Raw genomic sequence first — 71,598 nt, 5'->3', positions numbered from 1 at the left:
GTGGTCTGATTAGACACAGTTCCTCAATTTCAAGTTATTCCATATCTTACCATTCAAAATTCAGAATTCTTATTCCATTTTACTACTCATCTCTATTGTATTAGGAAAATATCTGGTCTTCAAGCATTGCATATTCTATTACTCTAATTCAACAAATTCTTCTTTTATTCATATATAATCATATTAAGAAAAGAATAAAAAATCCAGTAAAATATATTAAATAAAACGAGGAAAAGATAAGTGAGATTCATGGAATATCTTTGACTGCCCTTCACAAATATAGTTTAGTTTCAAAGGTTTTTCCTCTTTGCAGCATTGAAGGAGAGAAGAAATGCTGAAATTAATCCAGGTGTCATATTCTTAGGTTATACTTGAAAGTGTTTATGCAAGGGTGGCAGCATAACTTATTTCAAAAAGGAAACAGCTCAAAGCTGACCTTGACATTGCTAACAATTGACTGGGCATCAGGAACAGGTGGCTGCAAGGCGTATTCTGCAAGAAGAGGCAGCAAAGATGAAACAAATGTTGATCTTTCTTGCTGTGCATCCTGACAAGGAAAAGAAAAGGCGAATATTTAAATTTAATTCAGAAAACCCAAAAGAACAAGTTACTACTCAAAGATATTCACTCAAAAATATTTAAAGCAACAAAATTATCATGCACAATTCAACATAATACACCAAACCAGTAACAAGTGGAAACACAAAAAATAACCTGCAATGCATATGTAAGACGTATATTTTCTTCAATTATGTCTTGTCTATACGATAAAGCTTTTGATGCGGCATCTACAAGTTCTTGTTGCTGCTGATCAAAGGCCTAGCAGCAATATTACACACAATTTATATAAGCATAATCTCAACCAAATAAAAGGAAAAAAGAAAAACGAAAATAAAGATACTTAAGGAATTTCATTATGACTTCAAAAATATTCATATACCAGACGCATATATGCAATGCGCTTTTCCAAGACATATTTTTCATTGCGTATTTGTGCTTCCTATCATGGAAAATTCATCAGTCACCATAATGGACATCAAGCAAAAGATCTATAGATCACAACTTCAAAAAAAGATATTTTACACCTTTTACCTTTACAGAATAATCTGCAAGATGTTTCTTTAATAGAATGATCTCTTCTTCATGTTCCCGAATCTTAATGGCCAGATCCTAAATACTTACACATATGACTCCATAAATATCAAGCTATGATTAAAGATGAAATTTTAGAACTAAAGGCGGTACCTGCTTCATTAGGGTATTAGAATTATTCATTTCAGCCATTGGCATCAAGCCTTGCCTAGGTGAATTAATTCGGGGATCAAGGTCTCCTTCCAGTAGATGCCTATGACAAAGATAGGTTTCTAAAATTACTCAAGTCCTTCTTCAACACCACTTAATACTTACATATAGAATAAATATGGCATCACATTGTAGCTCTAACAATATAATTGATATTTGATATCACATACCTGCTTGGAGATATTGACCTTGTAGATGGTGAAGACAACTGAGAGTGGCCAGTATTATCCACAGGCAGCTGATCATTTGGCAGTACTCTCAATGTTCCATTTATTTGACTGTTCTCAGAATAGTAAACTGAATTGCTTCTGGCTGCATCATTTTTACATTTGTTATTGGTGGGCGAATAGTTTACCATTTACTAATTTATATCATAAAAGAGGCCCCTGTACCATTGAGCATATATACTCGATTACCTGATGATGAAACTGATTGACGAGCTTCATAAGATCCATGACCCTGCTCCTTCCATGGAGCAACCAAACGAGATTTTTGATCCACTGACTCACTGAGTTTCTGTCAAGAGGTGTAAATTGCACACATGAGATTTTAGTGGTTTTCTTTTTAATTGTTGTTTTTAAGAACGATATAATATACTCCTTTTTACTAGTACCTTGTCTTTCCTCTCTCAAATAATATTTAGTCTTTTATCCAGGAAAAAGGAAAGTGTACATTTTCCCAATGTCATAAATCATGGGAAAAGGAAAAAACATTCATCAAAATGAATGGATGATAAAGTTTTAAAAATCAAAGTTTAGGGAAAGATGTTGCTTTATGGAGTAGACATCTAGATTTTGCAACTGAAGTACATAATTCAATTCTTCATCCGCTTAATGCCATTACAGCATATGCTTGGAAATAGGCACTTCTTCAAATACAAGAACTACTCCCACATTGTGACAGTTACTGTCCCTTGCTCCAAACAGTTATTGATAAATTCACTCAGTTGCCTAGCTGGTCTACCATAGTAACCATCTCAAGTCCATACAGGCTCCAAAAAAGCATCACTGCCTATCTTGGGTTCATTTTACAAATTGATTAGGATTTTGATGGGCATGTCACACATAATTCAAGCTGTGTGGATGAAATGGAAAAATGTTTCAGAGTTTATATGTGATTTGTGGTCACAAAACACCACTATCAAAACTCAAAGGAAATTTCAACCAAACAGCTATGAGACCAATGATGCTCTAACAGTGAATTTTGAGCAGCGAAGAATCAACAAGAGCAAAGAAATAAAAGTGTAGAGTAAGAATGACGAAGTGGATCCACAGTTGAGCGAACATATAAGAAAAGATAAGAATACAAATAACTGAATCCGAGAGAATATTCCAACTTCCTCTCAAATAGGATAAGCCCATTATTAAGCTGATTAATTATTCATGTAAATTTTCACTTTCAAAATTACTTCTGCTAAGTGAACTGCATATCCATAAAATTAGAAGACAATACTGGTATATGTTGAGGGATTGGGCAGCTTTACTCCTTTGAAGGTTTTTTTTACTTCCTTGTTTATGTTTTCTTTTTCCGTTAAGGAGGACCACTTATCCTACTCTTTGTAACTATCTTCTCTTTGAGTTAATGGATTTCTTCTTTATCCAAAACACACACACACACACACACACACACATATATATAAACAATCTTGTCATTATTCTTATGCTCCCATCATCATTTCTCTATATTGGTAATCTAAGATTGTCCTAGAACCTATATCTTGGACATCCTAGAAATCCAAATAATGTCCTCAATTCTAGTGAAAAAGCTCCAGTTGGCAACTCCTACATTAGTAAAACAAAAGTCCAATTCAAATAGCAGAGAATCACAAAAGAATTGAGAAAAAAACTGCGCAATCAAATGTAAAAACTTTATAAAAAAAAGGTTCATATTTTAACATAGACAGAACCAATATGCAATAAATCGAGCAGATGTCATTACAGAACTTACATATTTTTCCAGTTCCTGAATTTTACTCAGAAGTTCAGACCTAAGCCGGCTATTCTCATCTACCTGTCAAAAGCAACATGTTACATCCTTAGCATCCCATCTTAAATCGTATGACATGAAAGATGCCACCATTTCGTTATACTAAAGTGAACTTACAACTGCAACTCTGAGTGACAGTACTGTTTTCCTTTATGAACAGAAGTTAAAATCTCATTGGTGGAACACAGCAGTCAAACCAGAAGAGGGAGACGGAGAAAGAAAGGGCGGCCTACCAACCAGGATTATATATTTTATTATCATACACAAGCCATACTCACTATCTCTACTGATAAAGGTTCCTAATGTCTCATGGACCCAAATTCAAGCATAAAAATAGGTTCCTTTTCTTTTCTTTTTTCATTTGCTAAATGCATGTCAGTAAATCGAGAGCCAAGCAAGCACTACAGCACATAGCATATTAAATAAGTCATAATCAAAACTTTGAAAACTTCAACCGTGTAGCACTACACTACACGTTAAACACACAATTTCGTATGCAAATAATGAAGAACATGCAGAACCAAACAATCATACTCGTAATTAAAAATGGAGCATGTGTTGAAACCAAAGTACCTGTTGTTTAATGGTGGCCTCGGCAGCTTCAACAGCCTTCATGACCTGATACAAGTTATCATTGTTGTTAGAAGAGAAGTTAGATTGATCACGCACATGTTGCTGACCGTGCTGGTTAATACCCAAGCCTGAGAATTTCTCAGCTAATTTCCCATCGTGACCATTCTCCATGCCCTTCTTGTCCAATCACCCCACAACAAGCAAAACCGACAAAGTATCACACCCCCAAATCAATCACCAATTATCATGAGCCTACACAGCTAGCTAGGGTTCTAAATTATAATCTTCACAAGCCACTTAGCATTTCCAACTCACTATTGAACCTTGTAACACTCTTTCGTCCAAAAAAAAAAAAAAAAGGTTCTCCTTAGCTACCCACAATCGAATCCCACCCTAGCAAACGTCAATACAATTGAACTTGCTGCATCAGAAAAGAGATCAATCACGCAACCAGAAATCTGGAGCGAAAAATCCGGGAATGAAGGGAGAAGAAAAAGGTAGAGGAAGTCGATTTTGGAATCAAGGAGGAAGGTTGGGTTTCAATTGCTCTGGAATTTGGAATGGAAGAAGAAGACTTTGAAAGTTTGAAACCCTAAAACAAGTGAAACAAGAAGAACAGAAAAAAACAAAAGGGTTGAGGAAATAAAGAATAGAATGATGACTGTGATGGTTATGAATATGAAGGATGAAAAGAGTGTGGTCACTGTGGTGTGGTGTGGTGGGTCTTAGGATTAGATTGGAATTTAGATTAAGCAAAGGTTTGAGTTGGCATTGTCCTCTATTCTCACTATAAAAACAGAGAAAGCTTCTTGTTTAGAACCCCGCCCCCCCTTCTTAATTATATTCATCTTTCTATTTGTTTGATTAATAAATGCATGCCATGTATTTGGCTCTCCCCAATTGGTTCCTTCCTTTTCCTCGTGATTACATTTCCACTTCAATCCTTTTTTTTTCCACAAATTAATAGATGCAAATTCTCATCATACTTCCTTTGGAGTGAAGTACAATCCACGGCTTCATGTTTCATGGATGGAAAGGTCGTCATATCATGCATCTCATGCTTTTATTTTCAAAGTGATTCAATTTTGCTTTGTATATTTCTAATATATTGTTCATAGAATTTGGTATGTAGATTTTAGATAGTGATTATTTACAGTTTAATGATGGGTGTTTTTTTTAAGAACAATACTTCTATACAAGTTATATACCATTATTTCGAAAATATTTATAAAAAAAATTATTCTTCACCCTCTTATGAAAGGATGTGGGCTACAACTTCTAAAAGGGAAAAAGAAATGAAACATGTTTGAGAATATTATTGTCATTAATTTAATTTAAAGAAGTTTTGGTTAGTTAGAATTCATATTACACGAATGGTCATGACTATATTTTAGGGGGAATCTATTAAGCTTATATAAAAATGAGTGAATTTCGCTAGCTTTTTTACTGTCTTCTCCTCACAACAGGACACACTTTTTTTTGTATTAGTGTGAGATAAAAAAAATTCTTATTTTCAACCAAATTCTAATTGTTAACAAAAAAATTATAAGCAAATCTTTCAATGGTACATGTTAAACAACTTGGATATTCAAAATAACAGTGAATTCCTATCAAATATTCTCCATCTCTTTTTCATTCCCATTACTTCTCTTTCCCTCCAACCTTTCAACAAGGTCACACATAAGTTCTAAGAAGGGTTATTTTAACCATAAAATCGGTTTGATAATCCCAACAAACTATTTTCTTTTGTATTATTGGTTCTGTAATGGTTGAAATTTATTTACTAAAGTTAATTTCAAAATGATTGGACAATTAATGTTAAATTTCCAATTATCGGGGTTTATTTATCGAAGTCAATCTCAAATAATTGAACCGTTAATGTTTTTGACATTACGTTGTCAAAAGCTTTAAACAAAAGATCATGTTATAAATGAGTTGACGAATCTAGTGGAGATCAAAGGATTTAAAAAAAACATAAGACAATTAAATAAAATAGGCACGTGTTATTTTGGGTTGAAAATATATATATGTGTGTATATATTGGATCTCTAATTATTATAATTTATTCACTGAAGTCAATCTTAAAGTTAAAGTTGAATTTTCAATTATTGGGATTTATTTATCAAAGTAACTCTTAAAATAATTGAACATTAATGTTTTTGACATTACGTTGTCAAAAGTTTTAAACAAAAGATCGTGTTATAAATGAGTTGACGAATCTAATGGAGATCAAAGAATTTAAAAGAAACACAAGACAATAAGGCACGCACGTGTTGTTTTGGGTTGAAAATATATATATGTGTATATATTGGATCTCTAATTATTATAGTTTATTCACTTAAGTCAATCTTAAAATTATTAGACGGTCTATGTTAAATTTTCAATTATTGGGAATTAAAGTAACTCTCAAAATAATTGAACCATTAGGGCTTGTTTGGTACATAATATAGGATAAGGCCTGATAGTGTAAGACCTGATAGTATGAGGCCTGAGTGTATAAGGTCTGATTGAATTTTAATATTTCCAGCGTTTGGCACGGTATTGTATAAAATAATATATTGTATGAGATGATATCATCTAGTATTTGGTAATGCATTGTATAATACTATATATGATAAAAATAAATATTTTTAATAAAAATATCCTTTAATAAAGAATTTATATAATTCTTCGAAAAAATATCATATGATATTAATTTTTATAAAAATTTATTGATCAGTGTGTCCAAAATATAAATTAATTTTTATAAAAATAAAAATATTTCATATTTTTAAAATTAATATATTGAAAATTTTATTTTTATTTTAATAGATTAATATTAAAATAATATATTAATTTTTGAGAATTACATTGGTCAACGATGTTAATACGTCAGTCTCTTATCAGGCTTTATCCCTCACCCCTAGGCCGGATTAAGTTATACATCGTTTTGATGTATTAAGGGATTATGTTGTATAAGCTTATATTATATGATGGTAACACCAAAATACTGAAAATATCATAACGTATAGTATAAGCTTATACTATCATGCCTTATACGTCACACCAAACAGGCCCTTAATGTTTTTGACATTACGTTGTCAACAGTTTTAAACAAAAGATCGTGTTATAAACGAGTTGACAAATCTAGTGGAGATCAAAATATTTAAAAGAAACACAAGACAATCAAATAAGGCCACGTGATGTTTTGGGAATAAGGTACGCACGTGTTGTTTTGGGTTGAAAATGTGTGTGTGTGTGATCTTTAATTATTATAATTTATTCACTAAAGTCAATCTTAAAATTATTAAACGGTTAAAGTTGAATTTTCAATTATTGGAATTTATTTATCAAAGTAACTCTTAAAATAATTGAACCATTAATGTTTTTGACATTACGTTTCTCAAAAGTTTTAAACAAAAGATCGTGTTATAAATGAGTTGACGAATCTAACGGAGATCAAATATTTTAAAAGAAACACAAGACAATCAAATAAGGTACGCACGTGTTGTTTTGGGTTGAAAATATATACACGTGTATATATTGGATCTCTAATTATTATAATTTATTACTGAAGTCAATCTTAAAATTATTAGACGGTAAATGTTAAATTTTCAATTATTGGGATTTATTTATCAAAGTAACTCTCCAAATAATTGAACCATTAATGTTTTTGACATTACGTTGTCAACAGTTTTAAACAAAAGATCGTGTTATAAACGAGTTGACGAATTTAGTGGAGATCAAAAGATTTAAAAGAAACACAAGACAATCAAATAAGGGCACGTGTTGTTTTGGGAATAAGGTACGCACGTGTTGTTTTGGGTTGAAAATGTGTGTGTGTGATCTATAATTATTATAATTTATTCACTAAAGTCAATCTTAAAATTATTAGACGGTTACTGTTGAATTTTCAATTATTATGATTTAATTATCAAAGTAGCTCTCAAAAATCAAAATAATTGAACCATTAATATTTTTGACATTATGTTGTCAAAAATTTTAACAATCTTAAAATTATTAGACGGTTAATGTTGAATTTTCAATTATTAGGATTTAATTATCAAAGTAGTTCTCAAAATAATTGAACCGTTAATGTTTTTGACATTAATATGTCAAAAGTTTTAAACAAAATATCATGTTATAAATGAGTTAACGAATCTAGTGGAGATCAAATGATTTAAAAGAAACACAAGACAATCAAACAATGTACACACGTGTTGTTTTAGGAATAAGGTATGCACGTGTTGTTTTGAGTTGAAAATGTGTGTGAGTGTGGGTGATCTCTAATTATTATAATTTATTCACTGAAGTCAATCTTAAAATTATTAGAAGGTTATTGTTGAATTTTCAGTTATCAGGATTTAATTGTTCTCTAAAATCAAAATAATTGAACCATTAATATTTTTGACATTACGTTGTCAAAATTTTAACAATCTCAAAGTTATTAGACGGTTAATGTTGAATTTTCAATTATTGGGATTTAATTATCAAAGTAGCTCTCAAAATAATTGAACCATTAATGTTTTGACATTACGTTGTCAAAAGTTTTAAACAAAGGCTTACATTATAAATAAGTTGACGAATTTATTGGTGATAAAATGATTTAGAAACACAAGATAAGTAAATGGCCATACTCACATATTTTTTTAGGGGGTAGAAAGAAATAAAAAAAAATTGAATCTCCAATCATTAGAACTTATTAACCACAGTTAATTTAAAAATCGTTAGCTGGTTAATGTTGAATTTCCAATTACTGGGATTTAATCATTAAAGTAACTCTCTAAATAACTTAACAATTAATGTTTTTGACATTGCATTGTCAAAAGTTTTAAAAGAAAGGATAGCATATTTGTTTTACAAATTGTAACACTGATTTCTCTTATTGGACACATTTTGTATTTCGCCCATATCCTGAGTTGTAGACCTTGGATTTGAACATACTCCAGTGTCTTAAAAAGTTTAGAAGTATATCGACAACTTTCTTGCAGGGGTCAAATTCTAATTTGGTAGTTAATGGGTTGTAAATTGTGCCCAAAGTCCTTGGGGCAGTGCTGTTGTGAATTTAGAACCTACTTCGAAAATTTGGCCATATATGGAGTTACAGACATCGGTTTGGTCCATTCTTAAATGTTTTGGAAAGGTGAGACTTTAAGATAAAACTTTTGTGAAGAAGTCAAAATCCAATTCTAATGTTTAAGTAGCTTAAATTGGTCATAAAATCAAGACATTGGTGTTGTCATATTAACTAGGCAGATATATATTGTAGTAAAATGGGCATAACTTCAGCTAGAGAGCTCTAAATACAGTGAGGCTTGAACCTATGTAAAGCTAACTCAAAGATATTTAATTTTGAAAAGCTTTAGAATTTTTAGACGAGTGAAATGGTCTTAGTTTTAATTTTAAGTAACTGCCCTATTTCTAGAAATTCATCTTGAAATTGTTGGTTTGCAAAGGCTGTAACTTGGGATGTATAAATCCAATCGAATCTTATAATATGTCCCTAGACAAATTTAGATGTATGGTTCAACATAATAATTAAATAACTAGATGTCAATAGAGGTAAAATGGATTGACTTGTAAAATAATCGATATTGATGGATTATTTGCCTTTGGTAGGTAGTTGTTGATGGAATAGATGTTATGGTGCCCTGTTCAGGGGTATGAGACCCTAGGGGAGTGGATCTAGATCCTCCTACCATAATTAATGTTTTAACATGATGATCCACTACTTGAGGACAAGTGGCTTTAGCCTGCTTTACTTGAAAGTTAAAATAATGTCTTAGGGATTCCTAAGTAATGAGAAGTATTTAAAGATGTTTTACATTATCTTAGGCTAATTGTTGATAAAAAGATTTGCAAGTGGCCTAGATTCATAGTGAATATAAATTATACTCGACAAATGGTATTTGTATTGGTTGCTTTAGTAGCTTTGGACTTGTGACAACAATAAGGAGCTTGAGGAAAAGCTTGTTGGATGGAAAGACTACTTGAGGTAAGTTTTCGGACCTTGGAGTTAATCCCCCTTTTTGTTCCATCGTGTCCTAGAAAGATAGTGGTTTTTATACTTGGTGTATGTGATTGCATTTAGATTCGATATAATGCATGTCATGGGCGTTTATTATTGTGTGCGACATAAGAGGGTTAATTCCTTGTGCTAGGTATAGGACGAGTTCCTATTATTGATATGTTGAAAGACGTTGCGTAAGTCATACATTATATTTTCTTTGGCGAGTAGGGTTTATATTTTTGCACACATAACATTGACATAGACTGCATTATTTTGATTATTATGTTTACATTGTATGCCTGAAGTGAACTTTGAGGTGAAGAAATCTCCAGGGACCCATAGTTTACTGAGATATTTATCTCAACCCACGTTTCGGTGACCCCCCTTTCAGGTACAAGCATAGATGGTGCGAGAGCATTTATGGGCGGGAGACCCGTGTAGACTGTGCTATTTGGCTTGCTGCTGTTGTTGTGTATGCATTTTGATTATTTATGTTTTATGCATGTTATTTTGGTTGACTGTAGTATCATATGTTTATGTAGTCTTATTTTGAGAGTAAGCAATGTTGATGCATGGAGGATAGACTTAGCCTATGATCATAGTTATTGGAACTTTTTTACGTTGTTGATGCATGTAAAAGACTTTGATAATATGTTTTGTATTAATTAAATTCCCATTTATGTAGCATAAGGACATTTATGTATTTGGATACAATCGTGATGGAAGGACTTTACGCCTATTCGATAGATTGAGATGATGTCAGTATTTATTGATAATATGTTTTGTATATTGACCTTAAGTGGTAGAAAGTAGAAACTTTACGTTTCGTGTTGTTTCTATGTTTTACGTTTCTACCACCCATTTTCGTTTCTACGTAGAAACTCGAGTTTGACAACATTGGTTACACCAATGATTTGAATTTATTCACTAAAGTCAATCTCAAAATAATTAGACAATGAATGTTGCATTTTTTATTTTTGGTATTAATTTATTAAAAGCAAACTCAAAACAATTGAACTCTAATATTATTGTCATGTCTTGTCAAAAGTTTTAAAGAAAAAATCATTCTACATATGAGTTCACGAATTATTTGGAGATTTAAGGAATTGAAAGAAACACCCATGATTATTAAATAATCATACACGCATGTCTTTTTGGATCGAAAAAAATAAAATATTGGATGCCCAATTGTAACAGCCCGTTACGTACCGGTAATGTTATCATTGCACATGGTATTAAGCGCAGTTACAATTACAGTAATTGAGTTAATTAAATTACGAGTAAACTTTTTCATTTTATTATATTCTTTTCTTTAAACATTAACCATTTCCGTAATCAATTAAAAACAACATTGTAATTGTAAAGCAAAATTCGCGAAAGCATAAAACTTATTTATTATAACCCCTACAAGTAACATTATCGACTCTAGGTTATAAAATGACTAATTTTTCAAAAATTTCACAGTGGGAATCGATTTCTAACAGCTACAGTAACAGACAGAAGCTTGATTTTTACTCCCCTATTTTTAGGAATCGATTCTCAGCCTTCGCAGTGGCTGAAATTCACGTTCTCTGTTTCAGGAAATCGATTCCCAACAGCAGGGAATCGATTCCCTACTGTTAAATACCAGTTTTGACAGCTTTTTCACTTCACAAAGGATCCATAATTTCATTCCTAACACTTTAATACTTAATATAACTCATGTACCATTACTAATGTAGGCTCTAGGCCCTTCCATCATGCATATGCATTATACAATGTCTCAATTACAATAATTCCCAATTCCAAGGCCATTTAAACATTATATTACTCATTTTACATCACAAATATCCAAATGCCTCTAAACACAAAATATGGCCATGGACAAGTCTCATGCTCACCAAAATGTCAATATAACAAGAGACATATATATACATCAATTTCAAAAGACTTAGAATATGGTTATGAACACACAAAAGCATGCAATATCACATGCAATATGTTCATAAACTAAGTCCAAAATACTAAACACTATGCTATGTGTATCAAATGGAATCCTCCAAAATGTCATGCTCTCTATATGCACATCATGATCCGACTCCTCCACTAAGCGGGCCTCTTACCCAATGGTCATCCATACTCACTATAACCTGAAATGATATCCCCAAACGCGGGGTGAGATATACAAATATATCTCAGTAAACCAAGGGTACTAAAGGATCACTCCACCCCATGGTTCACTAAATGTGCATACAATGATCATCATATAAAATGCATAACATACAAAATCACAACACTGGGCTCATATCTAAGAACATTCCCACAAGGATTCCGTTCAAGGACCCCATCGTATAACTCTCGAGAAGCTTCCTGGCGCCTCTCCCATGGATGAGACGACCCCATGGCAAAACCCAATTGGAACTCCTCATGAGCCCTATCCAGCAGAAGTCCCACGTTTGGATCATCCTGGTGCCACTCCCAAAGTCGGCCCCACGGCAAAACCCGAACGGAACCCCCAAAGGGATATCTCCAGCGGAAGTCCAAACCACACACATCTACTGGGCAGATATCACAGATATATCACACAATTCAAGCAACAATGCATGAACATATAATTTAACACAACGTCAAAAGCACAAAATCCAACCACGACCTTCCACTAGGTGTAGCGGAACACACGAGGGATAGAACCAAAGTATCAAGAGTTTACCTCAACTTCGAAGATAATGCTCCTCAACGTAAGCTCCAAGCTTAATTCTCCTATATTGAGTCCGTGAGAGGAAACCTATAATGATCAAACAACATGATCATCAATACAATTTCAAGGCAATCAATTCATTTTCAAAATACAATACCCAAACCTACTCACTTAGTCCAAGGGCTATTTTTCATTTATTTTTCCTTAACTTTCCTATAGGTCAAATTACCATACACACCATACAACCCACATTCTTCCTTCCAATTCCACTATATCACAATATACTATCATCCATTTAAACACCATCTACCACCATACAACATCAACTATATCATTTTTACATCATCAAACCATCCATGACCACAATAGGTCGAATTGTTCATGCCCAACAACTTAGGGATATTCAATCCAATTCCACACTTCCACACATCATACAATTCTATAATTAACCCATCCAATTACTCCACAACTCAACAACATACCAATTTAACAAAGTATCGAAATTCAACTCAAATTTCACTAAGTTACAATTTTCCAAATCACAATAATTTTTATTACATCAATGATCATCATTTATCATTCTAAGTATTTAATTCCAAAGGAGATATACCATTTAATGCTCCTAACTACCATAACTCAACACACATCATCAAAAACCCTCACCATTTTATGATATAATGGAAAATTCATCGAGAATGTGAAAACTTACCACTAATAGCTTCCTAGGGTCAACACAAGAATCCTCAAAAGTTCTCCCAAATATCACAATTTTCGTTGCTGTATATGGAGGATTTCTCTCTCCATAATGCTTCCCACAAGGTGCACTCTACATGAAAGTCACTCACAATTTAAAGGGGAACAACTTTGTAGTTGAGAGTTTCTCTCAAAAATATATAGAAAAAAAGTTGTAAATCACAAGGCTTCCAACCACCAAAATGGAGAAACCTACGGGAGGAAGAAGAGAGGAGGAGAGAGAAAATGAGAAAAAATCTGATTTTTGAATCACTTTATCCACTTAAGTAACTTAAGTGGGTCCCACATGTCACTTATCTTTCTTAAATCACCCAATTTAATCCATAAATTCATAACCTACATATTTTTCTCGTTCACGTCATATTTTTACTTCCTAAGAATACTGATCATATTTTCACGTTTATTGGTACAATTATACCGTAGCATTTTACACCGATAAAATCATTATTCAACAAATTTTTCGAAACTTGCCCATCCACTCGATTTTTCATCTTGAATTCATTTCCGGCATTATTTTTACCATTTGAGACCTTCAACTCAATTTTTTTTGCCTAGGGTCACGTGTTTGGTAAATTATCATTTTGCTCTTTATACGTATTTTGGCCCTAATTTCAGGATTTTCCCTAATCCTACTCCTTTAATCAACATTATCACATATAATCATACGTTTAGAAATATGAGGTGTTATACCAATCACTGGAATTTATTTAATAAAGTCAATTTTAAATTAATTGAACGGTTAATATTGAATTTTCAATAATTGAGATTTATTTATTAAAGTCAGTCTTAAAATAATTGAACTTTTGTTTAAGGAAAGAATCATATGATAAATAGGTAGGTTTTATTTATAAAAAAAATTCTTACAATTTCTTATAATCATTTTATTGTCGCCGGATTAAAATTTAATGAATAATTTTTATTTGTTCCTATTTTATAATTTGTTCATTTAGTTTTGATCCAATAACAATAAAAAATTATACGAGGTGATAAAAAAAGAGATTGATCCTTTGTTGAATTTATTGGAGATTAAATAGTGTGATACATTCTCTGTTGGATGAAAGAAAGAATACTGATATTAAGACCCCTCAAAAAATTGTAAACCCAACCAATGAAATTCCGCCCTGGATAAAAAAGTGAAGCAATTATTCCACAAAAAAAAAGAAAAAGTGAAGCAATTATCAAGTCTGCTTGAAGTAAAAGATCATGAGGATGACCACACGTGTTGTTTGTATTGGACATAGGTTAATTAAGTTGCTTGAAGTAAAAGATCATGAGGGTGTTGTTTGTATTGGACTTAGGTTAATTAAGTTTGTTGGGCCTCGATACTTTTTTTTTAATTAAGTTTGTTGGGCCTCCATATCGTTTCTTTTTTATTAAGTTATTTTTATGATAGATCTATGGTAAAGTGACAAGTGACAACCATTACGTTATGTGGGCCGATTTCTGGAGATACTATATATATTTTTTATTTATGTGTGTTGAAAAATTTATGAAAAAAAAATACATTTGATAATACAATTTATTTGTACTCCCATGAAGAGATGACATGCATTTAACAGATAATATATTAAGAAATAAAAAATTAAAAAATATTTCTTCCTTTTGTCAAATTTATGTTATTGGACCACAGGTTTATTATCTAAAACAGAAAAATAATCCGACTTTATGAAATATTATTTCTATTAATATTTATTTTCCCTACTAGAAAAAGGAAATTTTTTTTTGTCATCATCATTACACACGAGAACTTACAAACTTGATATGATTTCCTTAATGGATTTTATATTATTGGAAGGAAGGCAAGAAAAAATTATAAAAAACTTGACATCATATAATTTATTATAAAACATTCTAATAGTTTCTCTAGTGACATTAGATCCTATGCATTCAAATTCGTGGGATTGTTTCAATTTAATTTGATTTAAATTGAGTTTGATTTCAACTAGTCAACTTAAGTCCATTTATTTGATCTTAAGAAAACAAATTATATGTTGGGATTAAATGAATTTATAAGAAAACTTGTTATTTTTTTGAAAAAATAATAAAATTTTGATTATATATATATTTTGAAAACTAAGTAACAAAGTTAAACTACTACTAGTAGACTGAACTCAGTGAATCTATCCTAACACCTCAAGATTAGGAATGCTTGTTGTATCAGGTATTTATGGGAAAATGTTTTAGGAGAATTGTTTTCTGCTGTTAGTAATTTTTTGATTTTCGTACAGTATTTTTTTTTTTTTTTAATAAATATGAAATCCATACGTGATACGTGTCCATAACATGAAATATTTTTGAGAAAATTGAAACCCAGTATTTATTTGTGCAAATAACTAAATTATATTATTTATTTATCTATTTTTAAAAAAGAGAATTTTTTTTAAAAAAATGAGAAAAGAAATGCGAAAGTGAGTTAAGGCAGTGTTGGGAGGGTTTTAGTTGTAGCACATTTTGGCGGAAGACGTATACTCTGAAGTGACTCTGTGCCGTGCAAACCGATCATTTCTTGCCTCCGTGCCCTAGCGCTCTTTCCGCCGCTTCCTCCACTTTCGCCACCGCATCTTATCAGGTAACTTTTATTTCTGATCTGCGATTCATGGCTCTATTCGTTTTCTTCGTTCTTATATTTTTGAACTTGAATCTGCTACCTTCAAACTGAACCTTTGTCGTTTCAGTGTTTTAGTTTCTAATAACTTGCTTCTGTAACAGCGAACCTTCAACCTCCAAATCATGCAGTCGCCGGTTCTAGTTCTCAGTAAGTTTTTTCTTTCTTTCGCTTTCGCTCGTGGATTCGCTTTCTTCGTAAATGGATTTGCATCATCTCATTTTGCATAAGAACACAACGCTGTCATTTTTTAAATTGCAGTAATCTAGCATTATCTGTGTGGACAGTAATTTTTTAAGAAGAAAAAAAATAAAATTAATCCAAATCCGTTGAAAAGACTTCGCCGAAACTGTTATTTGTTTTGCTTGAAACTTTCTTCGGTTTGATTATTTTTAATTTTTCTTTTCTCCTGTGGTCCACTGAAGTTTCATGTTTTGCTTGTAACCTGATTTATGTTCATTAAATTAAGACAAGTCTTATGCGGTGCATTTTTAGCATGTATGTTTTATTTTTTTTTATCAATTCACTCATCAAATGCATATTGACATTGGGCAGAGGACTCCTTGAAACGTGAGTCTGGAAGCAAGGTGCAGCATGCAAATATTCAAGCATCAAAGGTATAACATATTACTATTACTAACTATTATGATGCTGGTTTATATTTTTTCGTGTTTCTCTTCTTGACAGTTTACTTTGTAAAGATTCATCCTTTTATAAAAATTTAACCTCTAAACCATAGAAACAAGCGTTAAGAGAGGCTTTCTACAGTGATTTGATTTCTAACTATTGTCATTAAGGGAAATAAGTTGCTTGGGTAAGCTGAATTTTTATCTTTCTCGAAAAGGTGCATCTCATACTACACACTGTTACTCTTAAGAGTTTGTAAACTGTAAAGTGGTCATTTCTGTGTTTCTTTTTAATTAAATTTTTACATCAATATATAACCATCTTTATTAAAGATTATAGTTTAGAATCTAATGAAGCAACATGACTAACCTTTGGAGAACAATTCTAATTCCATCTTATCTGACATTCATTAAAAGTGACTGTAATCATCATACCCTGAAATTTGAAAGTTTGATTTCCTAGTTGTTTTTATAAGTTTATATTTTCAGGGTTCTGCTTCCAAGATTTGTAGGTTCTGGATTGTGCTCGTATATTTGGCTTGAGCTCTGTTGAGATATATAGTCCCACATTGATTGGATGAGAAACTAATATGGCCTTTATAAGGCCTTGGGTACTCCCACCCCTTGAGCTAGCTTTTGAGGTGGTGTATCCCAAGGTTATTTACATGGTATCAGAGCCTCACCATCCCCCGCTTTAAAAAGTGGAATTAAAATAAAAAAAAAGCACAAAAAGGTAAACCAAAAATGGGCCTGTGCAATTTCCACGCTTCTAGCCGAAAGGGCTCTTGCGTGAGGGGGCGTGTTGAGATATATAGTCCCACATTGATTGGATGGGAAACTAATATGGCCTTTATAAGGCCTTGGGCACTCCCACCCCTTGAGCTAGCTTTTGAGGTGGTGTATCCCAAGGTTATTTACAAGCTCTTCATGTTTTTTTACGTACAATTCCAAAGTTCCAAAATAGTTATTGTATGCTTTTGTTTTCTCCTTTTTTTGGGAGGGCCATGCATCCATGCACATGTCATGGTTTCCGTAAAGTAAATATTGTGATAAGTAATGTGTATTTACACTAAAACTTTGAACTAATTAATAGATTGTCTGCTTTCAGTCATGTAGTCTATCTTGTTGTCTACTCTCTAGTGCTCATCATTTGGTGTTTCTAATATGCTTTGTATCTATCAGGCTGTTGCTGACATAATTCGTACAACCTTGGGACCCAGGTCCATGTTAAAAATGCTACTTGATGCTTCGGGAGGTTAGTGTATTCATCTTTTAAATTATTTTGTGACTCGTTTATTGATGATTCTTGTAAACCATTTACCCTTCTTTAAAATTAATTTGTGAAGATAAAATTATTTCCTGATTTATGTCTTGAATGCATGAGTAAGTATACTTATTTTTATTGCTTATGGCAATCTGAAAATTTTGTTTCTTTAGTAACTACAGTTTCTGGACGGTGTGGGACATTGTTACGTATAAGTTCTGACATGGAACTTGTATTTTAATTAGTGTTTACCACAATGACTTATCTGCATGGATTGTGTTTCTAAGTATTTGTCTGACACTCATGTTCCTTGTAATTAATAGGAATTGTGGTGACAAATGATGGAAATGCTATCTTGCGTGAATTAGATATTGCTCACCCAGCTGCAAAGGCATGTTTTATCCCCTTCACTTCACCTCATTGATATTTGCTTGCCATGCATATATACTATTATATATTGCTCTCCCGACCTTGTCTTTTGTGAAAGCACCACTTTCTGTTTTTGCATTGAATTTTTAAGGTTTAGTTGCTGTTTGGCCTGTAATTTTCTAATACTGCTCTCTTATTTGGATGGTTGCAGTCTATGATTGAATTGAGTCGCACCCAAGACGAAGAAGTCGGAGATGGAACAACATCTGTTATCATTCTTGGTATGTTTTGAGCATATGTAGATGCTTTTTTTTTTAAATAATGAATTGTCATCTTGTGCTGTACTCCATGTTAACCTATTCTGGAAATCTCATTTTAATGGTTAATAATGTGATTATGAGATTAAATTCAAAGGGGAAATGTTCCAGACATCAGCTAAACCAAGTCATGAATCATAAGTGTTGAATTCTAGGTTTTATTGTGTACTTAATGAAGGAGCAGATCATTATTTGATTTATTGGGCAATGGGTTCTTTTGCCCCCGTTTTCAATATCTTGTATATATTTGCAGCTGGTGAGATGCTCCATGTTGCTGAAGCATTCATTGACAAGAATTTCCATCCTACAGTTATTTGCCGAGGTAATTTATAGTATTTATCAATGGTTCTTTTCTAAAAGGATATCGGATTGTATATGATAACTGCTATAATGTTATCTGCAGCTTATAACAAAGCTCTGGAGGATGCCATTGCTGTGCTTGACAAAATTGCAATGCCCATTGATGCCAAGGATAGTAAGTTTGCTGCTACTTTTTTTCGGGGAGGGAGAGTAACATCCTTCCATCTCCTAATAATTTGCAATTATTTACATTGAACTGAACCTTTTCAACTATATAATCCACTGGTTTGTAGAAGTGTCTAAGTAGGTTGTTTAAATAGCACGTTAGACCGTTATCGAAGTGGGTTTGCTGGAATCCCCTTGCAATTCGTAGAGACATTATGATAAATCGAGAAGGCTATTGGTAAAAAAAAAGTGCACTATCAACAAAATGGCATTATTTGATTATTAATTTGGTGAGTAGGTGGTTCTTTGCGATGTCAAGGTGATACATGCATAGCAGAATGGCTTAGTAAATGTGGCTTAAAGGCAGTTAAGTATCAGTGCAGCCATCTTACCTGCCATAGGGGAATTGCTTGATTGAGCTTCTTGACTTCATGTTAGATTGATTTGCTTTTAATTTTTTGGGTTATTTAATCTAATGGAATTCATCTATTGAGTAGAGAAGATACATAATTACCTCCATTTAGTTTCTTCTTTGATAAAATATCTTAATGTGGAATTGTGGATAAAACTGCAGGAGGTACAATGCTGGGGCTAGTTAAAAGCTGCATTGGTACCAAGTTCACCAGTCAATTTGGAGATTTAATTGCTGTGAGTATCCTCTACTCTATAGCCAAGATTTTCGAATTGGTCATCTTTGTTCTTTTATATATTATCTTTATTTTGGCTTATGGATATTCTTAAAACCCTAAATAAATGGTCTTAATCCTTTTAGTGTTACTTGAAAGGAAATGTGACAATGATATAAGTTGTCAACCATACATGTTGTTCAACCAGAAATGAAATTTTCCATAAAAACTTAAGTTAAATGTTATTTTTATAAATACAATTTGTTTGTTCGTTTCTCACGTTAAGTGTTTGGCTTCTAGTCAAGGTTGAGTTATCTTGGTATAGGCGGGACTATGGAGTAACTGAGGTGCCTCATCTATATGCATTTATAGCTCCAGTCTAGGTTGTCAGTAGCGGCCCGTAGCGCCGCTGAACTGCTACCGTAGCGGATAGCGGCGGTCGGCCGCTACAAACCGCGACGCTACGCGACATTGGCCATAGCGGAAGATAGCGGCGTAGCGTAGTGGCAATACCGCTACACCGCTACACCACTCCCATGTTGGAATTTGATGGAGAATCTGGAGATGATGATGATTTTCTTCATTAGTTCACTTCTTGTACTTGACAATTTGACAAATTTATTGTTCAGTTGTGTTTAATTTTGGATCCTTCCTTTATGTTCCTTGTATTTGACATTGATTGTGGAATTATGTGTTTGATTTTGTGTGACTTCTTATGTTTGAGCATTAATACTAAAAGCGGTATTGCCTCGTTTCTTGACTGTTAGTATAATATATATAGAATTAATACTTCACCGTAGCGGCAATACCGCTACCCGCTACACCGATATACCATTTTCGGGGTCGGCCGCTATCGGCCGCTAACTGCTACTGACAACTATGGCTCCAATGTATTTTCTTCTATAAAATTTGTCCAGTTACATGCAAATATAGCAAATAAAGAAGTAGCAAAATGATTGCCTTACTTTGGCTTTTATTCATCTTCAGTTTATCATTTACTGTCAGTGAAAAGGATTAAAACCTTAGGCTACTGTAAGTGCTGATGATTATTGTAGTTTTATGCAACAGGTTAACAATTCTATATCTGTTGAATTGTATTTTACATATTCAACTTTGGTTAACTTTCAGGATTTAGCTATCGATGCTACTACCACAGTAGGTGTTGATCTTGGCCAAGGTTTGAGAGATGTAGACATTAAAAATTATATCAAGGTTGAGAAGGTCCCTGGTGGGCAGCTGGAGGATTCAAAAGTTCTTAAAGGAGTTATGATAAACAAAGATGTGGTTGCCCCTGGCAAAATGAGGAGAAAGATTGTCAATCCACGTATCATTCTTCTTGATTGTCCCCTTGAGTATAAAAAGGGCGAAAATCAAACAAATGCTGAACTGCTCAAAGAAGAAGACTGGAGTCTCTTGTTGAAGTTGGAAGAGGAATACATCGAGGAGCTTTGCATGCAGATATTGAAGTTTAAACCAGATTTAGTTATTACAGAGAAGGGCCTTAGTGATTTGGCATGCCATTTTCTGAGCAAGCATGGAGTTAGTGCAATCAGAAGGCTGAGAAAAACTGATAATAATAGAATTGCTAAAGCATCTGGTGCTGTTATTGTGAATAGACCAGATGAATTACAGGAGTCTGATGTTGGTACTGGCGCTGGGTTATTTGAAGTTAAGAAAATTGGAGATGAGTTCTTTGCATATATTGTTGAATGCAAAGACCCTAAGGCCTGTACTGTACTATTGAGGGGTGCTAGCAAAGATCTCTTAAATGAAGTTGAAAGAAACCTCCAGGTAAGCTGTTGCTTTCTACTGAGAGCTTGGCTTTCAGATTTTATCACTGCTTTCTGAAGCTTGTTTCCATGACAGGATGCCATGTCTGTTGCAAGGAACATAATAAAAAATCCAAAACTTGTTCCTGGAGGTGGTGGTACAGAGTTGACTGTATCAGCAACTTTGAAGCAAAAGAGTTCATCTGTTCAAGGCATAGAGAAGGTGAGTGTAATAGCCATTGTTTCAACGGGGTTCTATATACTCATACATCTAAGGTGGACGCTAGTTCTTATTTCTGTCTCATTACAGTAGTTTACTCATTCTCACTTTCATATTCTTGTTGACCAACAGTGGCCGTATGAAGCTGCTGCTATTGCTTTTGAGGCGATACCACGTACTTTGGCACAAAATTGTGGTGTAAATGTCATCCGGACTATGACAGCACTACAAGGGAAAGTAAGAATATTTGCAACTACATTTGTAGATGATTCTTTCTCTGATTTTGTTTAACATTTTGTTTTTGAATTATAGCATGCAAATGGAGAAAATGCATGGGTTGGCATAGATGGAAATACCGGTGCCATCTCCGACATGAAAGAGTCCAAGGTGCTTTAATTTTCTTTTATTCCGTATACAATGTAAATAATTCCCAAATCACATCACTTTTGAATTAAATCTAACGTGTTTCAGTTATTCCCAAAAGAGATAACACAGTGAAGAAATGCCTTGTTTATTTCCCATTGCACCCACTTATATAAGATTTACATCCTCTATATCTCGTTTCAAGTAATATACGGATGCTTGGTTAGCTTGATAAGCATATGTGAGGGAATAAACTCTAAATATTTTTTCTTCCAACATGATTTTAGATCTGGGATGCATACAATGTGAAGGTACAAACATTTAAGACTGCCATTGAAGCTGCTTGCATGCTTCTGCGGATTGATGATGTTGTGAGTGGGATCAAGAAGAAGCAAGCCCCTGGAGCAGGCCAGGCTTCTTCAAAGCCTAAGGTTGAGACTGAGGCAGATGCTGACAGTGAGCAAATTCTTCCTGACTGAGAACATAACCGAGATTGCCTTTTGACGTAGAGTTGAAGATGTGCTAGGTTCCTGATAAGCTTTTAAATCTAATTACTATTATTTGTTTGGGTTGGCTGTTGTTTTGTGCGTTATACTGTTTTGATGGTTTAGATGACATTTGCTTTATTGATTATTTTTCTATCCATAGTTGAGATTTTGTCCAAATGCCGCTGTAAAAGTTTTCGGTTTCACAACTTAAGGTTGCATTGTTTCTGGCTTCTTGCGTCTGATTTCAGATTTTCAGTTTCTGTCTGAGAAGCTTTAAGACTCATCTGTCGGTTTTTCTTCATTGGTTCAGTACCGATAGTGATACGTAAGATGTGTTCTATGGAGGGTGAAGTATGTTGATATAGGGGGTGTCCACAGTGGCTTTGATAGAGATCAAAGCACTCGTAAAGCTTCTCATGTATGTGCATTAAGAGAGAGTGTGTGCGAGGCTTGAATGGCTCTGCATCGAGGCAGAGTAACAACATAGGAGAGGAGTGAGTAACAACATAGGAGAGGAGTGAGTAACAACTCGTAAAGCTTCTCATGTATTTAGTGAGGAGAGTCCTTTCTAGCATGAGAGAGTGAGCTGGTCAGTCCCAAGAGTTGTCTCATCAAGTCATGTCTTGTCTTGAGACAAGACATGACATGCTGTCCATTGTCAATGTACAGGGGCAGCTGTGCAGGAAAGGGAAATGTTCCAGTGGTGAGCCTCTATGGCTTGCCATGGGTGTCTTCTAGAAGGCTCTAGATGTGAGCTTTTAGAAATTGGATTCAATTGGTGGGCCTAAGGAGAGTATCCATAACAGGTTCAATATGGGTCATAGACTAATGGAAACCCAGATTTTCAGACAATTAACCATCGTAATATCTAAGCTTTCAAAGAAAATTATTGTACATATTTTTTATTTTTTGGTTACGTACTCATGAAAATTTTAAATGTTATTTGACCTGTTGAAAAGCCGATCACGAAATAGCTGTCAGTAGGACACTGAAAGTTAGTTGTGTTATTTTGACTTCAGAGGATAGCGGCTAAAAATTGGTGGGTAAGTAATATCTGATAAGTACTCACAAGAAATGTGACGTTGACAAGCAATATTTTCCCCAAGCAGGTGACAAATGATTACAAATATTAAATGCTTCAATTTTTATAAATCGTTTTTTTTTTTTTTTTTACGAAAAAAAAGCGTAACTCTACTAGTATATTGTAATTTTTATTTTGATCAGCGCATGCATTAGTGGACAAAAATGAATTCTGTCAATTTTTTTAAACAGGAAAATAAAAAAAAAATTCACTTTTATTGTAAAGAAAATCATTTAGTTTTATGTTGATTTATCTCAAAAATAATAATAATATGAACACAGCTCTATTAAGGCTAAAATCTAGTTTAATAATTATATGATTGCTTCCAATTAACCAGAGGCTTTATTAAATAGTTTATTTATACCACCGTAACTCCATGAGAGTCCATGCATCGTAAGAGCACATATATTTCGCCTTTGATTTATGGATGACAACCACAAATTAAAGTAAAAGATATCACATACAATTCTTGATTGAAATATGCGTTCATATTTAAGAAGGCAAACTACTAGCCAAACTGTTTACCAGGTAAAAAAAACACTATCACCAAACTTAAATATCTTAGCAATAAGCAATACAATATCGTATGAAAAGTGAATCCTATTACCAAAACTCATACATAGCTATCAATGAGGGATTTCCTCATCTCATCCACAATGGCACTAGGCTGGGCTTCCCTCAGCTTGAAAACACTCTCAATCACAGAGAGCTCAGTTGCTGTGGTGTCTGAACCACAAAATGCTGTCCAATCATTTACTGTCATGCCAGCAGCTATTACTTCACTACCGCGATTGACAGTCCCAGCAACCAAAGGAACCTGAAGAAGTGTAGAAAGTTCATCCAAGTCTTCAATGGAAGTATGAGGATGGACCTGCACCAAGTTTATGGTCAAAAGACAGTATAGATATTTAAATTATGATATTCAAGAGAACATGTCTTGTACTTACCAAACCACCTCTGTTGGAGAAGGCACAGAAACTGCCAACAAGAATATTACCCGCGATAGTCTGCCTGAAAACTTCTACTCCAAGAACATCTGCAATCATTTCCTCAGTTTCCTGAACAAAAATTTCAGTGAATACAAGAGCCGGCCAAGAATCCTTTTAAAAAGCCGCAATATAAACGTGTTTTTATTTTTTTGGTATAAAAGGCAGTGTGTTAATAATAACTATTGTATGAGACACGAACCCTACTCGTATCACAATAAGAGAACAGTTTGGTGGACATAAAGAAGCCTTAATATAATGCCCTTAACAAAAAGAATCATCTTACATGACAATTTAAGTAAAAAGTAAGGATTTGTTTAATTCACAAAACCAGCATTTGTTACCTACCTACATAAGCTTCAAGTTTTCCTCATCATGTTTAACTCAATGCCAACAACAAGTGGGACAAAAAGTTTAATAGCTATTCAAATAAGTTTCTCTTTCTTTTTGATAAAAGATGAAGTACTTGGATTATGTAGATAATATACAACCCTGAACGCATATCCACATTCCAATAAAAATGAATAATAGGGGTCACATAGATTATAAGGTGGTCAAATCACGTAATCTTACCATACATGACAGCAAACTTTTCAATGAAAATTAGTCTATTCTTTTCAAGAAACAATTTTCAGTTTACATGAGTGCATAACCTAAAATTTTTAAGTGATCAGATCCAGAAGGGCAAGCACTAGGTATGTGACAGCTTGTCCACTTCTTTATTCAGCATCCATGTTTAACATAAAAATTGAGTGTCCTCGAAATCAATTTCCAATCCGAGATAAGTATAAAAGATCAGCATAGGAACAAAAAAAGCAATAATCTATAATAAACAATACCTTGTCAAGATCAGTGTGTGTTAGGGCCACATGGTCATTACATGCTATACAATTTCCCAGAGCGGATAATCTTTCTTCTATGCGCTGAACAACAACTTGATCAGGTAGACTGTTTCTCAAATGTTGAAGTTCTTCACCAATAGCCATGGCAAAAAGATAGAAAGTACCATAAGTCAGTACAAAATCACAACACCAACAAAGATGAAACAATAGATATGTCATATAAGAGGAAAATAATACTAATTAATAATCCTAGACAGCCCACACCTTACTAATTAATAATCCTAGACAGTCCACACCTTGGAGCATATTTGTACGAAAGGAGATTGATGGACTGATCAAACCCAGCAAAATATGAAAAAATGTTGAAAGGCCTATACCCAGGGTGTTGATAAAGATCCCAGATATTTCCAGGCAAACAAAAGTTTTCCGAATCTTTTGGCCACTGGATAACAGAATAGGCCTCTAGACAACCATCAAAGCAGGGTACCCTGTATATAATTTGGTGATTAATCTGGTATTTTAATTAAGGTTATCACTTACAATTATACAGAAGTCACAGAAACGGTTCTCATCATACATAAAATTGTTCACCATCTCATCAATGCTAATTGCACTCAAATCACCGTTCAAATACCAAGCAACATTGTAAGAGTTCCTTCGTATGGATGAATAGTTTTTACTTTTTAAGACAGAAACGGGAACTAGAGATCTTAGATACCAAAGTAGCTCCTAATTCTTCAGTCATTAAAATTTCTCTTTATACTGTTGTGGAAGGAGGCAAACGATGAACAGTATCACATTAGTGCTTAGCACTTATACCCTACTGCAAAATCCTTTTCAACAGATTAAAAGACAAATTATTTTGTAAAAATAAAATAAGCTGTGACAACCAAGCATCTATGAGGCCATGACATACCAAAATCAAAGACTAAAGCACTAACTTTTAGTCATTCTCACTCCCATTACAAAACATGAAGATAATTGATATGGCAGATGAACCATCAATCATTAACTAACAGAATGGCATCAAATAAAACTATAAATGAAACCAAACATATAACATAATAATAGGATTTACCTTGGTCTGTGGTGGTATGGGGCAAGAGAAGCCCATTCTTGTTTCCTGCAAACCAATAGAAAGGTAAGTTCATTAGGTAATAGGTAATCTAATAAAAGATAAATCAATAAATACAAGAAAATGATGTAACCATATCTTTATTCTTTTACTAAATGAAGAAAATATGTCAATGACGGAGAAAGAAAGAGCATGCAACCATCTCTTCACAGCCTTGATATAGTCCAAGGCAAGGACTGTACTGATACTCATTAAGATTTAAGAAACCAAGGGAAAAAACTTTACCAATACAAAGACGACCAACAATACGAGTGCCACCAATGGAGGTTTTGACCACAGGGATAACATCTGCTAACTCAGCCTCAAATGCACTGTATCAAACAACACATTAATTTATTCATCTACCAAACCATTATGGCAAATTTCAATCCATTTGAAACCAACCACAAATAAACCAAAATCTACTGGGGAACGTATTAGTCCAAAAAGAATAAAAACCTGTAGAAGTTTTCGGAACCTCCAATCGCAACCAAACAATATGCATTGGTAAGTTTTGAGAAGACTCCAACTTCACAAGAATTCTCAAACTGAAGTCCTGCAGGAAACCCATAATCAAAGATTTAGAGAAAGAAAAATTTTTCCACAAAAGAAAACCATATAGCTTCATATTAGATATTAATTATTTAACAAATACAGACTACGAAAAATTTATATGTCTCATTACTTACTAGTTGCCATGACAGAGATTACACAAATCTTGGACCCAAGTAACCAAGTTAATATCTGCAGCATTAGATGTCTAATCAGGAAAACAAATAAAAGGAATTATTATGAAAATAAATTGTAGCAATGACAACAATAAGCAGTCAAATGTTAAAGTTGATTATCAGAATTCTGATATGTAAAGGAAGCAAATGTTGAAAAGTTTCATGTAAATTTGAACCCTGTAAGAGTATAATAAGTGTTTATTCTGCAAAAGGCCCTGTTGACTTTGTATGCAACTTAGAACTAGTGATAACCAATTCAACAGGCTTCAGCACAAGGAACAAGCTTGTATTGTATTGTATTGTATTGTATGGTAGGTGGAAGACCCACTTAGAACTAGAACAATGGCTATGTAATCTGTGATTAAGCATCAAGCATCATACACACACATAAGGTTCAAATTCGTAACACAAGGGAAACACTATATGTCAATAAAATAAAATAAAAAAGATAATAACTTTACACTCAAAATTGCGAAACAGAAAATGGGGATATCGGTAACCTGAACAGAGGACTAAAGCGGAAGAGGTCACCGAAGCTGAGCGGCGGTGAATAGAAGCAACACAATAAGGGATACGGTGAATAGAATTTTCAAAATGTTTATATTATAATTTTTTTAAGTAAAATAAAGAAAATATTATATATCATTTACACTTAAGTCATTTTAAAAAAAAAAGTAAACACAAAAAAAAAAGGATTCCACAGATCGATGAGTCAGAGTAGGATATTTTGTTGTTTCGTGCGAAGTAACATTTATAAACCCCTTTTTTTAAATATAATAATTATGAAAGAAATTATTCTCGTATTACATTAGATAAATTTTCTCTTTTACACATTTTTTGATAACAATGTTATTTTTTTTTTTTTTTCCAGATGGTGAACCTACAAATTTATCTCTACGAGGTGAGATCCCTTTGTTTTTTTAATTCTATGAACGAGTGAGTGACTTATTTTAATTGTTATAGGGGAGTGAAAATTATCACTCGATGGCTGGACTGAAAGAGATTCTTTGTGTCGCCTTTGATATTTGATAGTTTGGGTCTGGGCTCTGGCTTTTGTCACACTTGCAAATTAAAGGAAGCCCGTAAGGAGAATGATATTTTTGAAAATGGTTTCTTACGAAGAGTCGGATGGAACTTTTTTTCCCTTAATTTTTTTTTTAATAAATAATGTGCTTTTTCAACTTATGTGTATGTTTGGATGTTAATTTTTTTTTTAAAAAAAAGTTAAAACAGTTTTCTGACTTTCAAAGAAAAGATTATGAGGATTTTTTTTTTTACATATTTATGTAAATTTGAATTTGAGGAAAAGATAAAACATATTCACTAGAAAGGGTGCAACGTAAGCTTATACTAAGCCATTTGGATAATTTATATATAATATATATATATATATATGTGTGGACATGATTAACTTATATAAATGTAAGAATAATAAGTCTTACACTAAATCTTAACCGTTACTTTCTGTTAATTCAACGATTATGATTTATTGAGTCATACATATTAATTGATTATTAATTTCAAATAAATCACAACTGTTACGTTCACAAAAATCAACAGTTAAAATTTGATGTAATACTTATTATTCTTATGTAAATTGATCTCATCCTATATATATATGTATATATATATATATAAAGTTTATATTGTGTGGCAAATTTGGGATTTCACCCTTGAGGGAGAAATGTGTGTGATGAGTTTTACGTTAGTTAGTAATTAATTAAGAGAAGAGGAGCAAAAATTAGATAAATGCTGCACTAAATAATTAATTATCATCAATAAACCAAATTTAAATCTTCACATACATGCATAATGCATCATCCCCTGCTAGTAATAATGCATAAAAAATTATATACATTTTGTCGTACGATAGGTCCATTGAATCAATTACAATAATGATAGTGTTAGCCCACATCTATCAGCTGATCGATTACAATATTCAAAGTTCTAATCATGGCCTGCCTTATAAGATTTTCAAGACTCTTTATTACAAATTATCTTCTCAAACATTATTCTTATGGGAAAAATGGGCGTCTTTTTAACAGATTTTAATTATGTAATGTATAGTTATAGGTTTTCATTTGTACTTTAACATGACATGGTAAAAATTTTTACACACACAATATTTTGTGGGGCTCATATTTTTTGAAGCAAAAAAACAAACTAAGGCACGGAAAACAAATCTCAGTAACATGACACAATCACTTTTCCTACAACATAACTCTTATAAAATCCATAGTTATAATATTAAAGCTATATTATTCTCACTTTTTACGTCAGTAGACAGCTTTTGAAGAGAGAAAAAAATAAAATTTTAATATTATAACTATGTATTCCCGAAAATGCATAGTTAAAATTGCTAAAAGGACATAACTTGTGTTCTTTAAAAGAATATTCAGTGAACCCTTATTCTTATAATATAGTGAATCTATTAATTGTGACATTCTTAATATATACTCGAAATTTCATATATTGCTAAAGTTGGATTCCATCTAGAGGAACTAAATAAAAGTGATAATTTTACTGAAGATGGTTGGTTTAAGTGGTACATACTTAATTCCGTTTAAGTAAAATCGTGGGATCAAGTTATTGTGAATGCAAAAAATTTACTCTGGGAGAACTAGTCCTACCATGATGTGAATGTTCCTCCTCGAATAGGATTACCTTCCGTAGAGGATACATGTGGTTTATCTAAAAATATATATAATTTTTGTCTTTCTTAATTAAAGTTCAAGAGTAAATTTTTTTAAAAGAAGCGTGTAAAATGCATAATGAAAAACCGTGATTGATTGTACCAAAATAAAATAAAAAAACCCATTCAACTCGTTAAGATTGAAGCACTTGGTCGGAAATGTTTAGGTCTGATTTTCATTGTCTTTGCTACAACTTTGACATGTTATAATTTTACAACGAGATAGCTTTTCTTTAAAGTACTCTTTTTAATTAAAAAAAAACCTTGATTAAGCAACAGAGAAATTATATGGAACTGCTAAAGAATCATGCACCTGTTACCACAAGGCACAAAAGCAAAAGGCTGAAACAAAAGGTTACAGGTTAGGTATAAAGAGGACATGCCAATAGTTCAATATCTTACCGATGGATTTTGAGATCTTAATTCAAATCCAAAATGTTAAGAAACTATTTTTAAATTCATATGCATGCATTAGTCGCTTGAGAAGGCTGTTGTACAAATTGCTGTACTTCAGAGACGTTTATAGCTTCAATTATGAGATATGGAATGAATTATTTTCTTATTACTACTCTTTTTCATCATATATATGCAAATGTATTTCCTTCAACAACTTTTGCTAATTATTTTATAATTTTCTTGTTTTCTATTGAAAAAAGAGGGCACTGACCTTCATGGTACAATTTTTTATTTTAATAATCCAATAGATGCTCATAATTGTGAATGGTTCCTTGAGCGGCTCGCGATATTCTTAATATCTATGTGCATATATCAAAGATATTTTGCCCTTTTTCGAGTGGCTAATTAAGAAGTTGTAAGGGATAACCAAAGATAAGACTTTGAATGCAGGCACCCTCTACACGAATAACATTGAAAATGTACATATATAAAATATGTTGTCCATCTCAAACGTGGCCAACAGAGGGACAACGTAAACAAATGTTGGATTCGCGGTGCATGCCATGTGGAGGATTTCAATGGTGACAACGTCAGAGTGAGTGAGTAGCTGCTTCTTCTTGTTACCAATAAATTACCTTATGAACATGCTTCTATTCTTTACATTTCCAAATTAATTAAGCAGCATTATTCGTTGTCATCCTCACAGCATACAGTTTACTTTTTATATTATTTACATCTATATATCTTTCTCAAAGTTTGGGTCCATGTTGTCTTTAACCAAATCCAGCAAAATTGGACCCTTTCGGCTAATTAATAGTCATCCCTGAAATATTTGTTAAGTGCTTATTACGGGTTATAATTTTCAACACGATTTGCTTATATATATGAAAATTTGTATTAGAATTGATACTTTTTTAAATTCGTGTTGACAAAAATTGATATAAAAAATTTCGTGTTGTGTTGTTTGTCAATTCGCGAATCCAAAAATAATCTGCATTAATATTCTTACATGTTATTGTGTTTTGTCGTAAATAAATTATTCGTGTCTTATCGTGTCATGTCAACTCACATAATAAGTAACACGTTAGAATTGATAAGTTATTCGTATTGTGTCGTGCCAACCTGCATAATAAGCAACATACTTTGATGTTGTGTGTTATTCATGTCTTATTATATCAACATGTAAAATAAGTGAAATCGTGTTTGTGTCAGAGGTTTTAACCGAATTTCAAATTTATATCTTATTTGTATTTTTATGTTTGTGTTGTATGCTGTCGACTCGAATCACCACTTTGATGCCTACCATTCAAGAGCATATTCTATGCTGCTCAACATTGAGTTAACTTAGCGAGTCTTAGTAGATTCAAGTTTTTAATTAGGGTTTTATAAGAGTTATGTTGTAGGAAAAATGATTGTGTAATGTTATAGAGATTCGTTTTGCGTGCCGTAATTTTCTTTTTTCTTCAAAAAGTGTGGGCCCACAAAATGTTGTGTGTGTAGAAAAGTTTGTTGTGTCATGTTAAATGACAAATGCAAACTCCTTTTAATTATTTGTATTATGCGGCCAACGAGCTGAAAATAAAAAAGTGTCACTAGCTATCAAGGAAGTTTATGAACCATCATTAATGTGTTAAGTTATAGGGAAATATTAGTCTCATGTAATAGGAGACAATAAGTCTCTCTTACACACTCAAAAAGACGTGAGACCCACTTCAAATTCTTTTTCTCTTTTTTCTATGCAATGAGACCCACCTAAGTTTGTGAGTGTAACATGAGATATCTTATCTCATGTTGCATAAGAAAATATAATCCCTAAGTTATATTAATCTTAATAAGTGGATCACATATTATATCTTAATAAAAAATTTAAAGTATCGGGTTCATGTAAAATTTCATCACACTTCAACATCTAAAGGAAAATTACAATTCACGCACCAATGAATTATGGGACAACCTATAACAAGACAATCTTTTACCATATCTCATCCCCAATGAATTCCCAACAAATTGGATAATGATGTCACTACAAATGAAAGACATTTTTAGTTGAAAATAATTTAAGAGGCGCTTGATGTTAAGTGACTTCAATAATAATTGAAGGGTTTTGTTACAGAGACATGTTAGGGAATAAAGTTAATATATATTATTTGAATAGTTTAAACATTCAAGTATTCAATGATATTATGGAAAAGGGTGCCCCAATAATTGGAAGCAATGCAAAATTCTTGAAGCCAGGTGGGTCGTTCACAGTGGTAGATGAGTAGTACGTGGTACTGTCCTGCTACACCACGCACTCTCATTACAGCTCAGTTACATGAAAATGAACCAAAACTGTCACCCAATTATTTGCTTCACCGCAAATCAAAGATACGTGGGACCCTCCTAAACTCCATTCAACGGTATCAAAGTAATAAACTTCAATTAAATTGGTCCCACACTGTCCCTTTTCCTTCAATGTCTCGGACACCAATTTGCAGCCAGAAGACAAAAATGTGATTGTGATATTTATAATGGTCAGATTCACTTTGAGTTGTTTATGTTCGATGCAATATCGACACGTGTCCTTCTTGGTTTGCTTTTGAACTCTATATATTCAAAGTGTACCACATTCTCAATTGGTCATTGGGTCTATATATGTTATGTTTCTATTCTTAGAATATATATCAAAACAAATAGAAGCATTGCACACCATGAGAGCACCAGCCATGTTAAGGAGCTTCACCTTAAGGCAGTTTCAGCCAAGGGTGCTGCCCGTGGCGGTGGCCCCTTTGCCGGAAAAAACCCGATTCGACCGGGAACTCACGGCAGAGCTTGACAACCTTAGGTCACAAGGCACTGATGGTGGTGAAATTGGATTAGCTCAGTTGCTTGATGCTGCCATCACCACTCAGAAAATTGCCTTGGATTCTTTTGTGAACATTTCTTATATAGATGATGCTGACCGTGGGGCTGTTGATAAGTACCTAGAAGAAAACGTTGAGATTCTTGATGCATGCAATTACTTTATGGACAAAATGGAGAACATCAATGAGTATGTGGACTCACTAAGAGTGGTTGTACATTTGGTTGATAGTGGTAGTGCCAAGCCTAATGCTGTGGCAGCAACGCGTGCATTGGAACTTTTGGAGTCATGTCAAAGTATAGAAAAGAGATGCAAATCAATGGGGAACCGTGTTGGCTCTTGTTTCAAGAAATTGTTGAAGCAAAAGCTATGTCATGAAACAGAACTCAATGAGATCATGTGTGGTTCTAAGGCCATGGCCTTGTTATGTTGCAGGTTTCTTGAAATTGGTCTTTCATTTGATTCAAAAAGTGGATTCTTCCCCACAATGAAACAGTCTCAGCCTACTAGTTCTTCGTGGTTGAAGTTGGTTCTGGAGTTGGCAAAGCAAGCAGAAGGAAGTGCTGAGAAGAAGCTGCAGAAAAGGAGATATTGTTTGTTGATGAATGAGTTGCAGCAGACAGTAACTGCAGCTCGAGATTTGAAGGAGCAGATTAAGGGTAAAAGGGAAATGGAGATGAAATATGCTGTTGAGAGACTAAAGATAAGTTGCAGGGAATTGGAGGATGTGGTTGAGATTATTGAGGGAAGAGTAAAAGATTTGTATAAAATTTTGATTGATGTTAGGATGACTTTTTTGGGAATTATTTCCCAGACTTACAATTTTTAAATCTGATTAGAAATTAGAATAGCTAGGAAGCTTTGACAGGAATAATGCCACTTTGCTGACAGTTACTAATGTACATATTTTATCTTGGATTTATTCACGATATAATTTATCCCCATTTATAATTCTTTGTCAGTAGTTTCTTCTTATCCATATTTATGAACCTAATATTTTAAGGTGTTAAGATATAATGATAGGCTCGTTTACATAACTAGTTGCTTAGTGCAATGAATGCGAATTTTCATATATTTTGACTCTACGGACCGATAATACATACTAAATTAGAAAGAATAGGCAGGGGAAAAGGAAAATATATATGAAAATGTTTAAAAAGCACGAAAATTTGTAAAACGCACATGGGAATGTGTGTATCACAAGTTCAGTGGGAGTAAATTCATATTCCTGGTATTATATGTTGATGATCTCTTACTTGCCAGTAGCGATATAGGCTTATTGCATGAAACCAAGAAACTTCTCACTAAAGATTTTGAGATGAAAGACCTTGGTGATGCATCTTTTGTCTTAGGAATACAAATACTTCGAGATCGCGCTCAAAGTATCCTACGGTTATCACAAAAGGCCTACATTGAAAAGATTTTGAATAGATTTGGCATGAAGGATTGTACGTCAGGAGATACGCCCATATCTAGGGGAGACAAGTTTAGTCTTGCCCAATGCCCTAAATGTAAGCTTGAGATGATAGAAATGACAAAGGTACCTTATGCTTCGGCAGTAGGAAGCCTTATATATGCCCAGGTTTGTACTCGCTCTGATATAGCATTTATAGTGGGAGCGTTAGGAAGATACTTGAGCAATCCTGGAATGGATCATTGGAAAGCAGCCAAGAGGGTTTTACGGTATTTAAAGAGAACTAAAGATTATATGCTTACATATCGGAGGTCAGATGAATTAGAGATCGTCGGATAAACTGACTCTGATTTTGCTGGATGCCAAGATAGTAAAAGATCCACGTCAGTTTATGTCTACTTGTTGGCCGGAGGAGCTATTTCTTGGAAGAGTGTTAAACAGACACTCGTAGCTTCCTCTACTATGGCCGCTGAATTTGTAGCTTGTTTTGAGGCATCCAACCATGGGGTATGACTGCGAAACTTTGTCACAGGGCTGCATATAGTGAGTGGTGTTGAAAGGCCACTGAAGATTTATTGTGACAATAGGTCAGCAGTGTTGTACTCCAACAACAACAGAAGCTCTTCAAAATCGAAGCACATCGATATAAAGTTTCTGGTTGTTAAAGAAAGAGTTCAGAGTGGTCAGATTTCCATAGAACACATAGGGACGAACTCCATGCTTGCGGATCCGCTTACTAAAGGCTTAGTGCCTAAGGTCTTTCACGAGCATACTGCTCATATGGGTGTTGTTTTGTTCGATGGCACTACGGTTTAGTGGGAGTTCTTTATGTTGGTGTTCTATGTAAATAAATAAATGAAACATTCTTATGTTTGTTTTCTGCAGAATAAAGAATTCAATGATATTTTCCCTCTGAATGTATTATATTTTGTGCTTGTGTTTCTGCTTTGTGTATACAGAAAATTTAGGATTGATCTCATAAAGATTAAAGTAGGACCAGTTGGAAATAGGCATTGTAAGATCACATTGCATGTAATTTCCATGCCACTCATCCATACTTGATCTATGTCATTGAATATATTGGTGCGATGACCATGGAAGGTTTAGTTACGCTTGAAAGTGACAAAAGCCGCCATGATCTCATATTGATATAGGAGGTGGACCAGATTGTATCTAAGGAGGAATCTAAAGAAAAATAGCATACAGTTGCACACTAAAGATATACGATATAATTATCTCAAGTTAATATGTGGCCCAAGTGGGAGATTGTTAAGAAATTATATTTTCTAATAATTATTGTGGGTCACATATTATATTAATAATTATATTGTGCTATTTATATATATTGGGTAAATTAAAGTGATCAGTTAAATATTCCCAAATAGATTCCTAAGTGAGTATGGACTGAATGAGTGGATGCCGGTGTTGGGCCAACTAGGTATAATGGGAGCTTATTGGCCCAACAATAAAGATAAAAACACTATATAAGGGTTATGGTCCCCAATACGTTAAATCAACAACCCTAGTTTCTCTTCCCCATCAAGAGAGAGACGGCACACTAAGGAATTTGGTTTTAGGGTGATTTGACTGAGGAAGACTAGAAACCCCAAGAGAAAAGATCAAAGTTATTCCGCTGCAATGGAGACAGGTATGCCTCCACCTTTATGTTGTTCTTATTTTTCTTTATGATTTGGTACGATGGATCTTGGCTTGTAGGTGATAATTATCACTATAAGGTTTAGAGGAATTAAAAATTCTAACAATTGATATATAAATACACGATATAGACAACTAAGAAGGAAAAGAGTGGTTGTGTTTTGTGTGGAAGTGACAAACGATTTTTTTTTCTCTCTCTCCACTCATTGATAAGCCCCACTTCATAACATTCTTCTTATAAATTCGTGCTAAAGAGCCTAACTTAAATATCTATATCGAAAAATATATAAATTGAATATTAAAATTGAAACCAATTGTATGTTGCTTGAAGAGAAAAATAAAGTTTATTCCTTCCGTAAAAGAAATAATGAATGAGACATTATTTCAAGTTCAAAACATCAATGGTTCTTTTTAAAGAAAAGTTCTCACTTGTGAAGCATATATCCCATGAGAAAAAGACATTAATTGGTTCCATATGCAGTCCACCTGGGCTCATATTCCGAATATGGTATGGTTGCTGAAGAGAGGAACATCAATTGTGATCATACTCCAGCTCAAGTGGAAATGTGAAATGAACTTTAAGAATATGCTGGAATCAGGTTCATAAACTGCTAAGCACTAAGTGCATTGCAAGACACCTGTACGACAATTAGAGATTTTTTTTATATATGCTAACTATTGGCAGACTGGCAGTTAGGGGTGCTAAACGAGTCAGGGCCTTACAGGAGCCTTTGGCTTGGCTTGTGAAGGCCTGAGCTTACATGTCTAAAATTGATTGTTGGACCCAGGCTTGGACTTGTATAAAAGCTCGTTTAATAAAAAGGCCACAGACTCCAATTCAAAAGCTCGGCCTTAGAATCTCTCGGGTTTGCCTAATATATTATTTATTTATTTATTTATTATACTACTTGTGATAACTCTCTCTTCTCAATTCATTTCATCCCATTTTATTAATTAAACAGACTTTTTAAAAGATTTTGTTTTATATTATGCTATTTAGATATACATTAAATTTATGAATATTTATGGAATTACTAGTGCTGTTGATTGTATATTTTGTTTGGTTGTTGTCTTATTTTTTTTAAACAGGCTTACAGGCTAAACAAGGCTTTTATTTTTTGTAAATGAACCAGGTCACAGGCTGATATTATATTCATAACAGGTAACAGGCTAAGGCCAGTCTGACACATTTGAACACATGCTTGACCCGTTAAGACCAAAGCTCGGCTCGGCTTGGCTCGTTAACACCCCTACTGGCAGTGTACGTATTCTTCAAAAAAACTCCCAGAATTTTTTTTTTTTTTTTTTTTTGCATTGATCATGTACATATTTCTTATGTAGCACCGATATCAATACGGGACACGTGATACAACGATATTCCGACATATTAATTTTAAATTTTTTTAGATTTTGACATATTAAGACTTTACACATTAAGACACATTTTGATATTAAATAATATTTTTAATATATAAAGTATATATTATATTTAATATTTAATAATTTAACAAAAAAATAAAGTTAAACTTATAATACCCATCAATTTTAAAAAGAAACATAACATATCTCAAATATTTATATTAAACTCAATAAAATGATAACCGTAATCAAACGAATTTAATAAATGAAACTAAAATTAGAATTTTTGGAGTGTCCATGTTTAGCATATTCCTCAAAAAAAATTGTGAAAAAATAAACTTCAGCAAATATGGCCCATGCAGGTCTCGAACCTGCGACCTTCGCGTTATTAGCACGACGCTCTAACCAACTGAGCTAATAGGCCAACTGTTATTTGATAGTGCAACAGTAATCATAGCACTGTGCATACTAGTACAATGATGCGTTTAAGACACTGCTTCCGTTACCGTCTTCTTCCTCCATCTTGTTCATGTTAGGGTTTTCAGAGTTGCTGTGATCCTTCACTTCTTCCCTCGCTGGCGTTCACGCATCAAATAATGTGTTTTCAATAACCAAATTTTGAAGAAGATCGTGATTCCCACAACGTTTTTTTTTACCCTAACTCACGGAATCGACAGCATCGTGCGACACGGTACGATGTCTCGTTCCTTTCCCATAATCACATTGCACACTAAATCAAACGTTAAAAACACTCTCTTTTCATTCTGGGTCTGTTTATCTTTGCCTGCTTCGTGGGTTTTAGTTTTAGGGTTATTTGTTTTCTCGGGTTTTGAATTTTCCGTGTGTTGATTTGTTTCATTGTTGGGGATTTGTACTTTGTTCTATGCATTGAGAATCTGACACAATTGGGCATGCTCAAATTGAGTGATGTTACTTACAGTGGCAATGGCTTACGTGGATGAGGAGGGTTCTTCTGGTTCTGGAGAAGATGTGAATATGTTGGATGGACACAAGCGTCACCCAGTTGTAGTACCGTCCGGTTCCGGTGGCCGGAAGAGAAGCCGGAAAGCTGCCGGAGACGCCATAGTCGATGCCATGCTGGAGATAGCAGCTGCTTCAAAGATGAGGGCAACTGCAATTTTGAAGAATGAGGACAGGTTCTCCATAAGCAAATGCATTAAGGTGTTGGATGAGTTGCAAGGTGTTGATGAACGGGTCTACTTTCTTGCTTTGGATTTGTTTGAGACTAACACTAGTGCCCGCGAGATTTTCATCTCTCTCAAGTGTGAAAAGAGATTGCCATGGTTGCAGGGCAAATGTGTTGTTTCCTCTAGGTGAAATTGATTGTGAAAATTCTTGGATTATGTTGAATAGGGGTCCTATACCTTTTTTTGTACGGTCAACTTGATTGAAAGGGAGTTATGTGTATAAAGCACTTCCCCCTTCCCATGATTTCTAAATTATTATTGGGATTGCTGTTTTATGCGTGATTGGAAATTTGAAATGCTTTCTAAAGCTATGAACTAAATATTTCAGAATGATATACTACTTCTTGTTCATTGGTACTCTCTTAAGTTTATCTTTAGAGATACCACAATCAGGATGGATGATATTGGCCTTGAATTGGATGACATGGAACTCGTTCCAGCTGCTGCTGGCTACTATTACTATAGCTGGCAGCTTGCACAATTGAGCTGCACTTTATGCTCATTTATTTTGGTTGGGAAGGCTCTGTATCATAATCACGTTTACTAAGACAGTCCTTGATGAGTGAAGACCAAGATCAAAATTTCCCTCAAATACCTAAAGGTTTTTTAGTATTTTATAACTATTGTTTTGTATTCAACATCTGTTCATATCACAAATTAAATTAAACCTGTCCTGAATTTATTTCATTTTGATTGAATTTATTCTTTAGGAAGGGAGAGTATTACCTTGTTGACATGGATGCTCAAATATTGAAAGGGTTTATTGCTCTTTTTTAAGGGGTACAGTACCAGGTTAGCAGCATTATGAGTGGAGAGGTGCTAATCAGTTTAGTATGCAAAGGAGCTATTCAATCACAGGCACTGATGTCTGAGAAGTGCTATCGGGAGGTCATTTAATGTGTTGAAAACTAGGTTCCCAATTCTTAAACTTGCTTCTCAATGTGCCTTTCAAAGATTTAGTGAAATAGTCATAGCTGCATGTGTTTTGTATAATTTTTAAGGGGGGTCAGTTAATGAAATGTAAGACATTCATGAACTTCCTGAGAGTACAAGAACAAATTGTACTCTCGTAGTGAGATTGGATTTCTGCGGCTATGTGAAATAACTTCCTAAAGATAATGATTGGGACTCGTGGCTATAGAAATATGTGGCTGGTGGCTTGATATTTTGGTTGTTTCCAAAGACACACGTGACTTAATCATCTGCCTCTTGAGCCACATATCTGGATTCTCTCTTCGAGTTCGTATTCAAATATTACTGGTAACCTAAAAACAGAGACTCGGCTGGCAACTAGAGCCATGGTTTAAGCTATATATTCAATCATATACAACGTAGTAGTTGTGGTCAAAATGATAAAAATTAATAGTTGTCATGTAATAAAATGTAGATCAGAAGAATAAAACTATTTTATCGTTTAAAGAATGTGTACACTATTAGTATCTTCGTCATTCTTAAGAAATTTACGAGCATCACTTAGGTCAGGCTTGTATGTAATTATCTTGAAAATAGATTCTCTTATGTATAATTTAACATGATCATGTTATATATGAAGATCGTAACTATTAATAATTAAATCAACAGTGATGATTATATAACTTCCTATCTTTATATTTTTTTTCTCTTTTCCCTTATCATCATTAACTCACCCATATATGGTTATAATTGCTTCACGTGACATGGTCATGTTAATTAGCACATGAGAAAATTCACTCCCAATTATCTTTGCATTCACCTCATGACACACCGCAGCTTCTGATTTTAAATTTTTTTTTTTTTTTGATTTCCAAAGATAACCAACATCCAAAGATTAATGCATTCGAGATGGGAAATCACATTTCTTCCAAGAAAGCTTTCTTTATGCACAGTCAGAGCATGCTTAAGAAACATAGGTTCCGATTTTAATTTAGCATTGGTACTTCAGTTGGCTAATATATTTTCCTCCAATTATTGAAGGAATGCACCCGATTTCTGTAACGTTATTTCGACCCTTGAAATTCAGGACACAGCGAGAGCAACAATGGCAAGCAAATTTTAAAGAAAACACACACAATGTAAAGCATTTTAACTTTAGACCAATAGCCAAGCCCCGTAAACTACAAAGCTTGGGTTTTAGTTACATAAAAGGACAATCTCTTTCCAATTAAGTACATGAATAAACACATTATATCATCCCACCATCACTCTTCTTAAAAAAGAAAAAACATAAAAAGGGGTTATAAACTAATTCAGTCAAGGCACTAAAAAAATAAAATTATTTCATTGACAAGAAATGCACCCGTGCAAGGGTATATTCCTTTCCTGCAATCCAAACACCAGTTTGAGACCATTGTACATCTTCCCAGTCCAAATTTTCCTCCAATACCTAAAAAGAAAGCTCAAATTTTCAATTATGAAATAATTGAAAATACGAGAGTTTGTTATCAAAAAAAAAAAAAAAAAAAAATACGAGAGTTTACATATTCATTCTTCAATTTGTTCATAGTAACATTTCAACTATAAGTACCAAATCGAGGGATTATGCATGTGATGTTTAAGCAAGACAAACAATGGCCACAGCCCACGTTATATATAACTTGCATGTAAATTGGCAAGTGGAGAAACGGGAGAAATGATTCATGCAAATGAGAGCTTGCAAATTTTCAAAACGCATTAAGTTAACACTTGGCCAACAGGAAATTCCATGTGATTTCCCTCTGTCTCTTACTGGTAAAGAGACCCCTGTCCCCCCACCTCCCCTTCCACAGTCATACTCTTAATCTTAACAACAAATAAGAAAGTATACTATTAGATGCATGATGCAAACCTCCAATAGATATATAAGTCACAATGGAGAGGAGAAAATACTATATACATCATTCACATGCAAGTGGCAAACAAATGAAGAGTGATTTAAAAATACCTCAACATGTTCAGGAGGCAGAGGAATGCCAATGGTACGCATCACGTTCTGTGGCAGAGGCTTCTTACAACGAGACCACCGGAATGCATCAATCATAACATTATAACAATCATTCTTTTCACCATTTGCGGAATGGGGGTGGTTAGACTTTTCTGCGCCTGGGTCATGCAACTGAGTTGCTGGCGTAGCCTTGACCATTTTGTCTCCAATAAAACAAAGCTCATATCTACAAAGAATTAACTCTTAATTAAAAGAACAGTAGGAAGTTTCTTCAGGACTTCAACAAGAATCTCAGACTTTCAAGAAGATTATGGAGCGGACGAATACATTTCAAGACCTTAATAGTGAATTCTTTATATTTCACAAATTAACAGGTGGTTTAAAAGAAATTATAAATCAAAATAACTTTGATAACAGTGAAATTTTATTCAATATGGTTTTACATTTATAAGCATATCCCTGTTATATGTGACGTTTAACAAAAAATGCAGTGACTTTTATTAAGGGAAATTAAATATGAAGCCAATAACAGTTGACATACAGATCGCTGTATAAGTACAAGTTCCATGTCAAAAATACCTGGACAAATGTGTCTCCAAATACAAAACTTCTCCCTTCTTCAAACGAGCAGATGTGTACAGTGGCTTTTTTAGACCCTTATCAGCAACAATGTTTATACCATATTTGATCCTGATAATTACGAATATTATAATCATGAGATACGGATAAGTGAAAAAAACTAAATCAAAATAAGCTGCAAAATGTGTTGCATATGGTATCTAATTTAGAATAAGAAATATTACAATCCATTCCAAATTGAATTTCCAAAAACAGATATTTTCAAATATTACCAAAATAACACAAATTGGTTTATATTATTTTTGCGCTAGCAGAAAACACAATTAGATTAATCTCTTTGCCAACAGAAAAAAAGCATACCAAGGCTCGTTGCAGAGATTGTACTGTATTGTGACTTCTCGAACATATCTTTGCTGACGCAATGCATTCTGAAAAATAACAGCCACCATGTCATGGTAATAAATAGGTCTTTCTAGCTAGGCAAGCAGCACAAATCCAGGCCTCAACACAAGTGAAACATAAAATTGCCAAATACAATTCTTTTATGGAGATTAATAACAGTTACTATCTATGGCAACCAATAGAAACCTGACCCAAGGAAAGTGCAAGACAGATCCAGTAAAAAAAACAAAGCAGTTTTTGTTTGCATTAGTTGACCCCCTCTTTCTCAGCTTCTATGAAGTAGAGGTGTTACAGAAATAAAACATAAAATATAAAACAACTAATGTGTCTTCACCTAATAACTTAAGCTTTTGGGTTAAAATGGCTCTTTATAAGAGGAAAATAAAAACAATAAATCAAGCTTAGGAAGCAAGGTTGCCAAACTCAGATCCAATAAGAAGGGGGTGGGAGAATCATATATTGTGCGATTGACATGGATCATAAAATCCTACTACACAACACACAAAATTATATTCAAACATATATATTCAACTGATCTCACAACAAAAGATTTCAATATCACAAAGTCATCAAATTTCTTGTAATATTTACCAAAACTTGATTGTCACAATAATAATACCACTCCCCGTTAAACTCCGACAAGCAAAAATGGGGTGAGGGCAATCCTTATATACATAGCCTTACCCTTACATGTTTGCAAAGAAACTATTTCCCGAATTCGACCTCGTGACCTTTCAGTCACAAATGACTAGTTTTACCACTGCTCCAGACTCGCTCTCTTATTGTCATAATAATAATAATAATATACCAAAAACAGAAAAACATAAAACCCCATATTCTCAATATGGAAATTTTTCCCCACAATAATAAGATAAGACCCTTCGAGTTTCTCTCTCCTAAGATCCATAAAAATAAATTTTGGTTTCAATCACTACCATCAAATCCCTTAGAAATCAAACACCAATTAAAAAAATGAAAATTGTGCATAAAAAGGAAGGAAAACCCAGACGAGGAAAACTCAGCACCAGAACTCCTCAATGGTGTCCAAGGTGTAAACCTTGCGAAGATAGTTTACCCAAGCAGCACCTTGCCAACGATTTATTATCGGACCAGAAGGTCCACTTCCTCTCTGGTTGTGCTTTAGCCCTGTCTTTGGAACTGACATGCCATTGCTGCTGCAACCCCTTCAATGACTGCTTAGGTTGCCATCTCTCTCTTTCCTACCCAAGGTTGTCAAACCCAAGATTCTATGCAATCTCGGAAGGGTGAACCAAAATCGTAAATCGCAGAATCGTAACACGGATCGTAGAATCGTAACATGGGATACAAATTATATTTATATATATTTATATGCATATAAAGTAATATAATAAGAAGCAAGCAGTATTGAGAAAAATAAAACTTACCACTATTCAAGTAAATCTAATTTGGACTAATTTGATTTTTCAATCTTGACTAATTTGAGTTTTCAATGTGGACTAATTTGATTTTTCAAGTAAATTAAAAAGGAAATAAAAAAAAAGGAAACAGGCAAAAACAAGAAGAAAAAAAAATAAAAAACTAATTTGGTTTATCAAATAAAAAAAATTTGGTTAAGTAATAACAGAGGCAGAAGCTGAGGATCAGACATTCAAGTAAAATGAGAGAAAACAAAAAAACATATCGACGAAGCCACAAAGGTAAACAGATGCATAAACGAAACGAAACAGAGGCAGCGCATAAGAGATAGAGACAGAACACCATCCGGCGATGGCAAAGGCACAACAGCGAAGGCACGATGGCAAATCCTGGGAAAGGAGCACGTGGAGAACGCACGCACGCACACAGAGAGGGATGACTGAGTCGGAGAAGACGGTGGAACGCAGCCAAGCCTGATGGTGGAGCAAGAGGAGTTGTCTCTCACTGAAAAGGAAAGGTGGCGGCTTCCTCCAGGTATTTAGGGTTTTTTGTATTGAAAAATCCCATTTATTCGATGGATTTCGGGTCAAAAAATTTGGGTCCATGGGTCACTCTGTTTTTGGTGGAATTGTTTAACTTGTACAAGCTTACGAGTTTGCCAAAAAACACGGCGTCCCTACCGAGTCAATGCCAAAAACGAATTTATGGTGAATCGGGATCGTTGAGGGTGTTCAAAAGCGTAAACTCGTACGAGTTTACCTGCGAGTTTGACAACCATGCTCCCACCCCCCTCCAGGTCTAAGGAAGAATAGAGAAATTGGATGAGTCAGGTTATGCTTTGCATGGTTTGTTCGCTTTGTTTTATGGGTCTTTTTTGGGCCTGGATTTTTTCAGGATTGCCGCGACAGTGGGATCACACATCCCACCAATTTTATGATCTAAGACGGTGATCCCACCCAATCTCACTCTCGTACGATCTTGCTATCGATTTGGTTCGCAAGAGGTCAAAAAATTGTAGGATCGTACAATCCCATGATCTAGCTCACAATCTTGACAACCATGTTAGGAAGCCGAAACAATACATAATTTTTCAAGCTAATTTAATCAATTGAAAATTCCAAATACAACAGCAATTAAAACACCAAAACTTTTAATTTTTCAAAAAAAGGAATCAACACAATATATGCTTGAATTATTGAGAAACACAAATGCAAGTTCCATATGTGAAACAGAATAAACAAGTATTAAGCAAACACAAGAATTTATAATAAAATTAATCGATCTAAACAAAGCAGGTATGGATCACAATCTAAAATCTTAAATAATTATCGATTAAATTTTGCAGGCAAAAGTTGTGCTTATTATAAGATGCTGGACAAACCGAAGCTGCAGCTCTGGTAGTTATTGTCCGCTCAACAGCCACTGGAGCAAGGGTGGGCTCAACAGTTGATGCATGTGTAAGGCATGGTTCAAGATCAATAGTTCCACCTCCTTTCTGAAGATTAACCAAATGAGCAGTTAAACATTAAGTTTTTAATATTGATACAGACCGAGTCCAACCAATGATAAATTTATACATATATATCCATGTAATGCAAAGAATAAAGATGCAGGTGTCAATATGTAAATGTGCACACCAATTCTAAGCACATGCACTTCTTCCACCCCAAATTAGGAAGTTTAGCATGTTATGAAAACAGTAATGAAGCATTTATCAGAAACTTATCTGAAAAAACGAGATATCAAAATCAAAAAAGGATATTATATTTGTTATGGAAAATAATGTTGTAGTATATATGGCAACATCTAAAGCATGTGAGGCTGCAAATAAGACAGCAGATAACTTCATGGGACAAAAATTGCAAAGGACAATAGGAGTTTTTGCAGGGCTACGGTTACTACCTTCACAATGCAACACCGCTCAACTCGATAACTACAGCCAATTGCTGCACCCCAAGCACGGGAACGTACATTGTTTCTCAGTGTAGAAATATAGCCTGGTGTTAAACACATAACTACTATCTTTAGATTACCCAAATAAAGCTTCAAAGGAAAAACAGTATCAGAAAATGCAAAAGCAGAAGGGAAACAAACAAAACTGGCTAATGGCTAATTTGCCCACTATAAGTATATGAAAATAAATAAATACACAAAACTCCAACAAAGTAGCTATACACATATAATTAACTAAGTTTCAAGAGGGTGCTTGGTGCAGTAGGCATGACTGTGTGATACAAGAAGTACTGCTATCTTCGTTTGGTAATTGGTTCATGAAGTCCCTTCCTAATAATATCCCAGAGACATATTCCAGATTCAAATTGGAGGGTAAACAGGTATCAAGCACGCATCAAATTGGTTGGAGTCATTGGTTTTTCCAAAAGAATTGGTGCCTTTAAACAGCCTGGAGATATAGGGTATTATAATGTGTCTTCAAAGTTCAAACTGCCTATAGTCTTCAAACGAATCGCTCTCAATTATTTTTCACTCTCAATTATTTTGTGACTAAACAATCTGTCTCAATTTCTTTGGCCAATTGCGTAAGAACCTGGCTAAACAAAGACAGGCAAGTCAGCCTCTCAAACTCAGACTAGGAAATATGTATGCTGAGTAAAAGCTTCGAACAAGTTGGATTAAAGATTTGGAAAGAGCCCCCATCCTCACCTCATATTTCTGCTCCTAGCTGACTCTGTAGGGAGACTTGCTTCAGTTGTGTAATTTTCTCTCAAGCCTTGGTCCAGTTCATGTACACCCCTCCCCTCAAAAAAAAGATTATATGTAAATAAAAATAAAAAATCCCAAGACCAAGGCTCTGAACCTCATTGCAAAACCTTCTAGACTTAGAAATGCCCAAGACTTCAGATTCCTATCATTTTAATTTTCTTGGTATAATATTTTAAATCACCTTATTCTTTCAAATAGGTCCTGCAAACCTATCCTAATTGCTACGGATAATAATGGTCAGCCATCAATATGTCCTTCGTGCTCTTCCTTGCTTCCTTCAACATTATGTCTCCTTGACTTCCTTCAATTTAACACATTGATTTTGTATGACAAATAATCCATATTTGTTATCAATGAAGCGTTTCAGAGTCATAATCAAATATGTAACAATGTATATGTTTCTCTTTTTTTTTCCTCTGGTAAATGTTTTTTCCCTATATTTCTCTGGTGTCAAATGACTTGCATGTTTATCAAGCAAAATTTGAGGCATTAAATGCTACCAGTTTCGTGAGCATATAAGCCACTGACTCTCGCTCTCTCTCCTGTCCCCTCCTTTCTTCTGACACAACATAATTCACATTTAATATTCAGAACAGAACCACAAATTAAACTACAAAACTAGCACCTATAATCTTAAAAACTCTAAACGAGATCCAGTTCCTTTTACTTAATTGTTTTCCTTTCCTTTTACTCAATACTTATATAATAGTTAATAGTATGTTCAGATCATTTTAGACCCATATTAAATGATTTTGAAAAGAACAACCCAATCATAAACCCTCTAAAATAGCTTAACGGAAAACTACATTTCAACTTAGAGATTTGAAATACTCACCTTATAAGCAAAAAACTTGTCAAGAGCCTAAATCTAAATGTCCTTCCCAACTAGTGGAAAAAGGCTTTTGTTGTTGTTGTTGTGTCATATAAGCCAAAACTATGACAATACATCACAAATATATTCTATATTCTTACTTCAAGACCACTTATATGTAATCAAAAGTTATTGAAGACAATGGTGCCAAGGGATGATTATCATCTTTCTGATTTATAACAGGCTAGGTAAGCTGAGTAGACGTACAATCTTGAGGAGGTAGCACCCGAATGGTTGCGCGCAATTCATGTATGGCTGCAGGAGGAGGAGATGCTGTTGGGCTACTGTAACCTGTATGCATGAGCACTATGCGACAAAATTGCAATATTAATACTCACATCTAACTTGTGACCTCGTGACATTTTTAAGAAAAAGCTAATGCATCCTTCTTGTAAAGACACATACCAGCAACAAGATCTGAGTCATATGTATACACATCAGTCCCCCAAAGCTGGCCACCTCTGACCTGAATGTAACAATGTAACTTTCAAGACATGGTATAGCATCAATAGGAAAATCATATTTAAATTGTATCGGGCGTGTTTAAATTTTAAAGATACACAGACTTAGAGAGAAAAGGAAAATAAGCAAATAAAAGACTTTCATCTCATCAAATCATTAACATTTAAAAAAAAAGGATTTAAAAGAAAAGGGGACAACAAGCAGGCAAAAAAAAGTGAATTTCTTCCACTTTAACACACAAATCAGCCATGCATAATTTTATTTTATTAGAATTGAAAATTAAATACTACCTCCATTTCAAAATATCTGTGTGTAAGTTGTTTACACAAGGATTAAATACCCTCAATAATAAACCACATTTGACTAAATTATCCTCTCACTCCATTACTGCTCTTTCTCATTCCATTCAGAGGAGATACCAAGAGACAAGGATAAAGGGGGCAAAGAAATAATTATTAATTAATACCTTCTTGGTTTTCTAAAGTGCGGGACAAAATGAAACAAAATTCATTTTTCTAACTCCACATCATAAGCAATTTCAAAGAGATTTCAACCAGGTTTGACTCACACTAGTTACTCAGATGACCAGACTGGACTGTAGAACAAGTCCTGTTTATTTGGGCAAACCGCCCAGTCTAGTCCAATCTTCATTGCATCAATATTTCTTTCTCTGACATGGAAGCTTAATTTTTATCTCAAGGTTATGGAATAAAGCAGTACAGTTGACAAATCGTGTATCCTAATCATCGCCAATCTAATTAATTTCAAGTGAGCAATGTAAAAAGCATGCTGTAGGGCAGAAATGTCGGAAGGCTTAGATATTGAAAACAATTCAAAATCAATTGAAAAGTTCAGACCTATAGTTGTTTGGTTGTAAAAATACTCTAGCAAGCAATGATCTTAATCTTCTAAGGACTTCTAGAAGATAGGTCACATAGCTACTTGACAAAAAAAAATGCAGAACATGCAGGTGGAACTATGGAAGAAGCAGAAGATTCAGATAAATCAAAAGGTACCAGATAATTGGCAGAATATGGATATTGATGTCTCAGAGCATCCTGGATGAATAGACAAACAAAATTTCAAAAATATTCATCTCTAAAAATATTCAACATTTTAGAATCAATGATATTTAAATAATTTGACAGTGAAATTTGTGAAAAAGCACAACTAATAATTTGTTCCAACCTCAGGGTTCCTAGAGGACTCAGAATCCCAATTTTACAACTAAATTTAAACCAAATCTTCTAAACACCAAAATAAAGGCCCAAATAGTATCATGTAGAGAGAGAGAGAGAGGGAGAAAGAAAGAGGGAGGGGGGGGGGGGGGAGATAATTCACTATGGTTAAGTCAAGAAAGAACTGAAAATTACCATAACTATAACTGAACATTGTAGAAACAGCAAAACATACACTATTTCAATTAAAAGGGGAGAAGAAGACTCCCCTCATACTTTTCAAATAATTAATTTCAATTACCTAGCAAAAAGCAATTACTTTACCAAAAGTGAACCATAATTGAATTTTGGCCAACATCTTGACCACCTAGATGGCAATCACTCGTTTCTATTGTTTCATCAACTACTCTCTCTCTCTCTATATATATATATATACACACACACACACACACATCAGAAAACATTTTTTTCATAATTTTTGCTGTCCTTCATGAACAAAGGCAACAATATCCTTTGGGAAAGCTCAGAACCCAAACATAAAGATCAAAGGGATAGGTTATTCTACCTACTTTTTTTCCTGCCTACCTTTGCCTACCACTCTTCAATACCATTAAATCAGAATCTCAACCACCTTTATCATTTCTCTCTCCTATTGAGATTATGATCTAATGGTGTTAGAGAATGGTCGGCAAAGGTAGGCAGAAAAAAATGTAGATAGAATAACTTATCCCAAGATCAAAAGTTTATCAGACAAACCCAAAAAAGAATGTTCAGTAATAGTGAAATGGGCCTTTCAATATTGAAACAAAACCATATCAAAGGGAAGATATGAGCATTTATAACTTTTGGACAGACCAGCTCTTTATAAAGGACCTCCAATAGTTTCCAGAACATGAAAATTATTGAAAATGACCAATTACAATCCAAGCTACAACTACAGGAACTACTATAGTAGTCTAAAAAGTGTTAAATGCAGAAGCAAAAAGGTTAACATCTGTATTTTAGTATATTAACAAATTTATGCTTAATGGCAAGGAAGAATCTACAAGAACTATCAATGAAAGTCAATTAAAAATTTGTAAATGGACTATAAACATTGCATTCACTGCATCAACAACAAGCATAAGAAAAAGCAAAGGTAAATTGAAAATAAAAAATAGAGGGAAGAGCCATGTAAAATAATTTTATAAGAATACTAGACTATGAAGCATCGACACTTCAAAAATCTCGACGTGTCGTGTCCGACACTTCCCGACACTTCAACGCGTGTTGTAGAAACTCAATAAAAGATTCAAAGGTTGTGTTGCGTTGCGTTTTTAGTTTTAACTATTAGATTCGTTGGATTACTATTACTATTTTATTGAATTTAATATAAATATTTGTGATATCTTATGTTTCTTTGCAAAATTAATGGGTATTATAAATTTAGCTTTATTTTTTTGTTAAGTTATTGAATATTAAATATAATATACGCAACATAAATTAAAAATATTATTCAATATCAAAACGTGTCCTAACGTGTCGAAATATAACATTTTTTAGAATTAACGTGTCGGAATGTCGTGTCGTATCGTGTCTCGTGTCGATATCGGTGCTACATAGATACTAGATCAAAATCATTTGAAGAGCATGATCATCTGCCACTATGTATCAAAATCCTCAAACTTTTCTTTGACAAATAACAAAAATATCTTACATGGTGTAACATGCAAGTACAAGTATACAAACATCACAAAAACCTAAAAAATAAATCGAGAAAACAAAACACGCAACAAAGACTTCACTACCATCAAGAAAAGTCATCAATGTAATGAAACAGAAGGCCACGAACAACCCCCCCCCCCCCCCCCCCCCCCCCCCCCAAAAAAAAAAAAAAACACACACACACACACAAAAAGATGAAATAATGGCACTCATTCATCAAATTTACAATGACAAAAAAAAAACTTACTTTGCGGTTTGTGGCAGTGACATACTCAGACGGTATACAAATTTCCAGAGTGGGGCCGCCATTATTAGAGCTTTCACCATTTTTTTCCATTTGAGATTGAGATGATTCATATTCCTTCCACAACTTTATCAGTTCTTGCATGCTTTCACCAACTTTATAAACAACAGAAGAAACCTCTGATTTACCTGAAATACCAGAAGCTATATATAACGGACAAGCAAAGGTAACGGTAGCTCATCACACAATTGGTTAGCAAATTATGATAGTATCACATCACACGACACATTAAGAAGGAAGCGTAGTTAGATGAATAAATTTGAATGAAGAGATTATATCATAAAACATAAAGCAATCGGGATAATAAAAGCAATTTCTGCTGAATCCCGTAATACTTCATGAAGGCACAAATACAGTAGTCTCACGTCAAATCAAAGCCAGTGACACAAAATGACAGCATACCTTGAGACCTGCAAAATATATAGCCACGTATAATTACTAAAAAGGAATATAGCATGAAGGAGCTCAATTAAAAACAGCATAAAAGTAGGATCCAATCAATAAAGATAAAGAAACTTCTATAGAATGGAATTATGAAGCTTCAATTTTTTATCACTGAAACAAATGACATAAATTAAAAATAAAATGTATGAACAATTTCATAAGATATTTGACAGAAAAGATAGTTATTGGATAGCCAAGTTTGCAAACAATGAAAATCCAAGAAAGGTAAAGGAAGAAAGTACCCTTCATTTTCTTGGGTAAGGGATCTGAAACGAGGCTCCTGATTAGGTACCTGAGGGATTCCCCTTGATCGTTGTATCCTCTTCCGGTGCTGACCACTATAATTATAGATTTCCTTCTCCTTCTCTATCGGTCGTTCCCCTTCAGCACATCCATCATCTGATTCCTTATCAAAGCACCTATTACGCTTGTTAGACTTGTCTCCTTCTAAATCAGCATCCCTTTCTTTTCTCTTCTCTCTAGCGTTTTTATCAACATTTTTCCAGCTATCAACATCTTTTTGTCTCTTCTGTTCCGGTAACACAATTTCTTGTTCAGGCAGTTTAACTGATCCATCAACAGGTTCCTTCATGTTATTTGGAACCTCTTTCTCCATTCCATTCCAAGATTCCCTCTTCATCTGATCCTTTTCCCTCTCATTTAAAATTTCTTTCTCTTTTGGAAGATCTTTTTCCTCCCTCTCCGACCTTTCTACATCTCTATCTTCCTTGGCAGATTCTTTACAATCAACACTAGAATTGATAACTTGTGTACTGTTCCTACGATCACTTTTTTCCTTTTCTCTCTCCCCCCAGTCCCGATGCTTTACATCCTTTCTTTTTCTATCTTTCTCTTTAGATCTATCATCAACTCTAGAAACAAATTTGTTCTCCCCAACAGCTGCATGAGCTTCCACATAATCCCTTTCTTCTGCTGTTGAACTCTCCTTTCCAACCTCAAGTGAACCTTGCATATTGCCGTGTAACATATGCAAGGTGTCCAAACTCCCACTAGGGGCATCAGAATATCTTTTTCCCCTATGGTGCTCTTTAGAATCTTTCCGATTCAAGTGGCTGCTAACCACGCTACAGCTGTCCTTTTCTGTCTTACTGTCACCTTTCGAATCATTATGACTATCCCGATCATGTCTCAAATCCTTATTGTCATCTCCTCCACCTTCAACAGGGACATCCTTTTCACTCTTAGCACTCTGAGGATCCCTTCTTTCACCCAACAATTCCTTCTCTCTCTTTGTATCGCGACCCTCAAACTGGAGGTCTCTACCATCCTTGGAATCCCTTGATTCTATCCTGCTCTCAGTAGCAACAGGATGATCTGCATGAGAATCATTTGCAGATGATGGCATCCCATACACTGAATGAAGAGGAGATCTTCTATCTACATCACGAAATTCAATTCGGGGTGCTTTTGCCGCCCGGGAATCCTGACTTATATCATAAGACATATGGTTCTCATTTGAAACTGTCGATGAAACCAACTTGGAATATGTACCAGAATCTTCATGCTGCTGCTTTGAAGATGGATGAACAGACTCTTCACGAGATCTCTTAGGTGTTCCACTCATAGTGAAAACCCAACACGGTCATAAAACTCAAAAGGAAGTAATCTGACAGCCAAAAGGATTCCTATCTCTGCTGTCTGTTTGCTATACCAAACTCCACAACTGCGAGCCAAGAAAATTAATAAAAATAAATTAAAAATTGGAAACTGTACAAGGCCACAAGAATTTTTACAAGCATTCAGAAATCATTATACAGGAAATGCATTACCTCATTGGAACACATAAAATATATATAACATCAAAATGCAAAGTAGAATCGAACAACTGATCAAGGAAAACGGTAATTGATGAAGCAAAATCCCCGATATAGTTAGCATCAAATCAAATTAACAACGTATAAAAAGCAAATATAAATTCCAATTTGAAAAGTTTTAATTTTTCTCAGACACCGTTGCAACTACGGTTAAAACACCATAATAAGTGAGTGAGCATAGCAAAATAAAGAGCGTAGAATAAACAAATGGCGATGAGTCAAAACTAAAAATTATAGCAGTAATAGAACTCGAAACCAAATGACCTAATTTATAATGATCGACAGGTAAAGCATATACATAAAAAATACCTAACCTCAAAAATAAGTTGAAGAAGGGAAACAACTTTTGTGAAACCCAATTCAACTTTATACTAACCACCAATGCTAGAAAGGAAAGGAAGAGAAAACGGTGAAAAGAAGGCAATAATACAATACATTAAGAAAACCCTATAAAATTTGATTTTTATTTTATTTTTATTTTTAATTTCACCTTGGTTATTGGCTGTACGACACTAGTTTGGACAGCGTAATGTGTCTCCCTCGGTCGTTTGTTTGAGTTGTGTATCTCCCTTGCCGTCGTTTAATCTTTTAATTGTGTTGTCTTCACACATCAGAAACAAAATCAGAACAAGTCAGATGCCCATGCAAGCGAAACACGAGTGTTAAATAAGTGTTGTTGGCGTTCCCTTGCAGCACTTGTTTGCTTCTCCGTATTTTTAATTCTCAGCAAAGAGGGTTATGTTATGTCTTTTTCTGTCTTTCCGTTTTGCTGACCTATGGGCTTAAATAAACGGGCCATATCTTTAAAGTTTTTTTTTTTTTTTACGGATTCCGAAAAAAATAAAAAGATTACATATCTTTATAATAAACTCACACATCCAATATTCAAAGTCCATTATTACTTACGTAGTTTAATTTTAAACAAGGATATTATATTTACCATTTCTTTTCCTTTACAATCAATGGATAGTATTTAATACTATTTTGTAATTGTTGATTTGATGTTAATTCATCGTTAACAAAATAGCCGTAAAATATTATAAGAGAAAATATGTTGCGACTATAATTTTTTTCAATTTTAAATAGTCAAAGCACTTGATGTCAAAAATAAACTTATGTCATCTTCCTTAAGTTCATCATATAAAAACATAAATGAGATATTAGAAATGCATGATTTTCACATAATTAGGGATGCTAACATTTCTTGATAATGATATTTGACTTGTAAACTTTGAATGCGATAGTTTTTTTAATCTCTTTCTCCTTTTAATTCAATGTTCTTTCTTAATTCTTGATGGAAAGTAAAATGACATTCTTTATGGATAGAGGATAAGAAATGCACTCTTTCTTACCATTATGTAGAAGAAAACTTATTCTCATCTGCTTTTTATAATTGCTCCCATCAAGAGTTATTTCATCCCTCATAAATTCTCACATCAATCATCTTAATTACCTTTTGACTCTTAATATGTTTTACTAAATAACACATTTAATTCCCATAAACATTAAACACATTTCAACATTATTCCACTCGTGCAATAAATATCATTCCGTATTTTAATAAAATATCAAATTTAATGTGCACAATTCGACTAAAATTTTTATGCATTGATTTCTTCATAAGTTATAATTAGGAACAAAGCTAATAAGAGGAACCTACGTCATGAAATTGACATAATTTCTTCCACACAAGATAAACCTTTAGTTTATCATGTTTTTAGGCATAATATCATATTATATAGTCAAAAGTATGAAAACTTAGGATTATTTGATGAAAAAGCATAAAAATTGAATTAGGAACTAACATAAATGATTCTTGCTTGTTTTGAAGGTAGATTGATATGAATTGGAGCAAGAACAAAGTTAAAGGACTTGGAGTACAAGATCGAGGATCAAATAAGTCCTTAAAGTGCGTTCTAAAAGAAAATTCATGACTGAAAAAATGCGCAAAACACTCAGAAATAGCTAATATCTTTTGGAAGAGCGCACCATCATGCAGAAATTTTCTTTCAAAGAGCGCGGTAAAGTGTGCTCACATGATTTTGATATATGTTTCTAGAACGCTTAAGCACCATGTTGTGGTCTAACTTAGGGCCAATTTGTGGAATTAACATAGGGCATGAATCTTACACATATAAAAGGGATTTTGAGAACCAACTAAGGACTTTTTGGACAAATTTGAAGAGATGAATCTTGTTTTGGTCATAGAAGCACGTCTTTCATACTTTGGAGCACTGGAGGCGGGTGGAATTCAAGAATACGCTGGGGACTTTGAAGATTTACAACGCCATCATACGAATGGAGTTTGGGGGAGCTTTGTCTTTTTCTTGTGCTTTTGAATTTGCTATGCTAGGCTAGGTTTCTTTGTAGTTAGAGTTAGATGAAATCCAATTGAACCTTTGTGAGTACGGATTAAATACTTATCATAATCTTCCCTTTTTATATTGCATGAATTTATCCATTCTTAATGCCTTCTATGAGTTTGGTCTTGTAGATTGATTTAGGGTGATTGTATGACAATAGAGATGTTAGTGCATGAATCTTGCATGATAAATTCATCATAATTCTCATGATTCTAGGAATAGACTATGCAATCTTATTATTCTTGATCTTGATGTTATAGCCATGGAACTATGATTCTTTCAAGATCATAAATAGTTAGGGTGTCAAGGGATTGAATCATAATTCATTTAGAGGAATCGATTGACAATATATTAAGGGTGATTAATTAAGAGTTTAATTCATAACATAAATGGGAATTGAGGAAAACCGAAGTCCTAACTGCGTCTTCTTTGATTGTCAAAACAATCTTCAAATTACTTTCTTGCGTTATTAATATGTTATTTTGTTATTGTTTGGTTTTAAAATCCAATTAAAACATTCTTGTTATTAGTTGTCCAAATAAAGCGAAAATAGGGAACTAGTGATTGAAATTATAATTTTCGTGAAAACGATCTCGTACTTCGATACACTTTATTACTTTTTATGATCGCTGCACTTGCTGAAGTAGCAACAATACACTACTATGTTGACTCTTCTCCCTAATATGATAAATTAATGGAAATTCAATAATATTATCTTCATTAAGTTCAAGTTCCGTAAATATATATAAATGAGACATGATCAACTTACATTGGTGTAAGAATAATAAACTTTACATTCAATTGAAGTTGTTAATTTTCGTATATTTGATGGTTGTAGTTAATTGGATGTTAATAATTAATTAATGAATGTATCTCAATAAATTACAACTGCCTGATGTATGAAATTCAATAGTTGAGATTGAATGTAAGACTTATTATTGTTACATTGATGTAAGTTGATCATGTCCCTATATATACATGGAAATGATCCGTTTATAATTTTTTTTACAAATTTTTGTAAATTACACTATGTACTCTCTGAAATACATAGTGTAACCTAGTGTACTTACGGAGTACATAATGTAATTTATAATTTTTTTTTGTAAATATAACTCTCTCTCTATATCTATATATATATATATATTAATGAGTTTAGAATGTTAATAATATTAATAATAATTGATAAGTTAGCCATTAAACTATTGATTTGATCATAAAATCGACCAACTCCCTTTTGTTCCTTTCAACTATTCAATATTTAAGGTGTTTTCTAGTATCACCTTAATTTTGTTGTTGTTTAGTTTGGCTCATTAAGTTGTCATTTCTTTACTGTATGATAAGAGTATTCTCATATTGGCACATAATTTATACCAAGTCTATGCAGGAACAAAGTGTAAAAGTTCCCCACCAATTTTTTGTTGTTGTAAAAGTTACATTTTTTTTTTTTTTGGATAACTAAAAGTTACATTTGTCAAACTAAGTTGCATGGATTTAGAATAATTCCCTTCGATGGACACAAGCGATAATAGATAAATGGGCCAAGAAATAAGTTTGTGTTTGTTTGGTTTATTGAAAAAGTGAAAATAAACTAGGAGCTAGGCCCCTTGGGCCATTATCCATTTGAATTATTCAAACCCTAAAAAGCCCCAAGCATTCAAAGCCTGAAACTGTAGCATTGTCATTGCAACTCTAAAACACCTGAGAGAAATCTCAGTGGCCACTAACTACTACCCAACATCTAACGTTAACATCTTTCTTCTTGTTCCACAACAATCCTCTGTTTCTTCCACCTATGGCCACCAGGTATGCGTATTCTCTGTTTTCTCTCTCATTTTTCCATTCATTTTCTTGGAAAACCGAACGAGACTAGACTAAAGGGTATGCGGAAAATCGAGGCTTTCACGCCCTCACCCATTAAAGTTGTTAACTTTCTGTCATTGTTAAACAATACCAAGGCAAAACATGAGTGGTTCTTGATTTACCTATTTGCTATACATGCTGCAATTCAAATTTTTTACTTTTTCAGCCAAACAGAGCACGTGTTTGTGTTTTTGCCTCTGAACAACTTGCTCTCTTTGTTTTTTCTGCTTAGGCGTATGAGGGCATTCAAGCGGTGGATGAAGTCTCAGGGATTCGAATGGAGCGATGCATTGGAGTTTGTGGACACCCCAGAAGAGGGAATAGCTGTGAGAGCTTTGTGCCAATTGAAGGAAGGTGATGTTGTGGCCAAGATGCCAAAGGAAGCTTGCCTTACCATCAAGACCAGTGGGGCACGTGAGATCATTGAAGATGCTGGTTTGGATGGTCATTTGGGGTTAGCATTTGCCATCATGTATGAGAGAAGCTTGGGTGGTGACTCCCCCTGGGCTGGGTACCTTCAGCTTTTGCCTCACCAAGAGTGCTTGCCATTGGTTTGGACCCTCAATGAAGTAAACGCCCTTTTGTGTGGTACTGAGCTTCACCAGGTATACCTTATGTTATAGAGCTAAAGTAATCATTAGGGATGGATTAAAGTTGACCATACAGAAATATGACAATGTATGTTCGTGTTTGTTGATTGCTTTTTCGTCTTTGCTCTAGTATACTTGTTTGAAAATGGCTAGAGTATAGTGTTTGTTTCTTGATATAATTTTTACTTTTTAGTCTGTCTTTTAAGTATAGTTTATGAATCCCTTGTTTTTCTTTTGACATATGCATACGAGAATAGCATTGGAACCTTCATAATATGAATGATGTCAAGGAATTTTCCAGTTTACTTTCTGTTCTTTATTTGCTGTGGCTGGGGTTCAATTAATGTATATTAGATTTCACAGTTATGTCCTTTGAAAGGTAGTTTGAACGTTAGAGAAGAATAAGGGTACATATTAATAAGTTTATAATGCTGATTGCTGAGTGGACCCTGCACTTATAAGGGAAGTAAAATGAAAGAATATCTGAGTACTTGTGATCGGCACTGCATTTAAAATTTCCAAGATATTTTTATGACTGTTCTTTTAGTCCTTGGCATCAAACTAGTGTTTTGAAATACAAAACTATGTGCTTTGCCGTTCATGAAAATTTTCTGATCTCTTACAACTGTAGGCAGGCAGTGCAAGAAGAAAAAGCTCTTATGTATGAGGACTGGAAAGAGGATATTCTGCCCCTATTGGATTTGGCACCTTCAAAGCTTAAACCAAAATTCTTTGGTATAGAACAATACTTTGCAGCAAAAAGTCTAATTTCTTCGCGATCGTTCTCGATTGATGATTACCATGGTTTTGGCATGGTTCCCTTGGCAGATCTGTAAGTAAAGCCTCTGGTGATTACCATGGTTTTCTTTACTAGTCTCGGATTACCCCTTTAACTGCTATTTATTATCATTTAACTTTGCCTTACCCTTGTAAATACTCAAATCCATAGATGAATTAAAATCTTTAAGATGGTCATTTTATTCAATTTGACTCCAATACCTCAAATATTCACCAAGACTCTTCAATCTAGTTGGTATTCCAATATCGTATCAGAATACCATTTAGATTCCCCTGCTAGTGAGAAGCAAGCATTCCTGGATAAATGATATGTATGCTGTGCTGTAAGTCAAAGTTGTATTAGTTTGTACGTGTTTCATTTAGTATTTTTGTGGTTCTAATGTACCTGGAGAAAAAACCCTGGTGTTATCAAGTGAAAAACATTGCTCCCCTTTTTTGCCTGGATGACCATATGCCACAAAAGTAAAATGTCTATGTTTCATTCTCTGACACTTTTTGAGCATTCCAGGTTGTAATTAATTTATTGCAGGACGTGCCAGATTGTCAAGGTCAATCAATCAAAATAGTTTGGCCACAGACTTCAATATGATTTATAACTATATTAACTACTAGTGTACACTATGTTCTGAGAGTTTCAAGTGTTTGTGTTCCTAGTATTTGAGAGGAAAGAAAAGGATATTGAAGTGGAAAATTGTAAACTTGCAATCACTTATCTTTGTGGTTTATGTGGATGAGCTAAAATATCTTATGATTTGTAGATCCCTGTAACCTACTTCTAGTAAATAAGAGAAGTAATATAGAAAGGTAGTTCTAAGTATGCCATTATGCATGTAATTCTTCAATCTCAGTTGAGTGATAATTATGACGTCTAGAATCAAAGTCTTTTTAAGATTACTGCATGCTGAGAAATTTATTTTGTCTAGAAAGTAGAGCTTGTTTGTGTTTTGTATAATATTCAAGGACTGCTGTGGTGCATCAATATCTTGTGATGTTTTTAATTTATACTTAATAGAGTAAGAATAAAGCTTTTTAGGGACATGTGTAATCTGCGTACAGTAATTTATGTGTATAATCCAGATCTGAAGACTTTTTTATTCTAATGATGTCTATACTGCCCTCTGCTCCAGATTCAATCATAAAACAGGTGCTGAGGATGTACATTTCACAGCTATGTCCTCTAATTATGCATCTGACAATGACATTGATCTTAATAACAATGATGAGGGGATCATTGATGAAGAAGCATTGGCTCAAAATTCCTCTATAGATATGACTGAGTTAAATACTGCTCATGTTGAGAACTGCGTTGATGGCAACTCAGAGTATTCTTCAGATATGGAGGGTGATCCTTCAATGCTGGAGATGATCATGATAAAAGATGTCAACAGTGGAGCTGAGGTAAGAACTTTCCTTTCAGTTATGTGGTTTTTCTTTACTTCCATTGGTACGTGATCAGTCTTGAATAATTTCATGTGTATTTATTTACATCCTTTTGATAGTTTTGGAAATATGGTTTTCATTTCAATCTGAAATGTTCAACGACCTCCAATGTCACTATGCTACTCTTGATGCAAGTTATTATATATAGTTTTCTGATTCAGCGACCTCTAATTCTTCCTTTGAAGGTACTTTAATACTTACGTTACGTGTTCCTCTTGTGTATCAGGTATTTAATACGTACGGGTTATTGGGTAATGCTGCTTTGCTTCATAGATATGGATTTACTGAGCAAGATAATCCCTATGATATTGTGAACATTGATTTGGAACTGGTACTTCAGTGTTGTTCTTCTTTGTTTTCTGACCGCCACAGTAGAGCAAGAGTCTCCCTTTGGAGAAGGTTAGGCTATTCAGCATGTGGCAGCCAAAACTCTGAATATTTTGAGATCTCATTTGATGGAGAACCACAAATTGAACTTGTCATTTTATTATACATCATGTTATTACCAGATAATGCATACCAAAAGTTAGACCTATCAGTATCAATTGCTGGAAATTATCATGAATCAAGTGAAACCATTCTTTTGGATGATAATATCTTACCAAAGAAAGCATCTAAAGTGAGCACGAAACTCTTGCTGACTAAAAAAGTTTGTTATGCTCTGTTGTCACTCGTTGATATGAGGGAGAGTCTCTATGGTTTAGAATCAATAGAAGATGATATTGCAGGATTGGGAAGGTGTAGTTTAGTTAGAGATAGAAAGCTGTATCATTCTCTGATGCTGCGCATCAGTGAAAGGAAGATCCTTCAAAAGTTCAGAAACTATGCTTCACAACCATTTAAAATCACTAATCATAGTTCTGCGAGGAAGAAGTTGAAAAGGACAACAAAGAGTAAGAGTTGATTGTTTTTAGTGTTTATTTATTTTTTCCATGAGATGCTATAATATGTATGTTTTATTTATATTTTGTTGATCGAGTTATTGGCCTATTCAAAGTAGTAAAGCTGCCTCTCATTTGTCCCATTTGTTTTTGGTCAGCAATTCAAAATCATGTATCGTTTCCTTTCATTTTTTTTCTTCCTCGCACTAGTTTTAGTTATTGTAATTTCTTCAATGATCCTGCAAGAAGAATACCAATAAAAGTTCCATGGAAAAAGTTGATTAAGTGGAAATTAGTTCTTGGAAGAGGAAGAAAATACAAGACAACTATAAAAGAAACCATTAGAAAAGACTTCGCTTTAATCATTTTATTGAAAATTTAGTTTTGGGTAGGTGACAAAATGGAATGACTTAAATTTGCTTCTTATTATGCTTGATCAGTTTTAAATCTAATTGTTGACAACCAAATACTTCCTACCTTTTCAACCATAAAAAAAGTAAATTCCTACTTTTCTTCAAAAGAAATCGATAAATTCAGTTAGAGTATATAAGGGATTATAAACATGAAATCGATTGATGGAATGTTTATTTATTTATTTTGGTAGCTGATTAACATTAGTCATATATCATATCTATGATGATGTGTACTAAACAATTATATATGATGTTTTCACTCACATAGTCATAATAACTTATTCTGTATAGATTATAATACTAAATTATTTATGTTTGAACTTTTTCTTTTCCCCATATTTTCTACCTTTTAGGCAATGTCTACAAAGATCAATTCTCTACCTTATGTTATGATAAATTGAAATTTATTTAAACAAAAGCTTAATTGCACTTATAATTCTGGTAACAAAATATTTATTGAGAAAAATAAATAATTTCACTTAAAATTAACTAATCATATGGTTTTACTTAATGTTATTAAACCCGACTCGGTCATTGACGCGGTCGAGGTACTGAGTCATTGATTCAGCTAGTGAGTCATTTTTTCAACCGCATGACCCGATAAGTAGGGGTGTTAATGGGTCGGGCTGAGCTTTGGTCTCGAAAGGCTAAGCCTGTGTTTAAATGTGTCAGACTGGCCAAGTCTGTAAATTGAATATAATTATGGGCCTGTGGCCTGGTTTGTTTACAAAAAATAGAAGTTGGCTTAGCCTGTTAGCTTATTAAAAAAATAAATAAGACAACAAAAATGATGATGGACCATGAAGAGGAAGTGAATATTAGGTTCAGTTTAATAAATGAGTAGTATAAAATATAAAATAAAAATAAGAGTTAGTATTGTAGCTTTGGAATTGGAGCTTAGGGCTTTAAGGCCGCGGGCTTTGGAATTGGAGCCCAGGACCTTTTTATTAAATAAACTTTTATACAAGTCCAACTTTGTATCCAACAATTAAAATAGACGGGCCAAACCAGGTCTACACAAGTCAGGCCAAAGGCCCCTGGAAACCCTTAACTCTTTTAACACCTCTACCGGTAAGTATATACAAATTTATAATTTATATTAACAAAATTATAAGCATACTCAAATACATGTTAAAAAAAATATCAATTTCAAATATTTTAATATGAAAATAATAACCCACACATTATTATTCAACAAAGGATCAAACAAACATAAATTGCTTGTAATATTGGTTCTTCATGTTCAGTAGATGATATCTTTAACTATAAATTAAAATCAAAATTTCTTGCATAGTGCATAACCAAGATAATATTAGTGTTGTAGGTACATAACTTATGTAAGTTAATAAACAACAAATAACTCAAATATTTCAAAAGAAAATAAAATATTTGTGAATTTAAAAAAAAATGATATCCTTTATATATATTTTTTTGGAATTTTTTTTTATGAACTGGGTCGGGTCACCGGTTGAATTGATCTGGTCACTGATTTTCTCAAAATCGATCGGGTCGCACCAGTTTAGTTACTTGGATCCAACATGAAAATCGAACCGATCATATGACCGGTTCACTGATGGACTTGGACAATGGGATTAGCCAATAGAGAAAAAGAATGAATCACAAAACAAAAGCTTGTGGTCAAATGTCGAAAATTTAGAAGCATAAGCTGCAAGATAATGCAAAGTCCACTCTGTCACCTATTTCCTCTCCATTCTCAGCTAATATCTTTCTCATCTTATTGATTATATTTTATTCATATATAAATAAATGAATACCATATTCAGCTAAACTATCCAGCACTATAACATGGGAAAGACATTGGCTCCTCTTAAGGATGAGGGTGTTCTAATAATTGGGTCTGGGAGTGCTGTCCATAACTTAGAGAGCAATTGGACCTCGTAATAGCCCTGCTGCTCCTTGGACTGTGGCATTTGATTCTTGGTTAAAATACTCTCTTACTGAAGGAAGGTATATGATTATTTTTTCCTCAATATGACAGTAGTGTTGTGGATTTAAGTGTGAGTGATAAAATTTGGCATTTGGAAGAAATAGGTTAATTATAAACATATAAGTGAAAGGATCCACAAATCCAATGGATTATAATTTTGGATTAGGTATTTGAGCTCATTTATTGTAGTGAATTTGTCGCTTGGTCAAATTAATAGAATATATGATGAATTTGATTATTTTTTTAATACAATGACCAATTACAATCATTTGCATATAACTTCTTTGATGTGATTGGAAATTTAGCAACTATTCATGTGATACATCTTCTAATGCAAGTGTTCAATATATGTGGCTCTTGTAGATATGAGGAAGTGAATCAATTCGATGAGAAGGCCCCATATGCAAAACTGGCTCATCCCTGGCCTGATCACTTCTTTCCATTGCATGTGATTATGGGGGCTGTGATGGTACCCTGACAAGCTATCTAAGGATCACTTTTTTCTGAATCAGTGTAAAATCGGCAGGAAAGCAGTAATGATAAACAACAGCAAATTTACTGAAATACCTTAGTGACTCTTTTTATATATTCAGATGAACTCATCAATTTACCATTATCTAAGTACAGAAAAGGAAACCAACATGCTACTCTTCACCATCGTGACAGAGTACCACATTACACATTGAAGTAACAACTACAGACACTACTACTATCACTGCTATATTGCAACAATTTACATGAACTAATTAACTAGAAAAGACAATAACAGAATGAGGACACCTTCTTGATATTTCTCCAATTCCCCAGCTTCCTCTACAAAACAATGCCCGTTTGCAGAGTAGCCATCTTCCCCCTCCTTGAGCAGATAAAAATCTTCACCCCTTTTCCACGCTCTCACCTCCAATATAACTAACTTCATTCACGTTGTTTTCGCTTCCAATTTCCCAAGAGCCATTCAACATATGCCACATGTCCCATATGTGCATAACTAAATTTGTGCTTATATCATCCTCCTGGCCCATTCTACTTTTCTGATAGTCATCAGCATTTGGAACTCGTTGCATCAGTACTCTCATATTGGCAGTCCTATCTCGAGCTCGGTCTGCTTGGTTATTTGCTTGGACTGGGCTTGACACTTCCTCATCTGACTGATGCTCTTCATGTTGTTGGGCTGGGCTCTTTTCTATTCTCTTCCTTGTGTACACTTTGGGAAATAGCTTCAGTGGCCCATCAATGCCCCCCTTTATCAACCACCTTATCCCCAAGGTGAAATGAAGGAAAATTAGCTTGTAATACCTCTGAGTCTTCCCATGAATTATCACAATCCGGTAAACCTTCCCATTTCACCAACACCTCAACTCTACCATTTAGTAATCTTCTTGCATCAAGCACTGTTGTGGGTGTCACTTGTAGCTCAAGCATCTCGGTTAGTCCCCTAGGTAACTCTAAAACTGGTACACTTGGGTGAACCACCTTCTTTAATTGGGATACATGAAACACAATATGCAGTTTTGAATCTCCCGGTAACATGAGCTGATATGCTACTGGTCCTACGCGTTTACTTATCTCAAATGGCCCATAAAACCTTGGGCTTAATTTCTGATTGAGGAACCTTGCTAGTGACCGGTGCTTATATGGCTACATCTTTAAGAACACTCGATCTCCCACTGCGAATTCAAGCTCACGCTTGCCCTTGTCTGCCTGATGCTTCATCCTTTCTTGAGCCTTACATAAATTCTGTTTCATGTCATCTAGAGCTGCGTCCCTGGCCTCCAGCCACTTGTCTACTGCCTCTGTAGTCACTCCCCCTTGATGCAATTTAATCACCGTTGGAGGGTCCCTGCCATATACTATCTTTAATGGAGTCATGTTAGTAGACCGGTTATAGGCAGAATTGAACCAGAATTCTGCCCATGGAACCCATTTAACCCAACCCTTTGGGTGCCCGTTTATAAAGCAACTTAGATATGTTTCTAAGGTCCTATTAACTACTTCAGTCTGCCCATTTGTTTGTGGATGGTATGCAGAACTGAATCTCAGTTTGGTTCCTGCTGCCTTGAACAACTCTCCCCAAAACTTACTCACAAATACCCGGTCCCTATCCGAAACAATCGAACGAGGGGACCCATGTAACCTCACTATTTCTTTCACAAACAATACAGCCACCTGTTCAACAGAGAAAGGATGAGCCAGTGTAACAAAATGGGCGTATTTAGATAAACGGTCTACTACTACCATAATGGTGTCCATCCCTCATGATTTAGGCAACCCTCCAATGAAATCCATGGAAAGATCTTCCTACACTTGTTCCGGTATTGGCAATGGCTGCAACAGCCCAGCTGGTTGGAGACATTGATATTTTTGCTGCTGACATACCCCACAAGACTTCACATATTCTGCCACATCTCTTCTCATCCCCTTCCACCAAAAAATAGCTGCTACCCTCTTGTATGTGCGTAGCTCACCAGAGTGCCCCCCAAGTAGAATCGTGAAATTCATGTAATAACAAGGGAATTTGTGGAGAAGAACTAGGGATAACCAACTTATTATGGAACCAAAGACAGCCTTTAGATATTTGGTACCCCGAATGAGAATGCGGTTGCTGCATTAAATAAGTGAAAATGGACTTGGTGACTGGATCAGCCAACACTTCATCTGCCAAGTTTTGAAGGTTAGGACTGGAAACTAAAGACATCTCCTTACAATCCATCACCCTTGATAATGTATCAGGTGCCTTATTCTCCACCCCTGGTTTGTATTGAACTTCAAAATCGTAGCCTAGCAACTTGGTGACCCACATTTGCTGTCCTTACACAATTAATCGCTGTTCTGTCAGGAACTTTAGGCTCCTTTGGTCCGTTCGAATAATGAAATGGCGTCCTAATAAATAATGACGCCACTTCTGAACAGCGAACACAATAGCCTTCAATTCCCTTTCATAAACTGATAGAGACCTAGCCGTATCTGAGAAAGCTTGGCTAAGGAATGTTATTGGGCAATTTTTCTGAATAAGCACAACCCCCATTCCGACCCCTAAAGCATCCGTTTCCACAATAAATGTCTCCAAGAAATCAGGCATTGCTAGTGCAGGTAGTTGTAACATCAATTTTTTTAACTCCTCAAAAGCAAGCCGAGCCTGTTCTCCCCACTTAAAGTTGTCTTTCCTTAATAATTGAGTGAGTGGGCGGGCAATATGGCCATAATTCTTCACGAATCTTCGGTAATACCCCGTTAATCCCAAAAATCCCCTCGAGCTTTTCAAGTTCTTCGGAATTGGCCACTGTTGTACTGCTTCCACCTTTTTTGGACGTGCCTTCACTCCTGCACTTGATATGATGTGTCCCAAATATTCCAACTCTTGTTTGGCAAAACTGCACTTCTTTTTATTTGCACAGAACTGATGCTTGACTAGCACCTCCAGTACTCAAGGAAGCACGGACACTTGTAAAAACAGGAAGAGTCGGGTCCGACACGCTCCGACACGGCGACACGCTCCGACACGCTCCGACACGCGGTTGACCATTCCGACACGCGAATTTGACCATGTCCGACACGGTCAAATGGCATTTTCGTAATTTTTATTTTATTTTAATTTTTAATTTTTTTTAATTTCTTTTTAATTTATTTTTTTAAAAAAATTATTTTTTTAAAAGTTAAAATATATTAATAAAGCTTCCACCTGATCATATCGATTTTTTCTTTTTGTCTTTTTTCCCCTTAAGTAGATAAGAGATCATCTCAGCATCATTGTTGTCAATTCCTATCACGCTCTTGTTGTATCTTCTTTTCTCTGATCTCTCTCTAATATGATTTGATCTCTCTATCTGATATTATATATATCTCTCTCATCCCAGTTCTTATTTTTTTTATTAAAGCTTCCATCTTTATAACGTGTTGATGGGTATTATTAATTTAGTTTCATTTTTTTGTTAAATTATTAAATATTAAATGAAATATACACTATATAAATTAAAAATATTATTTAATATTAAAACGTGTCTCAACGTGTCGAAATCCATAATTTTTTAGGATTGACGTGTCGGAGTGTCGTGTCGTGTCGTGTCGTGTCACGTGTCGCGTGTCGTATCAGTGCTACATAGCCAATACTTGTCGTAACTGGTTCAGGTGTGTGAGTTCATCCTTGCTATACACCAATATATCATCAAAAAAGACTAAAACAAACTTTCGAAGGAAAGGGCGAAATACCTCGTTCATCAAGGACTAGAACGTAGAGGGTGCGTTTCGCAACCCAAAAGGCATCACCATGTACTCATAGTGGCCTTCGTGAGTTCTAAAAGCCGTCTTTTCTATGTCTTCTGGTCGCATCTGTATCTGATGATACCCAGATTTCAAATTCAGCTTGGAAAACCACCGTGCTCCATCTAGCTCATCCAGTAATTCATCAATCACGGGAAGTGGGAATTTATCTAGTACCATTCCTTTGTTAAGAGCCTTGTAGTCCACACAAAACCTCCAGCTTCTGTCTTTTTTCTTCACCAAAATCAGTGGGCTAGAGTAAGGACTTATGCTTGGTCTAATCCATCCAGAAGCCAACATATCTCCCACAAATTTCTCTATCTCCTCTGTAATCACTCAATTTTGTCCTTACACATAATAAATAATAAAAAATAAAAATAAATCATGAACCATTCATTTTGGAACATATTTGTTATTATTACTATTTTGTTTTATATTAAAAAATAAAATAAAAGAAAAGTAAAAAAGAAGAATAAAAAATTTAATTAAAATAGGATTCTTAATGAAAAAGAAACCTTCAGGGGATGTCGGTTCTCAAAACCATATACCCATCACTCATTATCACATCGTTAATGGATCCCACGTGCTGTCCATGTTGAGCAACGCATAGCTATGCCATTTTTTGAAGAAAGATATCGTAGGGGAAGCATAAAAGCAGAGATAGAGTAGGGTGAGTTGCAGGGTTTATCCAAAAAAAAATATTTTATTGAAGAGCAGAAAAAATTTACACCGCCAAACCCATGGTATAAAAAGGTTTCATACTAAGAGAGTAAAAAAAAAAGAGAGAAAATTCTAGAGGAAAGCTGTGAAAAATTCTCTGAGATAGAAAATAGAAAAGGAGAACAAATACAACGAAGAGAGGGGTTAAGAGGTTCAGAAATTATTTTATTTCTAAAAAGAAGGAGGTGAAACCAATAAGAGATATCAATATGTCATCTTCATCACAGTAAAAGATTCAAGAACCTTCTCCTTTATTTTCCATTCCTGATCACCTATGTTTGCCATTACCACTGCTGACTGAAGCAACCTCCAAGAGTTACACATTTCAATCAAGATGTTACGAGGAGTATCTTGCTCAGTTTCTCTCCACCATAGATTCTAAACTCAAGGTCAGTTTTAATATTTTGGTTAAAAGAAATTTATATGCATTAGTCATTCAATATGTGTATACGTTGCTAAAGAATGCGTGTGCACGTTTCATTTCAAAGGGTTCCTTTTGTGTCTTTGTATTTGCTATTTATTATAATATTAAATGGTGTCATAAGGGCATAAATATTAGAAACAAATGTGGAAAACAAGAAAAAGGTGGTTCAGGAACCACATTCTAAGTTATAAGATATATATGAAATGAATAGCAAATTTCAGCTTTCTTGATCTAGGCACGTACGCCATCATGAGGAATGCTGTCATGTTGCATGTTTTAATATTTAATATTTCATTGTATCTTTTGATTCTTGTTAAAGAGTTGTTTTAATGGATCATCAAACTTAAGCTCCATGGCATGCACACTCACGAAGCAATATGCCATTTGTTTGACTCATTCCAATTTCTTTGCTTTATACTAACAATGGTAACAATACTTTGTCGTGTTATAAAACAATTTGAATATTTTTTTTTTGATAACAAACAATTTGAATATTTTAATAATATAAATTTGCAAACATCATTGTTTTTGGTCCATGTACCTGCGCATTCACAGCGTTGCCTTTTGAAGGTAACATAATAACTTTGTTTTTTTGTTGTTTATTATAACATGTTGCAATTTCTCAAATAATATTTTTTTACATTATACTAACGATGACCTAAAATCCAGTTAGATTTTATCAATAATTCTAAATAAAAATTATCATATTAGATTTACATGGGTAATTTAACCGTGACGGTTTGTTAATCCCATAGATTTTGTTTTGGATCATTTTGGTCGAGACGACTTGGTGATTCAAATTTTATTTAAGTTTATCATAAAATAACATGAAATATATGTTAAAAGGATTAGCTGAGTTGTGACAGCTTGTTAATTCCTTTATTCTTTAGAATCATTTCGACTGTGACAGTCCGATGATTTTAGACCATTTAGTAATAATAAACAAACAAACAAACAAAAAATCAAGGTTTTATTTAAAACTATTTAATTTTGGGTTAATTAAAACATAAGGAATAAAAAATTAGTTTGATATCAATTGAAATGGGAGTCAGCTAAGCCGTGACGGCTTGTTAACCCCACACATTTTATTTTTGACTCATTTTTGCCAAGACGGCTTGGTGATTCAAAATTAAATCAAATTTATCATAAAATTTACGATAACAAAAAATAATAATATGAATATTATTATTCTTCTAAAAAAGGATTAGCTGAGTTGAGATAGCTTGTTAATCCTGCAATTATCATTTCGGATTATTTTAACTGCGACAGTTTGATATTCCGAAACCATCAAATCCAAAATTTTCAAATTAAAACTACTTTCAAAAAAAATAAAATCAATCAACACACAAATATTTTCTACAGAACGACGTAGCTTTGAGTTCCCTATTGTACCGAGGGATACGTCGGAGCGGGACCATCCCGTCAAGCACAAAAATAAAATTTCAAAATTAGTTTTCTTTTCCAACGATCAATTTTATTTAGGGTGAAATAAATATTTAAAATATTATCAATAATTTGCACAATTAATATAAGGTAACCGTTTTTTAACGGACGGTGTAGGGTGCTAATACCTTCCCTACTCGTAATCGACTCCCGAATCCATTTCTTTTGTATTCAAAGACCAGTTGTCTTTAAAAAAGGTTTTTTCCAATGTTTTCCTAAATAAACTTTGGTGGCGACTCCATTGTTTTAACCATTCAATATTCTTTCGCCGTCACGTCGCGATACGGTTGCGACAGCTGGCGACTCCACTGGGGACTTTTCAGAGAGTCAAGCCTATTTTATTAATTGTGCAAATTATTCATAAATTTTATTTATTTTGTTTCACCCATCTTTTTTGTATTCTTTTATATCTTTTGAATAAGTGTCATTATTGAACATTATGTGTTAATGGTATATATAGTTGCATAAAGTATGTATCTTGTTTGACTTTAACCTCAGGGTAGACGATTTTTGCTCTGTATATATCCTGCCTTGTTATTGTTTTGCAGCCTTGAGACTTTAGTTATTTTAGGATGTACATGTATGTTTACTCCTAGCACACAACTCACACACGCTTACGAGTGGGGCCCTATACCCGGGTCTGAGTGAACTTAAGATAGAAAGGAGGTTGTGTAGTGGTATCCATTTCGGATGTACATCCTGTTTGGTTATCATGAAAGCCTCATCTAGAGCGTGACTATTTTGGAATTATAGCCATTTTGGACGTACGTCCTGTTTGACTATGTTTTCAAAATGAGATCTTAGCTCTAGAGACCAAGATTCTCGTAGTTATAGAACCACCAAAATGAGAGGTTCCACATATTAGTAAGACCTTTTGACCTGCAAAATAAAAGCAAGATTATGCAACTCAAAAGAAATTGATTCAGGATGCGAAAGGATCATATTTCCTTCTTA

The 71,598-nt window shown here is 34.1% G+C and overlaps 7 protein-coding genes and 1 non-coding gene across 12 annotated transcripts in view; 4 read left to right on the top strand and 4 right to left on the bottom strand.

Annotated features, from left to right (window-relative positions):
* The window catches only part of LOC133312304 (uncharacterized), a 24,037-nt gene extending 19,470 nt beyond the window's left edge, over positions 1-4,567 (bottom strand). For 2 of the 5 annotated variants that reach the window (XM_061513475.1, XM_061513474.1), the window contains exons 1-9: positions 3,862-4,563; positions 3,250-3,312; positions 1,719-1,818; positions 1,473-1,614; positions 1,246-1,345; positions 1,093-1,170; positions 941-1,000; positions 715-819; positions 437-547 (exon numbers count right to left, since the gene is read on the bottom strand). In XM_061513475.1, coding sequence (XP_061369459.1) covers positions 437-547; positions 715-819; positions 941-1,000; positions 1,093-1,170; positions 1,246-1,345; positions 1,473-1,614; positions 1,719-1,818; positions 3,250-3,312; positions 3,862-4,032 — 930 coding nt within the window. In that variant the 5' untranslated portion in view covers positions 4,033-4,563. Of the gene's footprint in view, positions 1-436; positions 548-714; positions 820-940; positions 1,001-1,092; positions 1,171-1,245; positions 1,346-1,472; positions 1,615-1,718; positions 1,819-3,249; positions 3,313-3,861 lie in introns of all 5 variants that reach the window. The other 3 variants (XM_061513473.1, XM_061513477.1, XR_009751663.1) reach the window with 2 other exon arrangements.
* Positions 4,568-15,708: 11,141 nt separating this feature from the next.
* On the top strand, positions 15,709-22,615 carry LOC133312302 (T-complex protein 1 subunit gamma). Its single transcript, XM_061513472.1, has 14 exons — positions 15,709-15,849; positions 15,990-16,035; positions 16,441-16,502; positions 17,694-17,766; positions 18,099-18,166; positions 18,356-18,425; positions 18,715-18,783; positions 18,865-18,936; positions 19,501-19,574; positions 20,681-21,343; positions 21,419-21,544; positions 21,674-21,778; positions 21,854-21,928; positions 22,192-22,615. The coding sequence occupies exons 2-14, from the start codon at positions 16,011-16,013 to the stop codon at positions 22,381-22,383; spliced, it is 1,674 nt and encodes a 557-aa protein (XP_061369456.1). The 5' UTR covers positions 15,709-15,849; positions 15,990-16,010; the 3' UTR covers positions 22,384-22,615.
* Positions 22,616-23,952: 1,337 nt separating this feature from the next.
* Positions 23,953-27,759, bottom strand: LOC133312308 (eukaryotic translation initiation factor 6-2-like). Its single transcript, XM_061513482.1, has 8 exons — positions 27,644-27,759; positions 27,105-27,159; positions 26,875-26,971; positions 26,662-26,747; positions 26,380-26,424; positions 25,299-25,429; positions 24,421-24,531; positions 23,953-24,344 (listed from the first exon to the last, which is right to left on the bottom strand). The coding sequence occupies exons 2-8, from the start codon at positions 27,112-27,114 to the stop codon at positions 24,087-24,089; spliced, it is 738 nt and encodes a 245-aa protein (XP_061369466.1). The 5' UTR covers positions 27,115-27,159; positions 27,644-27,759; the 3' UTR covers positions 23,953-24,086.
* Positions 27,760-32,873: 5,114 nt separating this feature from the next.
* Positions 32,874-34,010, top strand: LOC133312318 (uncharacterized). The gene has a single exon (XM_061513492.1). The coding sequence runs from the start codon at positions 32,922-32,924 to the stop codon at positions 33,900-33,902; it is 981 nt and encodes a 326-aa protein (XP_061369476.1). The 5' UTR covers positions 32,874-32,921; the 3' UTR covers positions 33,903-34,010.
* Positions 34,011-37,852: 3,842 nt separating this feature from the next.
* TRNAI-AAU (transfer RNA isoleucine (anticodon AAU)) lies at positions 37,853-37,926 on the bottom strand. The gene has a single exon. It is a non-coding gene; the product is annotated as a tRNA-Ile (tRNA).
* A 49-nt stretch (positions 37,927-37,975) lies between these two features.
* On the top strand, positions 37,976-39,061 carry LOC133312315 (uncharacterized). Its single transcript, XM_061513489.1, has 2 exons — positions 37,976-38,193; positions 38,443-39,061. The coding sequence occupies exon 2, from the start codon at positions 38,448-38,450 to the stop codon at positions 38,838-38,840; it is 393 nt and encodes a 130-aa protein (XP_061369473.1). The 5' UTR covers positions 37,976-38,193; positions 38,443-38,447; the 3' UTR covers positions 38,841-39,061.
* Positions 39,062-40,774: 1,713 nt separating this feature from the next.
* Positions 40,775-54,110, bottom strand: LOC133312306 (uncharacterized). The gene is made up of 12 exons (XM_061513479.1): positions 53,998-54,110; positions 51,915-53,356; positions 51,631-51,638; positions 51,172-51,356; positions 47,986-48,046; positions 47,788-47,886; positions 45,891-45,985; positions 45,370-45,483; positions 42,549-42,616; positions 42,189-42,299; positions 41,610-41,835; positions 40,775-41,072 (listed from the first exon to the last, which is right to left on the bottom strand). Exons 2-12 carry the CDS (start codon positions 53,255-53,257, stop codon positions 40,962-40,964), a joined length of 2,421 nt encoding a protein of 806 aa, XP_061369463.1. The 5' UTR covers positions 53,258-53,356; positions 53,998-54,110; the 3' UTR covers positions 40,775-40,961.
* Positions 54,111-57,550: 3,440 nt separating this feature from the next.
* On the top strand, positions 57,551-61,539 carry LOC133312314 (ribosomal lysine N-methyltransferase 3). The gene is made up of 5 exons (XM_061513487.1): positions 57,551-57,673; positions 57,963-58,335; positions 58,956-59,152; positions 60,246-60,516; positions 60,785-61,539. Exons 1-5 carry the CDS (start codon positions 57,663-57,665, stop codon positions 61,460-61,462), a joined length of 1,530 nt encoding a protein of 509 aa, XP_061369471.1. The 5' UTR covers positions 57,551-57,662; the 3' UTR covers positions 61,463-61,539.
* Positions 61,540-71,598: the final 10,059 nt, after the last annotated feature.

Source organism: Gastrolobium bilobum, unplaced genomic scaffold (genome assembly GCF_033153095.1).
Source record: "Gastrolobium bilobum isolate Gb01-03AN ecotype WA unplaced genomic scaffold, APGP_CSIRO_Gbil_v1 utg10651, whole genome shotgun sequence".
In the NCBI taxonomy this organism is placed as follows: Eukaryota; Viridiplantae; Streptophyta; class Magnoliopsida; order Fabales; family Fabaceae; genus Gastrolobium; species Gastrolobium bilobum.
The sequence above is the reverse complement of the archived record's forward strand: the minus strand, read 5'-3'. Positions and strand labels throughout refer to the sequence as shown.

Excerpts from the sequence above, each read along its gene's own strand:
- LOC133312302 (XM_061513472.1), top strand. The coding sequence starts at position 16,011 with ATGCAGTCGCCGGTTCTAGTTCTCA. Across the intron at positions 18,167-18,355 it reads TTGCTCACCCAGCTGCAAAG|TCTATGATTGAATTGAGTCG; the intron begins GCATGTTTTATC and ends GGATGGTTGCAG. Across the intron at positions 19,575-20,680 it reads AATTTGGAGATTTAATTGCT|GATTTAGCTATCGATGCTAC; the intron begins GTGAGTATCCTC and ends GTTAACTTTCAG.
- LOC133312308 (XM_061513482.1), bottom strand. Across the intron at positions 26,425-26,661 it reads TGTTGGTCGTCTTTGTATTG|GAAACAAGAATGGGCTTCTC; the intron begins GTAAAGTTTTTT and ends ATTGGTTTGCAG. Across the intron at positions 24,345-24,420 it reads TCTCCAACAGAGGTGGTTTG|GTCCATCCTCATACTTCCAT; the intron begins GTAAGTACAAGA and ends AACTTGGTGCAG.
- LOC133312318 (XM_061513492.1), top strand. The coding sequence starts at position 32,922 with ATGAGAGCACCAGCCATGTTAAGGAGCTTCACCTTAAGGCAGTTTCAG.
- LOC133312315 (XM_061513489.1), top strand. The coding sequence starts at position 38,448 with ATGGCTTACGTGGATGAGGAGGGTTCTTCTGGTTCTGGAGAAGATGTG.
- LOC133312306 (XM_061513479.1), bottom strand. The coding sequence starts at position 53,257 with ATGAGTGGAACACCTAAGAGATCTCGTGAAGAGTCTGTTCATCCATCT. Across the intron at positions 48,047-51,171 it reads TCACTGCCACAAACCGCAAA|GTCAGAGGTGGCCAGCTTTG; the intron begins GTAAGTTTTTTT and ends TGTTACATTCAG. Across the intron at positions 42,300-42,548 it reads AATCTCTGCAACGAGCCTTG|GATCAAATATGGTATAAACA; the intron begins GTATGCTTTTTT and ends CGTAATTATCAG.
- LOC133312314 (XM_061513487.1), top strand. Across the intron at positions 58,336-58,955 it reads GTGGTACTGAGCTTCACCAG|GCAGTGCAAGAAGAAAAAGC; the intron begins GTATACCTTATG and ends AACTGTAGGCAG. Across the intron at positions 60,517-60,784 it reads ATGTCAACAGTGGAGCTGAG|GTATTTAATACGTACGGGTT; the intron begins GTAAGAACTTTC and ends CTTGTGTATCAG.